The following is a 72,089-nucleotide window of genomic DNA, read 5'->3' as shown; positions in this document are numbered from 1 at the left end:
CCTCGGTTGATTTAAAAATAATATAATAGTTATTTTTATGCCTTAGAAATGACGGAAGTATTAAATATTAAAACTTCGCTAAGCCATCCACATGACTCTTGTTTTAAATTCAGCTGTTCTTTCTTTCTCCTTGCGTGTGTGTACACACGCACGCATACACACACCAGTCATTCTAAGGCACACGATTTTTTTTTTTGTTCCTTTTTACAGCTTAAACTTATGACCTGGGCACGTCTTCTAATCACTGACTTGTTCTGATGTCGTTAGAGTTGGGTCTGGGAGATGGTCAGTGGGTAAGAGCAGTTGCTGTGCAAGCTTGTGGACCTGAGTTCGAATCTCTCCCATCTATATAAAAGCTTGGCATCGCCTCAAGTTCTTGTGATGTTAGTGTTGGGGGACAGAGACAAGCAGATCCAGGGAGCCGGTGAGCCAGCCTGGCCAAAACGGTGAGCTTCCCGTTCAGTGAGAGATCCTGCCTCCAAGGAATAGAGAAGAAGAAATAATTTACAAACAGGGCACATACACACAAGTGCACGCGCACACACATGCACCATACACCCATTCCACACGTGCAGAATGAACAAGCATTTTAGTGGCATATGAAAGAGCAATGTAAAATGGATGACAAAGGAAAGGTGATGCACACATGCAAACAGGTATGTTCCACAACACTAAAGACACCATTGCTGGTTTGTGTCAGGAAGGAGACATAAGCACTTCACTGGGAACTGTGTCCTGTATGCGGGCATTACATGCATCCTGGAACTTGGACCCCATTAGGGACTCTGGCCTGGTGACAGTTTTGCTGATAGTGGTGCTACAGAAGAGCCCTAGTTCATCATTTGATACACTGTATTCTCTGCCTGTGCCTGCATCTCTTGTATATGCCTGCATCCTTTGTATATGCCAGCATCCTTCATATGTACCTGCATCCTTTGTATGTACCTGTATCATTTGTATGCACCTGCTTCCTCTGTCTGTACCTGTTTCCTCTGTATGTACTATATCATTTGTATGTACCTGATCCTTCGTTTGCATGTACCTGACTCATCTGGATATGCCTTAGATCCTTTCAGCCAAAGATGCAGCTATATCATCTGTCCTGGTTTCTGACCTGTGGGATGAATGTTCAACGCTCACTCCAGGGGTCTAGAAGCTTCGCTTTGATTTTTAGGAGATGCTGCAGCCACCAGAGGATCGGACGGCACCTCCCATCTGCATCAGCAAGGCTTGCTCTAACAGGCTTGTTAATTGATGGAGAAGGGAATTCTACACGGAGAGGCTGAGCACAGCTGTCCCTCAGTATTTATGGGGGTGTGGCTCCAGGACTAGCCAGAGTAGGCGAGTGTGACAGTCAATATCAATTATCACCTGATTAGATCCAGAATCACCAGGAAGATGGGCCTCTGGCTGTGCCTGTAGGGGGTTATCCTGACTAGATTAAATCCGGTGGAAAGACCTGCTCACTGTTGGTGGTGCCATTCCCCGGGCTGGGCTCTTCGAGTGCATGACAAGGAGACAGTGAGTGAGCCTGAGCTCATCACTCTCCTCTTCCTAATGATGGAAGTCATGTGACCAGCTGCTTCAAACCGCCCGCTGCCTTGGCTTCCCCCACCACGATGAAACAAAATAACCCTTTCCTTAGGCTGCTTTTGTCAAGGTAGTTACCACAGTAGCAGGAAAGTAAAACAAACACTGACATCCACAGGTGTGCAAGACTCTGCTGTGGGATGGTCTGTATGTCAAATTGCTCTGATTGGTCAATAAATAAAACACTGATTGCAGTGGCCAGGCAGGAAGTAGGTGGAAAGGAGAGAGGAGAATCTGGGGCAGAAGGCTGAGGGAGGACGCCAGCCGCAGCCATGACAGCAGTGAAGCGGTAAGCACAGCACGTGCAAGTATATTTATGATGATTATTAAGCTATGCAGTTAGCAGCTGCACGGCATATAGTGTAAGCAATATAGTCTCTGTTTATTGTTTTGAGGGTGTGGACTGGGGGTGACAGAGATTTGTCTGACTAGGAGAACTCAGCAAGACTCAACATACAGCATTGCTGCATTTGCATATTACCTTTGCAGTGTTATTTATTAGTTACTGATGTCAGATAAAACAGCTGTGTAGGCAGACTTGCCGACACTGAGCTAAAAATCCCCCTCTATTTTTTTTTTTTTTTGTCTTCTTTAATAAACGGTTTCACTATGTTGCTCATGCTGGCCTTGAACTTACGTTCCTTCTACTTCCACTTCAAGAGAGTCGGGGTTACAGTCATGAGTCACCACAACCAGCCCCTTAGACATTTAGCCACTTCTAAATTACTAATGTGGAATGGAATGGCAAGTCTATGGCAGATTCTGTGCAAATAGTTATTGTATTAGGGCATCATTTTTGTATGTACTTAATAGGGTCATTTTTGTGTGTAGATGTGTGTGTGTATGTGTGTGTGAGAGAGAGAGAGAGAGAGAGAGAGAGAGAGAGAGAGAGAGAAGATGGAGACAGAAAAAAGAGAGAGAGAGAGTGTATGTGATTGAGAAAGAGACAGAGACAGAGAGTGCAGGTGTGAATGTATGTACATGTATGTGCATGTATGTATGATGGGGGCCAAGGGTAACCCTGGGGTATTATTGCTGAGAAAACATCAACCTGTGTTTTGAGAGATTTCAGTATGAGCTTGCTGATTGCTAACTAGGCCAGGCTGGCAGCAGTGAGCTGCAGGAGTATGCCTCTGTCTACCTCCTCAGTGCTGGGATTACAAGTGTGTGCTACCATGCCCAACTTTTTATGTGAGTGCCGGGAATCAAACTCACCTTCTTACAATTACATGGCAAGCTCATTACCAACTGACTGAGCTCTATCTCCCCAATCCCCATTTAGGGAATAGTTTTGAAAAGTCATTATGTGTTTTGCACCAACACGATTTTTTTTTAAAGTATTTTCAGTCTGTAGCTGGTTAAATTTGCAGTTGGTTGAATCTGATGCAGAGGGCTGACCGGCCTTGGTGTGGTCTGAAGGTCCCTAATTGATGTTCCAGAGTATCTGACTGTAACCGCCTCCCCTCACAATAACTGTTTACATGCAGTCGAAGATGGTCGTCTGGGCTTTGAAAGCTTGCTTCTCAGCGCATCCAATTTGAAGGTCTTCTCTTCGCAGCATGGGCCTGTAAGCACAATCACTGGATCCACAAGAGAGGACAGTGACTGCGGGAGATTGCGGCTGGCCTTTTGAACTCATTTGGAGTGGGCATCAGGGTGAAGAGACTTGTGTCTTCTCCACTTGAACAAGATTTTCATCACTCGCTGGCTGGTTTAGAGGCTTCGAAATAATGTCCCCAGACACACTTTCTATCAGTGGCTCACTGGGAACCGGGACACACACAGGGGGACTTACTCGTGGCTTTACCAAATCAAGCCCAGCAGACATACAAAGCACAAACCCAGCCAGCCAGGGATGATCTGCTTAGGGTCATCGCAGAGGTCGTGCCAGAGATGGTGAGGAGTGTAGGGCAGCCTGGTTTTATGCTATGGAAGCAGAAGCAGCAACAGCAGAGTTTTCGGTTCAGCCAACACAAGAATGTCTAGAATGTTCTTTTCACACATTCAGTCACTGAACACTCATGGCTACTCTCCCCCACTGTACCTCCGTGCCTTTGCGGAACACGTATTGGACATCTACCGTGTCTGTAATTTCTAGACGTGGAGGCTACAGCAGTCAATAAAACAGCCCAAATCTCTGTCCATATAGCCCTTCCTAGATGGAGACAGGGAGCAGGCGAAGAGATCGCATCAAGCTCTGACCAACGGTAAGTGCTGGCAAAAAAAATCAGGCAGGTTTAGGCGAGGGAATGCCCAGCTGAGGATGGCAGGTCTCTGTTTTACACAGGTGGTTGGCTAAAGACAGTGGCGTGTGAGTTGTGAGGACGTCGCAGTGACCGCAGTCGAGAGAAGGGCAAGTCAAGATCCTTGATATGGGCACATGGATATGAGAGGCCTGGTGCGGAGGCCGGGGGCTGGCCCAGGTGGCTGGGAGGTAAGGAGTGGGCGTTCAGACCAGGGTGGGGGAGTGGGCGGGTCCTCCAGGCCATTGTGAGCCTCACATGCCTCTCTGGGATGAAAGGCTTTGGAGGAGTTTGAACAGAAGACTGGTCTCATTTTGTTGTTTTTATAGGCGTCCTCTGACTGCCGTGTGAAGAGGAGGCTACGGCAGGGGCCCGAAGTGGGGACACTGGGAATCTACGGCAGTGGTCCAGATGAGAGAAGGAGGCCGTGGGAGGGATCAGCAGTCAAGAATGTATTTGGAGGGCAGAACCAATATGATGAGCGGACAGACCGCCTGTCAGAAGAGGCCTGGGAAACAGGGGTGAAGGGCGACTCCATGACTTTGGATTGGCCCACCCAGAAGAATGGACTGTCACGTGTTGAGCCAGGGGTCCTAAAGATGGAGCGGGTTCTTTGGCCAGAGTCCCATTTGGGGTTTGTGAGGTCTGCGGACGCTGGAGGGGAGTGTTGAGTGTCCAGGGAAAGGTGTTGTCTAAGACGTAAGTTTGAGGATCATTTACCTCTAAGTGGATTTAAAGAGACGGAATGGTCTGTGGTGAGTGTGAAAATATACATAGAGAGAAAACAAAGGAGGAAGTCCTGAGACCGGAGGTCACGAAGACCTGATTGGGGCTTCACATCTCCTGGGGCATCTTCTTGGAGAGAACACGAGAACACGAGGTCCTCATCTGGCTGGCAGATGTTGGTGTGAGGTGTGAAGCTTACCCAAGGGCCCCATCCTTTCCGTCAGTGAGACAATCTAAACCCGTCTTGATGCCTTCCCCCTCCAGCTCCACCATCCAATCAGCTGCCGTTCCCCCAGCTCCGCCATCCAATCAGCTGCCGTCCCCCCCAGCTCCGCCATCCAATCAGCGGTTGCAGCAGGAATGCCGTCGCTCCTCTACAGAGCCACGACCAGGACACCAGTGTGCGTCACCTTTATATGGTCTTAACCTTGAGTAACTGAGGGAATGGTTGGACAAACGGCTGAACCTTGGTTTTGCTGTCTCCTAGCCATGTGGCTTTGGGCAAGTCTCCCAACATGTCCACGAATGTCACAGGCTTGTTTTAACGACTGACTAGGATATGCATGGAGAGGCTGCCGCTGAGCCCAGAAAGTGAAATGCAATTATAGTTTACACTATGCGCCAGATGCACTCTTTATATATCCACATACTTATCCCAACAACCAGCAAGCAGGTATTGCTCCTTTCTACGTTATAGCTAAGGTTAGGTAAATTTGGCTGTTAGCTCCAGCAGCCTGGCGGGAGGAATTAATCCTTTAACCACTGGGCCAGACCATCGCTCCAGAATGCTTAAAATGCCGCCCCCCCCATTTGCTTGGGATTCACAGATTTTCACTTTCCCTTGTCACTGAGTTGCATTCATCATCTGACCCCAGAACAACTTTTGTTCTCTTTCTATTCAGACGGGCAGTTCTATGCAGTGGCAAGTAAAGAAAAATTCGAATGTACTGGAAGACAAGCAATGAAGGCCTCCTGGCAGCCTCCTGGCAGCCTCCGAGGCTGGTCGCCTGGTCATGGAGCTCAGGAGACAGGCCATCCGGCAGCTACAAGTTTCTCCTGCACTAGCTGAGAACTGACCAGGAGGGAACATGAAAGCCATGAAAATCGGAACAGAATGAAGGATCGTCGTGTTTTGGGATGCTAAAAGTCCTCTGCATGCATGTGTTTGTAAGCGCGTGTGTGTGCATGTGTGTGTGTGTGTAATTGAAGGTGGGGTGTGGATGCGCACGTGCAGGATATTTAGCACAAAGAGACCGGCTGGGTAAATTTTCTGGTTTCTGCATCTTCAAATCATCAAGCTGATGGCACAGAGCAGGAAAAGAATCTCCAAAGAGAAAATAAAGCCACACTCCTCACGAAACAGGACTGCCATATTTAGCCAATAAAAACACAGGACACCTAGTTAAATCTGAATTTCAGATAAGTAGCAAATACTTTTTTAGTAAGCACGCATTCTGTGCATCATTCTGGACACCCCTACCCCCACGACCCCCCCCACACCATTGTTACCTACAATTCCGATCTTACAGACCATGCCGTGTTTGACCCACAAACTCACCGTGAAAAGAATGGGTTTACCTGCTGTCCTTAAAGCAATCTAAAACCTACACACCACGTTTGGATTTAAAAAGATCTTATTTTCTTGTTGGACTTGTTCTTTTTTTTTTTTTTCCTTTCAGGAAGCCCCCTGTCACTAGATAATGTCATCTGTGAAATGGGGAAGTGGTCACAGGAGCCCTCTGCTGTCTCCTGCAGACTTTGTGTCTGTGAAGAACCATGGCACGGGCCCCTTCAGAACACTGTGCTCTCCAGGAGAAAAACCAATTAAGAATGTTTTCCAAGGACTGCTCAGAGCAGGCTTTAGTAGCCAGCATGTCTCCCAGTCTGTCCAGTTTCTTCTTCCTGTCTACTTTGCAGTGATAGAATCCTTCCTAACACACAGGTAGCTGAGAAGTCTCTGGAAGGGACGATAGGCCGATGGGAAAGCACAGGAGAAAATGTCCCACAGGCCCCGGTGGGAGGTGACCCACAGACTGCCAGAGGAAGTGCCATCCTTGTCCTTGTCTCCAGAACAAAGGAGGACGGACCGGAGTGATGCTCGGGCTCTCTCAAGTGTTCGCAGTGTGTCACTCTGGACCAGCTGGCCTTATCAGTCCGCGACAAGGCCGAAATACCGGGGCCTGCGTCACGGAGCCATTGTTAGGACTAAATAGCGTCATCAGTAAGACCTTGATCAATGTTAGTCATTATTGTCGCCTGGGGCTCCTTCTCCTAACAAGTCCAGCTGTAATTTTTATAAATAACCTCTCCCGATGGTGGCCGGAGTGCGTATTCACGGAACAGCATGTAAACCAGAAAACCAGAGTGAAAAGAATGCAACAGAAGCCCTCCATCGTTCCTTACCTCTTATTTTGTGTCAGTAAAGACCACCCGCCTGCCAGGCTTTTAGAATCACAGATTGCTGGCCCCCAGTCACATCTAATAAATCAGAACCTCCAGGCGTAGAGCTAACATACTCGCATTTTTTTTTTAAACAAAAGCATTTGTCTTAGTTCCGGTTTTATTGCGGTGAAGAGACACCATGACCACGCCACTCTTAAAAAGGAAAAACATTTAATGGGCTGGCAGCTCACAGTGTCAGAGGTTCATTCAGTCCATTAGCATCACGGCAGGGAGCATGGCGGCCTGCAGACAGACGTGGTGCTTGGAGAAGGAGCTGAGAGTTTTGCATCCTGGTCTGGAGGGAGCAGGAAGAGAGAGACCCTGGGCCTGGCAAGAGCTTGAAACCACAAAGCCCACCCCCCGGTGACACACTTCCCCCAACATGGCCACACCTCCTATTCGTTATAATCTTGTCAAATAGCTCCACTCCCTGGTGACTACATGAGCCTATGGGGTCCATTCTTTTTTTTTTAATTATTATTATTTATTTTAGTTTAGTTTACAATACCATTCAGTTCTACATATCAGCCATGGGTTCCCCTATTCTCCCCCTCCCACCCCCTCCCCTTACCCCCACCCTACCCCCATTCCCACCTCTCCAGGGCAAATCCTCCCCCGAGGACTGCGATCAACCTGGTAGACTCAGTCCAGGCAGGTCCAGTCCCTTCCTCCCAGACTGAGCCAAGTGTCCCTGCATAAGCTCCAGGTTTCAAACAGCCAACTCATGCAATGAGCACAGGACTTGGTCCCACTGCCTAGTTGCCTCCCAAACTGATCAAGCCAATCAACTGTCTCACCTATTCAGAGGGCCTGATCCAGCTGGGGGCCCCTCAGCCGTTGGTTCATAGTTCATGTGTTTCCATTCATTTGGCTATTTTTTTTTCAATAATTGAGTAAAACTGAAATTTATTATAAGCCACAGTCATCCTAGGGACCTCCATGCTATATATATAGCCTCTATGGTTCTATGGGCTGTGGTCTGATTGTTCTTTATTTTATATCTGTGGTCCATTCTTATTCAAACCACCACCACTTTCCAGAACATTCTCTGGATAACTGTGTTTAAGGAACCCTGACACTCCCTTGTGTACTCTGTTGCTCATATACTTTAAAAAGTTGGATAGGATTGTACATTCACTTTGATACTTGCTTTGGCCAAGCTGAGAGATCTTAGATCATCTGTCCTCCTCCTCCTCCTCCTCTTCCTCCTCCTCCTCCTTCTTTTTGAGACAGGGTTTCTCTGAGTAGCCTTGGCTAGCCTAGAACTCACTCTGTAGACCAGGCTAGCCTTGGACTCAGAGATCCACCTGCCTTTGTCTCCCAATGCTGAATTAAAGGCGTGCGCCACCACCGCCAGACTGGATCATCCTTCTACAATTTAGGTTTTCTTAAAGGCTTCACTCAGCTATGGTTTCTTCTCATCCAGCAGCCCTCTCACAAAGTGAATCCACCTTACAGATGTCAGCACTTTTGCCCTCTTGGGCCTCTCCAGTCCACCACACTGGCAAAGAGAGACCCCGGTCACCATTGCGTGATTCCTTCTCTCCTCTCTGACTTCGGGGCCCCCTTTGAGGGCCATGTGAGACTCTGAGCTCCTGGCTGTCATCCTGTGATTTTATTGCGAGTGTTAGAAAATTCCCCCGCGCCCCACACTGCAGTGGACATGCCAGTGGGGGGCGGGGGTTGTACATTTTCTTTCCTGAAATATTAATTTGACATATAACACTATTTTTCATTTAGTGCTCAGTTGACCGTGATAGTTATTTCAGCTCAAAACAATCTTCAAGGACTCTAGGGGGAAATGTCCTTGGCTGGCCAACTGACATTTTAGGAAAATAAAACGACAGTGAAATGCTATTAAAAAAAACTCCACAGAGGTGGCTGTCTCCAGTTACTGAGTAATGAGAATGGATATGGAGTGAGCAAGGATCTTAAACCAATTAGGAAACCAATATGTGTGTGTGTGTGTGTGTGTGTGTGTGTGTGTGTGTGTGTGTGTGTGTGCTGGAACAGGGGTGGGGTGGGTGGGTGGATAGCTCAGTTGCACGAAACCCTGTTCTCAATCCCCATCAACCAAGTAGAGTGCCTATAATTTTGCCACTTAGGAGGTAGAGGCAGGAGAATCACAAGTTCAAGGTGAGTTCAAGACACCCTGGGCTACATACGTGAAACCCGGTGTAAAAAAAAAAATCTACTGTCTATGAACTGCTGAGATAAATACAGTAAGGGAGGGTTTCATGTAGCCCCCCCCACCGCCCGGTGTTCCCCTGGGTTGACACTCTATCCAACTGCAGAACGGAAGCTCAAGGGACCGTTATTGGAAAACTTCAAACCCTTGTGGACCAGGCATTTCTCAAATGACTCCTTAGGGAAAATGTCCCTTTGGGACTAGCAAGCAGCAGCCGGAATGTCAGATGGCCGCTCCTCTTCGAGGAAGCCAGAGGGGCAGGTCTACACCCCTGAAGTATTTGTGGAGGTGTCCCAGCCGGGCTGACCAAAGGGACTGTACCGAGGGCTGCTGACTGCTTGGCGTTCGCTGGACCCTGAGGGCAGAGCAGACCTGCCAAAGCAGCCCAGCTGTTCCATGAATGAACAGATGATTCACTGAGCAGCAGATTTTAATGAAGGTAGCTTCTAATTACCGAGGGCTGGCGTGCCAGGCACTCCAAGGTTGGGTGAGGAAGCACAGGAGGACATGGCGCTGGCAGAATAGCCTTCTGGTGAGGGACGGGGATGATTAGCTAGACAAAGCCCGTGGAATTAGGACGCGCTGGTCTGAATTCCACTCACCACAAGTCTTAGGAAGAGGAGTCTGAAACATGTGGACACTTTATTGTAATAGGGATATGCGTGGAACACTGGCTCTGGATGCCCCATGAATGATCAAATCCTTTTGTAAATAGTATATTTACATAAAATATGTGCACATCCTCCCCATCCTTTATTATTATTATTATTATTATTATCACTATTATTGCATGTGTGTCTCCTGTGTGTGTACATATGCATGTTTGTGTGTGTGTGTGTGTGTGTATGCTTAAATTCAAGTGCACGTGAGTGTGGAGGGCAGCTTTGGATGTCATGCCTCAGTTGCCCTGCCTGTTTAATGTATTTGATAGGGTCTTCCACTGGCCTGGAACTTAGCAAGGAGGCTAGGCTGGCTAGCCGCAGGGATTTGCCTGCCTCTCTACCTCTTGGGATCACAAGCGTTCACCGGCCACTCTGGCTTTCTCTCTTTCTTCGGTGGTTTTGGGGGCTAAGCTCAGGTCCTTGTTCTTGTACAGGAAGCACGTAACCAGCTGAGCAGTCTCTGGCTCCTAATATATATATGTTATTATTACCATTTGAAACAGAGTTACTTTATGTAGCCTTGATTGGCTTGTAACTCTCTGAATGGACCAGGCTGGCCTGAAACTACAGCAGTCCCCTGTTTCAGCCTCTATGGTGTGACTCACCACCTCAGCCCTCCCTATACTCCAGATTAATGATAGCACCCATACAGTGCTGTAATCGGTGTAAAAGCCATGTGAGTGGTAGGTTTATTGCTTGTTTAGGAACTAATAGCAAGACAAAGGGCTTTCCATATTCAGTACACACACAGCTTCCTTTTCCCAACTGTTTTCAATCCAAAATTGGTTGACTCTTGACCATGGATACTAAGGACATCAGAACCAGCTGTGCTCACACGGATGTTCAAGTTGCCCACTTAACTCATTGTTTGCCATCTAGAAACCCTAGTTTACTTCTTGTATAATGGGGCGAGGTGTCCACTTCACGGGTGGGAGGGGGGCCACTAAATCAGATAATCATATGCACAGTCTGTAAGTACAGTACTGGCATGGCCAGGAGGGAGTAACTCACGCAACTAGACTGATGCTTCTGGAACCATTGGCCAGAATAAATCTTCCTCCTCCTCCCTCCTCCCTCCTCCTCCACTCCTTCTCTCCCCCCTCCTCCTCCCCCTCCCCCTCCTCCTTCTTTTTGTGCATTTTAATTACTACATTATTCACAATAGCTAAGGAATGGATCCATGTGAGATTTTTAAAGACTATTTTATTAGCATATATCTATAATATTGTGTTTCATGATGGCACTTTCAGACATGTATATAATGTATCTTCATCATATTTATCCCTCATCACCCCACTTTTGTCTGCCCCCCACACCTGTCAGTCCTCTTCCTAACCACCCCCTCACTTTCACTTTCATACTTTTTTTTCCTGGTGACCTCTGAGTTTCGTTAAGATTGCTTGTGAGAACATGGGTGAGCGTTATTTACAAGAGCTTGGGCACCTTAAGTGGCCACACCACTGAAGACCATGTCTCTTCCTCACCCAGCAACTATTAGCATCCTATAGATCCTCAGGAAGAGGCGGGGCCTCTTGAGTCTCTCCCTTCTCCATGTCAGGCCCATCTCGGGCAGCTCTTGTGCAGATAACCACCGCTGTCGTGTATTTAAGAATGTCACTGCCATGTCAGTCTGGAGACAGCTGGAGAGCCACAGCACTCCACCCCGTCCTCTGCTTCTGTGACATTCACCCAAGCTTGGAAGAGGTAATGTAGATGTCCTGTTTAGGGTTAAGCAGTCGGGAGTCACTTATTTCCAGCTCTTGGATGGTCAGAAGTCTGCAGTCACCACTCGCTATGGAAGACAAAAGCTTCTCGGACCAAAGCTGCCAGCGCTAGCCTATAAAAACAGAAAGGTTTTAAAAAAATATAGAAGCACATCATTTTCTCTTTCCCTCTCCTTCATCCAGATCCTCCCATGAACCCACCCTTGCTCTTTTTCAAACTCATGGCCTCTTTTTAATTAATTGTTGTTGTTGTTGTTGTTGTGTGTGTGTGTGTGTGTGTGTCCTTAAACACATAAATACAACCTGGATAGTCTGTGTAATGTCATTTGTATGATGTTTTCTGGGATAACCATTTGATATTGGATAACCAACTGGTATAGTCTTTCCTGTGCATTTCCCCAGGTTTCACCAATCCTTAGTTGCCTGTAGTTCTTTGTCTAGGATTGAGGCATCATGAGCTCCCCCAAACTCCCATCCACATGAGCATGTCTACCGGTGTCAACTTGTTCAGGTCATGTCAGGCAGCCATGTTGGTAAAGACTTCACGGGTACAGCTCCTAACATTTCCTCATCCCTAATCGAGAAAACTTCTCTTTGCCACAGACGGAGACCATTATGGAAATCCACAACAGATCAACATGCAGAGTGCTTTTGATGCAGAGGATTTTGTGGTTGCGTTCTCCTTATTTCAGATAGGTTCCCTCTCTTTGGGGTAAGCCATTAGTGATATTCGTCTTGGTCTGTTCATTCCTTCTATTTTTCATGAGGTATATTTTTGTGGATAATAACTAAAAATTCTCTGGCTATTTTTAATATCTTTTTATTTTGTTCTTTATGATATTTTCAAAATAATGCCTATAATGTGAATGTATTTCTTTATATCCTGCTCAGGATTCACTATGACACCTGTATATGAGGATTCATATATTTCAGCCTTCTAGGACATTCTTAGCTAGGTGGTTTATCACCTGAGAGTTTCTTCCATCCCAGGCTTGGTTAACAACCCTCCTTACAGTGTCCTGTCCCTCCTGGTTCCTATAATTTGGTCGTTTGATCTCAAGGTTTGATCAGACTCAGTTTGACTTTTTCGGCAAGGGTACTTTCCAAGAGGTACTGTGGGCTCCAGTCAGGAAACACATAGCATTTCTCTTTGGGATGGTGACAGCTTCTGGAGCTCATTGCTGAGATTTCCATTCTGCTGGGGTTTGCCCAGGGGTGATGCTTAGTGTTTTGTATTCTTTCTGTTTTGCAGCTGGAAACCCTCACAGTGGGTTTACTGGGTCAAAGGGTAATACATATAGATATAAAATTTTCTGAATAACCACTCAGAGGCTTAATATTACTTATAAATGCTAGGCTGGTAGCTCAGGCTTATTACTAACTAGCTCTTACACTTAAATTAACCCCAAATTCTTATCTGTGTTTAGCCATGTGGTTTGATACCTTTTCTCAACATGCTCATCTTGCTTCCTCTGTGTCTGGTTGGTGACTCCTGACTCTGACCTTCTCCTTCCCATCATTCTCAGTTTAGTTTTCCTCCCTAAGTTCCTGCCCAGCTATCAGCCAATCAGCATTTTATTAAACCAGTTCAAGTGACAAATCTTTATATAATATAAGAGGATCATTCCATGGCACATTCCTGGTTCCCTAGCTGAGGCATGGAGCCGTCGTGTGGCATTCCTCTGTGTGTCTTGTTGTACCTGAGTTTCTTGTGTGTCTCCCTCATGACTTTCTTTCCCGTCCCTCAGAAGCTGGCAGCATACTCTTGAGAAGCAGTCAAGGACAGAGCATAAGGCTAAAGAAATGTCCAAGGATACGGATGCGGGTGTGTGTGTGTGTGTGTGTGTGTGTGTGTGTGTGTGTGACATCTTAAGAGCCAAAGACCTTACCACCACAGTTGGGAACAAAAGGCAAATCTCCAACTACCACAACAGCCAGGCTTATTCATACCCAGTTGTCATTTATGCTCAGCGTTTCGTCCGTCCCCCGTCTGCTCCCTCGCCCTTTAAATGTCGCGTTAAATAAACTAGCATATTGTGCCGTGCTGTGCGAGGCTCCCAGAAAGGTACAGAATGGCTCCTCCCCAGGCTGGAGCAGTTGCCTTGGGCTCTGGTCACACGGGACCTTGGACCAAGTTTACTTAAAACCAAGAGCAGACCCTGCCAACCGTGCTCAAGGCACGAGGCAGCGACACTATGTAGCAGGAGTACACTTGCTTGGCCTCCATTTGGAATGGAGATGTGGAAGGAGAAGCTTCTTCGTGGTGACGCTCGGCACGAAAGTCCTCTTCGGAATGGTCACGGTTCTGTAGCCGTGTTCTCTGAGGTTAGTGAGCTGGCAGGACCGAAAGCCTCTACCGACTGGGTTCTGAAACGGGAAACCTGTGGGTGGAGACGCCCAGGGTTAATTCCATTCAGATTTGTTCCTAAATCCCAAACCGAATACCGCCGTGGTCTGTGTTAGTTGAGAGCAGGATGGAGCGTGAAGTTAAGGCACCCTATGAATAAACATTTATTGAGAACTTCCTGTACGGAGGCTGTGTGGGTGTCTGTATATCCCATGATGACCTTGTTAGTTAGTAATATAAAGATAATGAGAGCCGGGCGGTGGTGGCGCACGCCTTTAATCCCAGCACTCGGGAGGCAGAGCCAGGCGGATCTCTGTGAGTTCGGGGCCAGCCTGGGCTACCAAGTGAGTTCCAGGAAAAGTGCAAAGCTACACAGAGAAACCTGTCTCGAAAAACCAAAAAAAAAAAAAAAAAAAAAAAAAAAAAAAAAAAAAAAAAAGAAAGGAAGATAATGAGAGGGGATAGAACAGGGAGGAGGAGGAGAGAAGAGGGACGTTGTCCTGGGATCAAATACAGCCCCCTCCCCAGCTTGATTACTTAGCATCTCCATCCTTATGGACTCAATCTAACTTTAATCCTCCTTAAAGTCCTGCCTCAGCATGTGCGGGAGGGGTTATGCATCAACAGACGAATCTGGGGCCTGGGAACACAATTCGATAGCCTTCTGAGGTCTGAACACTGGCGGATACAGTTCGGGAGGGGTTATGCATCAACAGACGAATCTGGGGCCTGGGAACACAATTCGATAGCCTTCTGAGGTCTGAACACTGGCGGATACAGTTCCTTTGTGTTGGACAAAAATGTCAGTGTTCTAGAAAATGTGTCCTGGTTGAACACGATCGCCAGAGTTAGGTGACCCTCCAGGCAAGTGGGCTTCAGAAATCCAGAACTTGTCTCTAGATCCCAGGTTCCGGGCAACAGAGGTCGTCTGGCTTTTTGAGTATAGAACCCCAATCAGCACCAACAAGGCCAATACCGTGTCCCTTCATGTGGTCTGTGGGGAACTCTCAGTGAGGGGAAGGGTCCTCCTCTCTTAGTCTAGAACTTCAGGAGGAGGTGAGCTCCCTGCTGCTCGTCCTTTTCTGGTACGGCTTCTGAGGTCGCAGCTGCTAATGAGCAGCTCGGGGGCTCATTTCCTCAGAGGAATAAAGTTGTCCGTTTGTAGGCCCCTGCAACCCCCATCAGCCCCGCCCCTTGCATGTGCCTACCAATCAAAATGGAAAAAATTTTTTGTGTTTTGTTTCTCTTTGTTTTGAAATGGAGTCTTGCTATGCAGCCCAGAATTTCCTTGTCTTGAATTTCCAATACTCCTGCCTCAGCCTCCTCGGTTAGTTCTGGGGTTACAGATCTGTGCCACCAACATGCCTGACTTGACTCTTTTTTATATATAATAAATTATAGTGATTGTATACAGGCACCCAAGATCAACGAACTGTTGTGTTTTCAAACTCCCTATCTTATAGTAATTTGTACAGCGTTGATCTGGATGTTTCTGTTTCATCTTGTTTCTGGGTATTTTTAAATTTCAGATCCAGTTCCAGTTGGCTGCTGTGTTCAAACCTCTGCCCATTTTTTCCTTGAGTTTTTAAGAAAAGGGACAGATGTGACTTCTTCAGAAGGCTTGCTGGAGAGGTGTGGCCTGGTTCCCCACATCTCTAGTTAATCTTCTTAGCCTCTCAAGATTGTGGGATGTGAAATTGTATGTGGAAAGTGCGTGTACACAGTGGCTGCCCAGGGAGCATGCCCCAGAACAGTAACTGTTAGCACGGTCTGTCCCTTTGCAGATGACTCCGGGTCCCAAATGCTGAGCTCTAAACTCAAAGGCCATCAAGAGCCAGGAATTGAAGGTCTGCGGCCACTTGGTGTGGAATAGTCAATGAGAAATAGAAGAGGAAACGATGATGAGCTAAAAAGGATGTCAAAATATAATATTATATATTATAATAAAAAGAAAAGGAGGGAGGGAGGGAGAAGCAGGAAGGAATGAGTGAACAGAAGACAGGAAGGAGGAAGGAGAGAAGGATGGGGTGGGGAAGAGAAAGAGAACAAGTAGGTAACATTGTGTGTATCAACTGGATGCCATCAGATCGCAGCCCTTTCTCTGAGTTAAACGTCAATGTGTTTTAAGCACTGACCGGGTCCCGCTGGGAAGCAATCTCAGGTCACAACCTGGAGTTTTCAATTTTAGCACCGTGGGAAACTTTCAAATTTCTATTCAAAGAGCCAGGTCCCTCTAAGCACTCAAGAGAGAACACTGATCTATCCATCGCCTTGTGAATGAGAGGGCCAATTTAAAATAATTAACAACCAAACTCTAAGAACAGCTGTGCCTTTATGTTTTGTGGTCTCTTTGCCAATGATACTGGATTTTGAGATAGGCAGCTTTCTGGTAATTAAACTCCATGGTATAGGTTTTAAACATGAGGATATGAGTTTCTTTGTTGGAGATCCTCCAGGCTCCGGCCTGGAAGGACTGTACCATGGGGGGCATGGATGAGACTCACTAATATTATTTGTAATGTCCAAACATTTATGTGTGCCCTTCAGATGGTTAGTGTTCAGGCATTTCTTCAGCAAAGGGCCAGTAAGGAGAAAGCAAGTGGTATGATTTGAGGACGATGATAAAGAACTCACGTCTTTGTCCCCAACTCTCTCTCCCATGGCACCTGAAATTATCATATTACTTAGAGCCTTGTGGGAAGGACATTGAACACTTTTCTGAAAGAGAACTTCCCAGAAGACCCCGGAAGACACATCACATTGACCTGTAATCTCAGTGGTACCTTTCCAACTGCTTCACCAAATCCCAGGAATCTTTGCTTCAAAAGAAGGAGCAGGAGGAAATTCTCTCTCTGTCTCTATCTGTCCCTGCCTGCCTCTCTCTCTCTCTCTCTCTCTCTCTCTCTCTCTGTGTGTGTGTGTGTGTGTGTGTATGCACATGTGCATATGCACACAAGCAGGTACATGTGGAGGTCAGAGGTCAGCATCCATTATCTCCTCCATTGCTCTCCAAATTTGGCTGGCCAGGCTGGCCAGAAAGGTCCAGGATCCTCTTGTGTCACCTCCCCAGGGCTGAGGTTTCAGGTGTGGCAGCGTGCACCTGGCTTCTTACGTGGGTGCTGGGGATCTGAACTCAGGTCCTCGCGCTTACAAAGCAAGCATTTTTTACCTGCAGAGTCATCTCCTCGGGCACCCCCGGAAGTAAGCTTGGGAGGATAGAAGCCAAGGTAGACACGTAGATGAAGCCACGTGTTCATTTCTCCATTCTGCCCTCATTTATTGAGCACCTACTGGATGCCACCACTGGCAGCCAGCATGTCGCCCAGGGGAGGAGAGTACACGAGAGCATGGAAAACACGGTAGGGCATCTGTGAAGCATGAGGGTCACATTCAGCGTCAGGCCTCCACAGACAGGGTGGACTGGGGAGGGAGGGAAGTTGGAAGGACCACTTCCTGGAAGAAGTGGTGGGGCTAAGTCCTGAACATGGCTGGTTAACAAGAACTGTTGCACTCTCCAAGGCTCCTCCATCCGTAGACCTTCCCTATTGTATCAATGACCCTGATGCATACGTCGAAGGGACACTTGTCATCAGCAGAGGGTACAAAGTTAAGAGAGACAGGGATGACTTTGGACAGTGAGCCAGAACGACGGCTTGCTCAGGAAGATCTTCAGAAAGTCCCGGGGAAATGGCTCAGTGGTAAGAATGTTTGTCCCACACGCACGAGGGCCTCAGTGTGGATCCTCAGTGCCCACATTAAAGCTGGGGATAGCTGTGTATGTCCCCGACCCCAGTAAAGCAGGCGGAGATAAATAGAGCCTGGGAGCTTGCTGGCCAGCTGGCCTAGCCAGAATGGGGACCTTTAGATTTGGCAAGAAGCCCTGTCTCAAGAGAATAAGGCAGAGGGAGCATGATAGAGGGAAGTGCCTGATATCTTCCATGGCTTCTGCACGCACACACACACCTGCGCGCACACACACACACACACACACACACACACACACACACACACACACGGGTAGAGAAATGTGCAAAGCCCAATACAATAAAGCTGAATATAGACACACGAAAGACCTTGTGCTTATGTTCTAAAAACAAACAAACAAATACACCAAAACACGAAGCATCTCTGTAAGTTGGACAGAAAGTGAGAGATGAAAAACAGTTTTTCAATATGCTTTGGCTCAGAAGTCAGCAAGCTATGGCTCACGAATTCAGCCAGTTGCCTGCTCCTTATGAACAAAGTCTTCCATCTCGTCTAAGGCTACCTTCACGCTTCATCAACAGAGCCAAGCAGTTGCAACAGAGACCATCTGCACCACGAAGCCTACAGGCCTTTTGTGGCAGTTCATGCTCCTCCTTCCAGTCCATGCGATTCCAGAGTGAGTCAAGAGTTGTGACACGTGCATTCAAAGAACTACCTTAACACAAGCACAAATGCTGCTGATCCTTTGTGAATGAATTAGTGCATGAATGGAGAACCAGGAAAAGGAAAGGATGCCTCATCCCGGCCTCCGTGGACCAGCGCCCACCAGAGTCGTAAGCTCAGTTCTTGGGATCTACTTAGGCAGGAATCCTGGCCCTTGGGCTGTGTGAAGGAGGGGTGTAAGGGGTCCTGGAACACGGGAAGAAATAAAGATGTTTAGTCCAAGGAAGTAGACTCCCAGGGAGATCAGCAAGTTTATCAGAGTCATAACACTGACCGCTGAGTCATATGTAGCAGGCTCCCTTTCACATCGTCAGTCCCTGAGGATAGACAGTATTAGGGTGCCTGGTTTGCAAATGAGGAACCTGAGGCATAGGAGGATTCAATTGCCCACAATCACACAACCAGTGAATGGCAAAGCTGGGACTCAGTCCATGCAGCCTCTCTCAAGAGCCCACATGGTTGGTTGTATATCATTTATTGTCGGCCATCATTTGAAGGGATGTGAGTCACTCTGTTATCTCTGACTCCAACAGATGGAGCAGCAAGCAGAGGAAACAGACACACACTCTGGTTTCATGCCAAAAAAAAAAAAGTCCTTTCTAATGTCCAGAGATAGCGGGGGTGGTTTGCGGTGGGGGTTAGAAACCATGACTAGTATGTGTTCAAGTAGGAGCCAAGACACTTGGCTAAGGTTTCAGTAGATAGATAGATAGATAGATAGATAGATAGATAGATAGATAGATAGGTATGTAGATAGATAAGAGATAGATAGATGAGAGATAGATGATAGATGATAAATGATAGATAGATAGTAGATAAATTGGTGGATAGATCAGAGATAGATAGATAGATACATGGATAGATAGTAGATAGGCAGGTAGATAGATAGAAGATAGGTAGATAGATAGGTAGGTAGATAGGTAGGTAGATAGATGATAGATAAATAGATAGATGAGAGATAGATGAGAGATGATAAATGATAGATAGTAGATAAATAGGTGGATAGATGAGAGATAGATAGATACATAGATAGTAGATAGGCAGGTAGATAGATAGAAGATAGGTAGGTAGGTAGATAGATAGATAGATAGATAGATAGATGGATAGATAGATGAGAGATAGATAAGAGGGAGGGAGGGAGAGATAGAATTCCAGAATGGACAAGAACAACAGTTGGCTCCAAGATTCTGTCATAGTTTGAGACTTGGGTGGTTCCTAGGACGGCCTCACGGCAGTTCGAGAGCAGGAGGGGGAGGGGGAGGGGAGAGGAGAGAATATACAGCCCCCGTGGGCGAGATTGCAGTGATGCATTCATTTCCGAGGCCCCACCCCGGAAAGTTTCCATTACTTTACAATGATATAGACGAATTATGAACCCCTCTGTGGATTAACCCATTGGTGAAGGCAGAGCCCACAGTGTCCAATCACCTCCCAGTGACTAGAGGAGCCAGCCAGGGACCAAACCTTCGAGACATAAGTCTTCTTGGGAACACTTATAGCCAGACCGTAACCGAGGGCTGTATAATTTGAAAAGTCTCCTTTTTATTTCCCCTTGTCTTTCCACCATGATGTTTGATGTATCCCCTCGCTGTGTTGGAAATCACTTTATTACTAAAAGTTAATGGCAGTGGTTGTCGATATAATATTCTCGTTTTGTCGGATGACAATTTATGGGGCCTGATTCTCCTGCTTCAGAGAAGCGGGTTCTGAGGTAAGGGGTTCCCAGATGCCCCATAAACTCCCACAGACTAATCAAGTTCCTATGCCTGTGTTCTTTCGCTCAGTCCCACCTGAAGGGATAAACAATAATGTCCCACTCAAAATATATGGCTGCTTCCTGGCTAGGCATTAAACAGCGAGCGTCTCCTCACTTCAGAACTTTCTACGGAAGCAAAGTGGAGCTGTAGACCAATGGTTTCTGTTTGTTTGTAGTGCTGAGGGCAGAATCGAGGTCCTGGGCATGCCAGGCAGGTGCTCTGCCCCTCACCGGATCCCCAGCTATCTTGTTTACATCTTGGGGTGCTGAAGATCCCAGCCAGAGCCCCGGGCATGGTAGGCAGGCTCGACCAACTGAGCTACATTCCCAGGCCCACCAACCATTTCTGCATATGAATTTCCCTGGGAGATAAGGTGGGGATTGATAATAGTAAGGACGACAGCCAGCGGACAGTAGGTTCTTAATGCATATTTGCTCAATGTATACAATCAATTAAGATTTATTGACTTCATGGGAATGGGGGTGTCAAGATTTTTTCTCTCTCTTTTTTGTTCTTCTACTAGTAACTTGACTAGTTGATATTTTTCTTGTCAAGAAGTTTGTGCTGTCAGTAACCAGACAAACAAAACTCTCGAGGATCTCTTTGAGTGCATTGCTTTTCTGAGGGGGGGCGGGGATCTTCTTCATAAGAAAAACTTATTATCTAGCCAAACGTTATGTTCCCAGACTGCTTCAGTCCTATAGCTATCCTTCTCCATGGTCACACAAAGAGCTGCCAATCCAAAGAGAGCATTAATTGTTAAGTGGCTGATTCACTCCCTAGACGAGGGTGCCGGCTTTTGTGTCTAAGGAGACCGCCTGATTCACTGCGCACAGGGACAGAGCGTTCCCTATCTGGCTTGTTTATTGTGCGCTTTAATGAACTGCCAGGCCTCTCATGGAGGTCGCTGCTCCAAAGCGGGGAGATGGATGCTGGAGTTTGTCTCAGTGGTGGCTTAAGAGCTACTTCTTCTAATTCTACACTCTCCCTCACCCATTCCTGCTCAAGGATCACTCGAGTTTCTAATGAAAACAAAAATGATAATGTGAAACTTTCAGAGGGTAAATGGTCCCAGGGACAGGGCAGGTGATGTCGAGCAAAGGACTTTGCCTTATAGGTTGTGGGCTTCTGGCGCTAAATGATGCCTCACACAAAGGAGAGATGAGGATGTGGAGTGGGTCCATTCACTCCTAAGGCATAGACCCTTGTCACCATGCCCCTGTACCCACATATTGTCAAACCCTGTGTGTGTGTGTTTGTGGTCTATCCTGAGATAATATTCAAAATATTGATCTAAAACTATAGTGGGGGCACTAACCATTCAGCAGGTCAGCTGTTGAGTGGAGCAGGATGCATTTGAAGAATGCCTATGTGGTGGATGTTAACTCTTTAATTCCTTTCTCACTTGGTGTGCAGGGGGTAGGGAAGGACGTTTTGGGGAGAGGCAGGGGGCTTTGAACAGGGACGGTTTACTAGCTGGAACAGAAGTGTTTATATACCTAAACAACAGTACAGCTGTGCTGGTACCACCGGCTGATGGTGTCAGTTTAATGATCAAAGCCACCAGACACCGTGGAGCCGAACGCAGCCAGATTTGCTCAGCCCCACCAAGTAGAAATATTATTTGCTCTTTTCCTCTCCCAGGTAAATGCAATCACTGTGAAAATGTAAAACACAGTAAGTTGGGAAGGTGGGTCCTGCAGGATAGTGTTAAAAAATGTCTCTGAACCCCCAAATAAAAATGATAGCGCTGACCCAAAACCCAAGAGCACATTCCACAGAGCAGGGGACAAGGTCTCCCAATCCCTGAAGACCTATGGCTTGTCGGTGACCGTGGGAGAATGCACAGGGAGGCAGCTAGGCTTCTGACTGCCCCGAGAATGCAGGGGTCCTCAGGAGTCCGCAGGTTCTCACCAGGGACCCCGGGGCCAGCCTGGGTGCAGGAGCTGTGGGTGGAAGCGTTGCTATCTCTAAAAGCAGATGAGTGGAAGGAGTTTGCAGAGGGGAAAAAAGAAAAGAAAACTCAAGAAACGGAGACAGTCAAGTCCTGTTATCACCAGCTGGCTGCCTGGGGGTCTTTTGTTCTGCTTGCGTAGAATTTTGATAGGTGAGAAGTGGGTCTTCCGCATCGGCAGTGCCGGGCTCAAGCGCCAAGGGCTTATGGACTGGGTTCAGAGACTCAGAGGCTTATGGTTCCAAACCCCGACATCTAGAGGCTTATGGTTAAGGCTTCAGAAGCTAGAGATTTATAGCTGCGGGAGCTTAGGTTAGAGGCTTATTTCTCTGGCTGTGACTACCAGCCGGCACTTGGCAGCTTGTGCACCCCTTGGCCCTTAGCACGAATCAGCAATAGCAACAGTCAGTGCCATATAATGTTGTAGTTCTCAAGCTCTGGATGTCAGGACCATCGGCCCCTAACAGCAGCTAGAATGACAGACAGGCCTTGGGGCTTAGGAGTCACGACTCCTTGGCCCTTAAGGCTTGGCAGCTCCCTGGAGCTCTCTTCCAGTGACTAGGACCCAGGCTCTCGAGTTTGGCTCAGCACAGGTTTCTGCCTTCTCCAGCTCTGGCTCTCCATTTTCTGTTGCCTTTACCTGTCATTCCACCCCAGGTGCCTCTGCTTCCTGCTGCTGCTGCAGCAGCTACGGATGCAACCATCTCCTCCGTGTTTTCAGCTCAGCCGACTCCGCCCGTGATAAAGATCACAAGTAGATCATTTAGGAGAAGCTTTCTTACAAAATTGGACCTAATATTTCAATACCAGCAGGCAGCGCCCCGGGAAGGATCTCCCGATTGACTTGAAAAGTATGAGTGAAAACAGGGTTGTAGAGCCAGAAGGGGTGTGGTATGCAAATATATGTGGGGGGAGCTGTAATTTCCACCAATCACAGTAAAGCTGTTTCACAAAACCCAATCACAAGCCTCCGATAAGAACCAATTATAAACCTGGCTTAGGCGCAGCGCCCTATCCGTCCATTGCAATCTCCTCACCGAGCCACTAGGGGGCACCCTTCCTCGTTTGGTCCTTGTAGAAATTAAATGTAGGGTCAGGAGAGCTGTCCTGAGGAAGCAGAGGCAGGCAGGTCGCCAAGACTTGTCACGGCTCTGGTTTCCGGTGCGCGAGCAGACTGGAGCAGTCACTACTGGAACGTGACCTCCAGACGTTGAAGCTGTGGCTTCAGCAGCCCAACCTTGGTGGCCGAGGTCACTGCTTCTGGAGTTGAGCTTCCTCAAAGCATCCAAGGAGTTTTCAAGGGAGTTGGGTTTCCATGACCGTCTACCCAGTTGTCAAACTACCCAGTGTAGTTGTGGGCAGGCAGGCAGGAAGGACGGGAAGGCCACACGAGAGCAGTAGAGAGCAAGAAGGCCAGATTTCAGAAAGCAAGCTGCCCTGTTCTAAAGGCTCTCCACGCGACTATCAGAAAAAAAAAAAAAAAGTTTCCATGAAGTTAGGGAAGCTGCTGTGGATAAAATGCTTCCTTCTGAGGTTCCAGAGAGACGAATGTTACACAAAATAATAGTAAGTATCAAGATCAAGATCTCCAGTTATTTTAAGGGAAAAATGTAACAGAATAGCATCTGTTGAGACCATGAAATCACACCAAAATATGCCTACAGAACAGATCGACAGCACAACCTTTTTTTTTTACTTTACATGTATGTACTCTAGCTATATTTATCTCCCATTTTTGTCTCTTAGTACCCCCATGTCTCTCATCTCACAGATGGCCCCTGTGCTTTCGTGTGTGATTCCATGAGAGAAGGCACACAATATTTATCTTCATTTCCTCATTCTGTTTTTTTTTTTAAGAACATATTTTTATTTTATATGTGTGTGCATGTGTGTGTGTATGTGCACCACATGAGTGCAGGTGACCACGGAGACCAGATGAGGGCATCAGATCCCCAGAACTGGAGTTACAGGCAGTTGTGAACTGCCTGATGTGGGTGCTGGGAACTGAATCTGGGTTCTCTGCAGGAGCAGCATGTGCTCTTAACCACGGGGCCATCTCTCCAGCCCTCTATTACATTCTTTAAAGTCTTCAAAAGTTTTCTCTGTCTCTCTGTCTGTCTGTCTCTCTTTCTCTCTGTCTGTCTCTGTCTCTCTCTGTGTATGTGTATGTGTGTGTGTATGTGTGTGTATGTGTGTGTATGTGTGTGTGTGTGTGTGTGTGTGTGTGTGTGTGTGTACATACCACAGGGCATGCCTGAGTGGAAGTCACAGGCTAACTTGACTTGTCCCCAGCTTCTTTGGGGACACTCTCAGTGACAAAGAGGCCACTCCTCCACAGTAACTGTCCCACTCACTGCTGAGACTATCCCATATTTTCTTCATCTGTTCTCTGTCAGTGTGTCCTGAGGATGACTCCATAACCTGACAATTGTGAGTCAACCTACGATAAAAAGTGATTAGTCAAGGATCTTAATTGTATGCTGACTTATTCCTTTGAGTATATACCCAGAGTTAATCTATTTAAAAGCAGATGAAACATAAGGTAGATGAAAAATGGAGGGTTAATTTTGGCCAAATTGGGGAACAATTAAATGAGGTACTAGAATTTAGGGTAGAAATAGGAATAAAAGAGACAAAAACTAAATTTTACCAATGAGTGCTAAAAAATTAGTGCAGCAGGTAAGCCAATCAGGAAAGCAAAATGTTGAAGAGGAGGATTTTTCTAAGTCCAAAACATATTAAGAAAGAAATACAAAATTCAAGAAAAAAAATGGTAAAAGACAGGAAAAGATCTGACATGCTAGCAATAGAGATCTCTGAGGGCAAAAACCAAATGAATGGAACAGGGCACACAATTCGAGAAAATTTTCCTGAAACAAGAAATAAAGGTTTGAAATTAAGTACGAAAAGACCCTAACATAGTATGCAGTTTAGAATGTTCTTTAAAACTGCCAACAAGCCGGGCGGTGGTGGCGCATGCCTTTAACCCCAGCACTCGGGAGGCAGAGGCAGGTGGATCTCTGTGAGTTCAAGGCCAGCCTTGGCTACAGAGTCAGATCCAGGAAAGGCTTTAAAGCTACATAGAGAAACCCTGTCTCGAAAAACCCAAAACAACAACAACAAACAAACAAAAAAACCCCAAAAGTCTGCTAACACATCTCCATAAACTTACATTTTTTAAAAGAAAAACAATACCTTTTGAGTACCTAAAGAAAATTAGCAAAAAATTATTAAATTATATGAACTTCATATTTTTGAAAACAATGATTTGCCCCAGAAGAAAACAGAATAACATTTAGCATAGTTAAGATTCTCAAGGAAGGAAAATTAAAGCCAAGAATTTTATATCGCATAAAACAGACTTCCGAGTATTTTAAGTATTTTATCTGGTAACAGCTGTCAACAGACAAACTGTTATTAATATGTAAGAATTAGGGTTGTGCTGGCTAGATTCATGTCAACTTGACACAAACTGTCGTCATCTGAGAGGAGGGATCCTTGATCGAGACTAAATTAGTGTTCAAAAGAAGAGTAGTGTATGGGATGTCTAAATAATCCTTCCAGGAATGCTACCATATTAAGAACCGTCGATGGCTCACTCTGTTTGTTAGCCAGATCCTCGTGGTCAATCAGCTGGCGAACAAGCCCCCAGGACATCACTGTTTAACGTGTGGGCTACCACAGGCCCTAAACAATGAGATCAAGAACCATGGACCAGAAGCTTTGCAATCATTAGCCAAAGTAAACATTTCTATTTTATACATTGACTCTCCCAGTCAATGTATAAATGTGTGAACCAAAATGAACGCTTCTTCCCTTAATTTGCTTCTCTGTCTGGTATTCTGCCATGATGAGAAGAGTGACTGACTATACAGCCTGTTTCTCTTGGAGTGTAGATCAATCTCTTTACATTGAGTTCTTTCGTTTTAAGAAGACGTATCATGTGCCTGAATACATATTTTATTACATTTATTGGATCCTCTATACCAATTAAGGATACCAATTATCTGTACGTTTGATTATCTCTTGCTCCTCTCGTTACATCTTATTATATCCCCCCCTAATTGCTCCTCTCCTCCTCCGTCTTCCCTTTGTGCATGTCGTAATTACCTCAAAGCCTTTTATCCATGCCATTAATTCAATTTCAGTCATGTCTTCCCTGTCATTTGGCGTTCTTAATTCAAGGATTAGATCTATTAGTGCTGTTTCAGTTTTCGATTCATATCCTTAGCTGACAGTTCTCCCTTTGAATCTCCCATCTGATCACTGCAGTGTTTGGTGTCTTTACCCAGCAAAGTTTCTCCGCGAGGACTCCCTGTTTCTCAGGGCCCTGCTTCCTTGAAGACCAGTCTCTTCCTCCCTGTCCATCCTTTTTACCATCCTGTATCCACATGGCCGCCCTGCAGGTCCTTGTCACGGGTCAGCCCCAGATGGAGTGTTTTCACAGTTAATGCTGCTTGGTGATGTCTCCTTACCCTCTTCCCACCTCGTGTTCCCACCAAACTTAGGATGAGTTGATCGTCCTCTCAGCCATGGTTTTGGTTCAATTCATTGTAAATTAGAAAAAGGAGTTTCACTCTGCCGTATTTACCCTGAAACTTTAGGATGATTTTCTTCTAAGATGCACATTTTATCCTGCTCTTTGATGTTTTTCAAGCCATCTTTAGAAAACAGGTCTAAAATTCCTTTTTAAAAGTCTGACCTTCTGCCTGCGATACTTTGTTATCTGACCCCCTTCCTTCCTAGGCTTCAGGTCTCTCATCATTCTCTACCTTATTTACTCGGTGATCACAGGAGTTTTTTGCTGAGCCTGGATCTGACCTCAGAACCCTCCCCTCCAGAGGCCTGTAGACGGCCTTGGGGCTGTAGTTAAATCCACCCTTAGTTCCAGCATTTTCCTCTCTGGAAAGCTTGGCTGGAGCACTCCAATCCCACCCCCGTCCTTCCCTCGTGTTCTTCAGCTTTCCTTCTCTTGTGCTTTTCTGTGAGCACTTAGCACACTGAGCTGTAACCGCCTTTTACGGTGTGGGGTAATGGATACTGGAGCCCGTCTACCTCAGTCCAGGACCTCTCTCTCCATTGCTGTCTGTGTGACTTTGGATGGCACCATGCAACCCTCTGTCCCCTGATGGGAATTCATAGTGAGTGTATGCAAAGCTCGGCTGAGCACATGCTCAGGAAATGCTACTCATTGTTCATTAAAAGGCTCTATGAATGATGGCCATAATGGCCCCATAGACTACTGTTCCAGATTGACAACTTGGGAGCTATCCATGGTGCTAAACCCTGCTTCCCACCACTGGACAGTGCTCGCACATCTGGTCACATGCTTTAGTTCCACGTAGAGCAAATCCGTGATTATAACTTTCCAGATGTGGTTACGAACACGAAACAGCTTCCCCCTTCTCACAAGCACCATCCTGATTTTGTCGTGGCTTCCTCATGGACTCTATGCTGTGTGACTAAATTCAGGCTCCCAACTTGTCTGCCTATCACTGGACCGTTTAATCTCCCACAATCACTTTACTGTGCCCCAGGTCTTTATATCAGGTCATATCTCTACTTATAGTGCATGAGAGAATTTCAGAAAGGGTAGGAAGAACTCAAATGGCCACGTGAGGGGTTGGTTCAGGAATTGTCCATGTGGTATGTATAGCAAGCAGCCAATAAAGGTAGTCTAGACATCCACGGCTTGAGAGAATATAGTAAGGTTTGAACATCTCTCATTCATTTATTGAACATGTATGGAGGGCACCTCTTTTGTAATAGTTGCCGGAGATGTGAGAATTATTAGCATAATTCTCCCTTTGAAGATGCTCAGAGCCAGCAGGAGAGAGAGCCATGAAACAGACAGCCAAAGACACGCATTTCAAAGACTAGAAAGAAGTGTGTATTGGTTACTCTTAATTTTACTGCAATAAAATACCCTAGCAGAAGCACCTGAAGAGAGAAAGGGTTCATCTCAGCTCACAGCTTGAGGGTGCAGTCCGTCATGGCGGGGACGTTGTGACGGCATGCCCGTGAGGTGGTTGGTTACAGGGCACCCACCCTCAGGAAGCAGAGTGGTGAGTGCCAGCATGCAGCTTGCTTTCTCCTTCTTATTTAACCCAGGCCCCCAGCCCACGGGATGGTGCCACCCACATTTAAGGTGGGGCTTTCGAGCTCAGTTAACTGAATGTAGATACTCCCTCACAAGCATGGCTAAGCTTGTATCCTAGGTAATTCTAGATCTTACGATGTTAAGAACCAGTCTTAGCGATCACAGAGTATGAAAATCAGCATAGATAGCATTTGGGAGGCGTATACATGAATCTTGTCTTTTAAAATATCAGTTAAGTGATGAACACTGGCACAGACCTTAGCGGGGAATCAAACTTCTCTGATGCATATTCCACCTGATCCAAGTTCTGCTGTGGGATGGTCTGTATGTCAAATTACTCTGATTGGTCAATAAATAAAACACTGATTGGCCAGTGGCCAGGCAGGAAGTATAGGCGGGACTAACAGAGAGGAAATAAAAAAAAGAACAGGAAGGTGGAAAGAGTCACTGCCAGCTGCTGCCATGACAAGCAGCATGTGAAGATGCCAGTAAGCCACGAACCACGTGGCAAGGTATAGATTTATGGAACTGGATTAATTAAGCTGTAAGAACAGTTAGCAAGAAGCCTGCCACGCCCATACAGTTTGTAAGCAATATAAGTCTCGGTGTCTACTTGGTTGGGTCTGAGAGGCTGTGGGACTGGCGGGTGACAGAGATTTGTCCTGACTGTGGGGCAAGGCAGGAAAACTCTGGCTACAAAGTTCCCTCTTCACCACACCACCATTACTCCTTCAACGCCCTCTTCCCAGAAAGCCCAGCCCCAGACTGTGGCTCAGAAAAACTGAATAAACACTTTGAAAGGGCAAGAGGAAGAGAAATAGCATAGTGACATGCAGGTCTTCAGGAACAAAAGAAATGGTCCAGAGGATCTGTGAGTGGCTGTAATACTATAGGAAAGAACGCAGAGGGGCCATAAGCAATGGCCCCGTGATGAGTATTCCTAGGCACCCACGAGCCAGATTGCCTCTCCTATCACCTATCTCAGCTTCTAAGATATCTGGTCTCTATGTCACCCCCAACCCCGGTGATTCCTCATCCCTTAGGCAGACTATTCTTCACACATCCAATTCTAATCTCATATTCTTTTCCAGCTAAGCACCGTTCTTTCTCAAGAAGACTTTTTTAGATAACCCCATATACTATGTTAGTATAATTACTCAACAATCAGTTTGACTGACTCATATTTCACCACTTTGAAGAAACTACACAGAGAAACCTAAGCTTGTGACACATTAATGTCCATCTCTCATTGGCTAATCCTTTGGGATATAGAGTCAGATTTGGGTTTAGATGTGTTCAAGATACATGTGCCTGCATGTGATTGACAATGGCTATGAATGTTTCCCAATCAAAAAACAATCATAAGCTTACCTAAAAGACTAAGCTTTTTGCAACTTACTCTAAACTTTGTGGATGACAATGTTGCATCACAGTGTCAAAAGTTGGATACAGCTTGTAGAGCTGTGTCAGTTACTAGTCATAAGACATTGTTACTTATTAGCCATGCAAGCTCTTTAAAGTTGATAGATCTTATTTGCCTAATATATTATATGTTCCATAAGGAACAGATATTGCCAACTATCTTGTAGGGTTTGGAGAAAATGATGTCATAGACACTTATGTTCACTAGTGTCTAGACTATACAAAATGCTTTGTGCTAAATATTTACCAGACATTTTTATCCATCTCAAGGAAATATGGATTGATTCAACCAATGCATCCAGTTCCTCAATAGTATTAAATAGATACCTTCTGGATGATAAGGGTTGTGGTAGTTTGCATGTATTTGGCCCCCATATTCTCACAGGGAGTGGCATTATTAGGAGGTGTAGATTTGTTTGAGTGGGTATGGCCTTGTTGGAGGAAGTGTGTCACTGTGGGGGTGGGCTTTGAGGTTTCCTATGCTTGGAATATGGCCCAGTGAGTCAGTTGACTTCCTGTTGCCCACAAGACATAGCACTCTCAGCTCCAGCACTGCATCTGCCTGCAGGCCACCATGCTCCCCTCCATGATGATAATGGACTGAACCTCTGACACTGTAAGTGAGCCCCCTCAATTAAATGTTTTCCTTATTAGAGTTGCCATGGTCATGGTGCCTCTTCACAGCAATAGAAACCCTAAGACATTGGACAATTTCTATTTCTAAGATTTTGATAATTCATTATGTGTGTGCATGTGTGCCTGTATGTGGATATGTGCATGTGAATGCAGGTGCCTGTGGAGGCCAGAAGAGGGTGCAGGATTCCCCTGCAGCTGGAGTTTTAGGAGGTTTTAACTTTCCTAATATGGGTGCTGAAAATGAACTCAGGTTCTCTGCAAGGGCAGCAAATGCTCTTAGCCTCTGAGTCATCTCTCCAGCCCTATATATTGGCTCATTATCTCCAAACAGAGAACAATTTGTTTATCTTTTACTCTTTATGTGAGATTGCTGGTGTGGTCTGCTCACTTTTATATCAGATCCCTGTCCACATTACTAACTATTTAAAATAGTTAGGCTTCCCTCCCAAAGCTAGTACACATCTTATACTGTTGAGGACAGAGGTTTATGGCTTCAGCCTGCAAAGGTAGAAAAATGACTTACCGTTTGTGTCCAGTGGTGATGTTATACAATTAAGAGAGATGAGCAAAAGGTAAAACATTGTTTTTTAGTATTAGATGGTTTTCAAGAAAACAAATACTAAGTCTGAGTTCAGAAGGGTACCAGGGACATGACAGTTTGAAACAGAGGCGAATCTACCATCAAAACACCCAAGACTCTGTAAACACAGGACCAACCCACAGGCTTCCACTCCACACTGCCTCTGCAAAGGGAAATGCTGACTCAATGTAGTTTCATTATTTTAATGATTATTTTTCTAGTTGGTTGTACAGAATAATTGACTCTATTATAACATTTCTTACACACACACACACACACACACACACACACACACACACACATCGTTGCACTTTGCTGATGTTTATTCTTCCACCCATTGGTCTATTTTCTTCTCCAAACAGAGTCCTCTATTCTGCCCTAAAGCTTCCCATTCATTATTAATTAACACACACTCATGTGTATATAATGGAATATGTATATTCTATTATAGAATATTCTATATTCCAGATCTACCTATGAGAGCACAATCATTCAATATTTTGAAATTGGTTCTTCAAATTAGTTAATGGTAACAATGGAAACCTGAAAATTTCTATAGATGTGTTCTATTAGCAGCTGTTGTTATTTGGTAGAGCTAAATAATTGTTATGGTTTCCGAAGAAAGTATAAAAATTATTCAGGCTAAGAAACATAGTAAAAACTTTAAGACAATGAAAATAATGGGAAAGGTACTAGTAGATGAAAAGCCCGCCCACAGTCATGGGTTGGCAGAAAATTGTGAAAACGGTTGTTATAAAAAATAATCAGCTGGGCAGTGGTGGTGCATGCCCTTAATCCCAGCACTCAGAAGACAGAGGTAGGTGGATCTCTGTGAGTTTGAGGCCAGCCTGGTCTACAAAGCAAGTTCCAGGACAGCCAGGGCTGTTAGACAGAGAAACCCTGTCTTGAAAAAACAAAACAAATAATCATAGACTCAACATGATCCATATTAGAATTCTAATTATATTCTTCACAGAACTAGGAAAAAAGAAATTCACATAGAAGTACAAAAGATTCTGAATAGCTGAAAGAATCCTGAGCAAAAAACAATGTTGGATATAACACTAGCTGACCTCAAACTGTACTACAGAGCCATGGTAGCAAAAGCCATGGCTCTGTTGCAAAAAGATATGTACACCAATGGGATAGAGGACCTAGAAATAAACACACAGAGGTCCAGTCACCGAATTTTCTACAAATGTGTCAAAATACACATTGGACAGAAAGTGACCTCTTTAGCAGCAGTGCCAGGAAAACTGGATACCTATCCTGCAAAACAATCATTTCCGATGGATCAGAGACCTTATAGATGCTTGAAAGAGTTGTCCCATTTGATCATCAGTTCCCAGTTGGTGATTTAAGGGGTATGGCCTTGTTGGAGGAAGTATGTCACTGTAGGCAGAATTTAAAGGTTCTGGCCACTTCCAGTTTGCCCTCTCTGCTCTGTGCTCGTGGCTCAAGATGTGAGCTCCGGCTTCTCCGGTCACCATGCCTACCTCCTGCTGCACCATCGTGGCCTCTAACTCTCTGGAACCATACACCCAAATAAACTCCTACATAAATTGCCTTGGCTCTAGCGTTTTGCCACAGCGGTAGAAAAGTAACTAATGTAGATTTTAATATGAGACTTGGGACCTGGAAACTGCTAGAGGAGAACATAAGGGAAACATTTCAAGATACAGAAACAGGCAAGGATATTCTAAAGAGAACGCCAAAAGCTCCGGAAACCATTCCAAGAATTCACAAATAGGATTACAGGAAACTGACAATTTTCTGCCGAACAAAGAAAACTATCACCAGAGTAAAGTGAAGCTGGGGGCGGGGCCGGGGCGGGGCCGGGCGGGGCGGGGGCGGGGGCGGGGCGGGGCGGGGAATAATCTCTGTTAGCTATATATAGCAGACATGAGATTAATACCTAGAATATATAAAGCACTTAAAAAGATTAAACATCAAAAATCATTCAACCAATGAACAGGTTAAAGAACTCGGTAGACACTTCTCCAAAGAAGAAACGCAACTGTACAAGAAACATTTGAAGAAGCATTCAAAATCCTTAGCCATTGGGGAAATACTCATTTAAATTGCCTTGAGAGTGTAAACATCTCACCCCGGTCAGAGTGACCAACGTTGTACAACAAATGGCGAGTGTTGGTGAAGACACCAGGAAGAAGAACTCTTCTTCACTGATGGTTGGAAGTCCGTGTGGAGGTGTCTCAGAATCTAAGTAGAACTAAGATATGACCTAGCTGCCCCACTCTAGGGTATGTGTAAGGACTCCCTGTCAACACACCACAGAGACACTTGCACACTCATGGTTACTGCTGCACACTCCACAGTAGATAAGAAACAGAACAAGCCTAGATGCCCATCAACACATGAGTGGACACAGAAAATGAAGTACACACACACACACACACACACACACACACACACACACCGTGGAATTTTATTTAGCCATAAAGAAAAAACGAACCGGGTGTGGTGGTACACACCTTCCATCCCAGCACTGGGAGGCAGAGACAGAGGCAATCCTTGAACTGTGAGTGCAAGGCTAGCCTGGTCTACATAATGAGTCCCAGGCCAGCCAATGCTACAGTGGGATCCCGTCTCAAAAAAAAAAAAAAAAAAAAAAATCAGATGTAGGAAAAGAGATGTAAGTAGAAATGATATCACACTGAAATATTTAGAAAGATACATACCACATTTTTCTCTCACATGTAGACTCTGGATATGAGTGGTGTATGTGTGTGTGTGTGTGTGTGTGTGTGTGTGTGTGTACATCACAAAAGTAGAAAAGACACTGTGAGAGGGAGAACAAGGCTGAAGGGAAGGAGGAGGGAAAGGGGGAATGGAATACACGTGATTTGAAAGCTGAAGGGGGGTCTGTTTGACCTGGAGGAGGAGAACCAACAAAATGGGAGAAGAGGGGATAGGAGAGGGTATTCAGGGAGAAAGACAAATTAAAGACAAAGTACGTTGACATTTATGTTTGAGAATGCCATAATGAATCCCATTGCCTGGTATGCAAGCTTCAAACACTTAAAAAATTATTCAGATAATGAATGCTTGAAGATTGCCAAAACAATTATTATCTAGCTAAAAATGATTACCTCCTGCACACTAGGGGTCTTAGTTATTGAACAAGAAACACTACGAATCGGATTAGAGATCTAATTGATAAGGCAGCGAGCATTATTTAGGAAGAGAAGGGAGCTAGCGCCTTAGGAAGCAGTGAAAGTGTGTTGGCTTGCCGTTTGGGTGATGTTTGTTGCTGTTACAGAGGACCAAGTTCAGTTTCCAGCGGCCACATGGGGGGTACTCATGTCCCTGTACTGTACCACAAGGACTGCTGCAACGGACAAATGTAAAAAAAAATTTTTTTTTTTTTTTTTTTTTTTGGTTTTTCGAGACAGGGTTTCCCTGTGTAGCTTTGCTCCTTTCCTGGAACTCACTTGGTAGCCCAGGCTGGCCTCGAACTCACGGAGATCCGCTGGGCTCTGCCTCCTGAGTGCTGAGCTGGAGAGATGGCTCAGCCGTTAAACGCTAGGCTCACAACCAAAAATATTTTTTTTAAGAGGCTGTAGGATGCTTTACGAACCAATGGCATTACTATTTCATCTCCAGGTTACGACTGAGCCATGCCAATCTTGAAATTATCACACAGCAGGTTGTGAGCCTCCTTTCTGGACATCTGTTTGGTCCATGTTTTTATGTAATAGACGAAGAAACGAAGTCGTGGAGATGAGAGTGGTTAGCCTGGCCATTACAAGAGCTCAAATTTTCCTTCCACTTACCCCTTCCCACCGTGGCACCCTTTGCACGATGCGAGCCCGGAAGCGGGTACCGCCTGGGAGTGAGTGGGCAGGCTCAGTTAAAATCTTGGCTTTACCATCGGCGGGCTGCGTGACTTGGGGTAAATTACCTACCTTCTCAGAGTATAAAGCCATAAAATCATAGTTAATGGGGCTGTTGGATTGCAAACAATAACAGATAAAGCACATGGCTCATAAGTAAGTACACTTACTGAAATTGTTATTATTTCCCCAAAGGCAAACATCAAAGAACAATATGATGAAATTCAGATCAAAAGGAAAAAAAAAAAAAAACACACACCCACCGTAGGCCGATCATAAAATGAAATAAAAAAGGAAGTAGCAGGCTTCATTAATTTCATTTCTTTATTCTCTCGCCAGACATCAGTCACTCCTCCCTTATCTTTGCTGATAAATACCAGCGAGAGATCCAGACAAAATGGTTTTATTCATCAGATCATTAGGGTACTTAGTCTGTGTGATATGGTCTCTATGTGCTGCTGACAGTCTATCAATGCTGGAGAATTATAACGGCACTTCTTAGACAGCAGTGATAAGCCGTGATCTGTCAGAATACGCCGCATCCAGGCAATGCAAAAGCTGCAGCATCCATCAGAGAATGTTTACCCACCACGAATGAGCCTTTGCGTTCTCGCCGCCACTGCCCCCCTGTTTACCTGCAGCAACAGGCTCTGGGAACACATGCCTCTTTGCAAAGCTTTTCAAAGGGTCCTTCGACAAACAAGGCGTGTTTGTTCGCTATGGAGTTCGAGCGGCCTTGAATTCTGCACTATTCGCTTGGCTTTGCTCACCGTCGTCAAAGCAGAAGGCCAGGGTCCATTCATCCTACCCCTTGGTCTGGGAGACTTGGACCCTGTGTTTTCCTAGGTGTGCAGTCTTTTCAGGGTCGGAGAACTCTATGCCCTTCACCCCTCTACCCCAAATTAGCAGCTGAGGATGACCTTGGAGTGGTTAGGAGAGTTTGGGGTGGGGATGGGAGGCTGTGCGTTAAGAGACAGTTTTGCACCCGTGGAGTTTGCAGGCCTGGTGGTAGGGACCGCCCTCTGCTGTCCCGAATGGGACCAGAAGACCTAAGCTGCGCTCAGTGGTCGTTCCCCCAGTCCTGACTTGACCCTGCGTTTCCTACTCAACTTTTAGCCCTCCCCATTCCTTCCCCCACTGCTAAAGGCGAATGAATTCAGGCCCAGGACTCCCCAAACACGGAACCTCTAGAGTAGGAACTACCAGGAGCGTGGCTTTGGCGTGGGATGGGAAAACAGAGGTACTCTGGAGGTGGTGCATCATCGCCGCCCCCGCTCCCCGCGCGTCAGCTCTCGCACCCGCCCCGCGCGCAGCTGGAACTTTCTCCCGCCGGGCACCCGGGGGACTCGCGGCACTGGGGACCCGCTCCTGCCCGGGTCGGAGGAGAACTCCAGGCGGAGGCGAACGAGGGCCGGAGCAAGAACCGGGTGCGCGCGGGAAACGCGGTCCCAACCACCACCAGCACCACCAGCACCACAACCACCACCACCACCACCACTGTGACCGCAAAGCCAGCCTGGCGGGCCCCGCCCGTCCAGGTCCCGGCCCCGACGCACGCGTGTGCGGACCAGAGCGTGGAGTCCCCGCGAGCCCCGCCCGGCCCGCGCGGCCAGCAGCGTGCGGAGGGTGAGTGTGCTCGCCGGTGCGTTCGCGGGAAGGGTGGGAAGGGTGGGAATGACCGCGGACAGGTGCCAGGGTGGCCCGCGACCCCTCTGATCGCGTCCCCACCCTTGGGGCCTGGGCCCGCGGGGGCCCCCGGGAGCCAAGGAAACTTTGCGGGCGTCGGTTGGGCTTCCTCGGCGTCCGCCCAAAGGAGGCGCATGGGAACTGTAAGCCCGAGTCTGGGCCGGTGGTCCCCTCCCATTGCCCCCCCTCCTCCTCCGGAGATGCGGGGCAGGGGCTGAGCCCAGCTCCCTGCGAATTTCCTAAGGCGACCCCGAGCCGCAGCCTCCTAGGCAGCAGGTGTAAGGGGCTCTGAGCTCACCCTGCCCATCTCCCGCCGCCGGAGAGATGAAAATGAAAACCGGAAGACTCAGCTGCAGGGGGCATCCCCGGGGCAGCCCCTGAGAGCCGGAGGGTCCCAGGACAACCACAGCTAACTTATCTGGGGGTGCTAATCTACACAAGGGCTTCGGTGACCAGCCCCAGTGCGCTTTTGATCCCTTCGTTGGGGTGGAGGCTGCTTCAATCCAATGCAGGAACCTCAGAATTTCTAGGGGGAAAAAAAACCTCAGGAAATCTTGCTAGGCACCATCCAACACTCTCCTGGAAGACCTAACCTCGGTGACCAGTCAGGGTACTAAGGGAGGAATGGGTGAGCGTTTTCTGAAGATGCCAGGCTGAGAAATTACAAACAAAAAGCAAAAACAGAGTGGGCCCCTTTCCTTTGGGTTGGAATTTGGGGTTGGTTTATTGTAAGGTATGTATGTATTCACCTATTGGTTTGGTCATCTGGGTGGTTGTTTCCATGATTTCTGCCTCTTACCTGATGGGATATTTCAAATAGAACTCTGGTCCTGTTTTTTAAATTTTTATTTTATTTTTACCGTTTAGTATTTTGTTGTTGTTGTTGTTTTTGGAATGGTGCTAGAATTAGGTCGTGTGTGTGTGTGTGTGTGTGTGTGTGTGTGTGTGTGTGTGTGTGTGTGTCTGTCTGTCTGTCTGTCTGTGTTGGGGAGTAGAATATTTGGAGGGGATAGAGAGCAAATACAACCAGTTCCAGTGGCCTCTGGAAATCTGTGGGTGAGCTGAGATGGAAATTTACCTGCCTTCACCTTTGGAGCAGGTCCAAACCTGCTCAGGTGTTTCTGGGGCAAACAGGATTCCAGCCAGGGTGGCATGCCCAGCTTTGGTGTGGAGCAGCTGGCCTCAGTGGCATTACTTGCTTGAACTCCAAATTCATAGGTCAGTAACATTTTACTGTCAGTCCCCAGAGCAACTAAGGCGCCCCACAGCTGGGATGGGGTGCAGGCTTGAAGCAGGGTGTTTTAGAGGAGACAGCGACATCTGGAGATGGAGGGTGTTGGCCAGAGTCTATTAAAATGTGAATTACATACTCCATGTCTTGGGATGAAAGAGATAGGTGTCATCTGGAAATACAAATCCTTTGCCTCTAGTTCCCTTTAAATCAACCTTTGGGGCTAGAACTCAATCGTCTGCATTTTAACCCCCCCTCCCCCCATCATAAGAGACGCATGTGAAGCACCTGCTATGGCCAGGCATAGTTCTAAGCTCTAAGAGCCCAGTGGAGAACAAGATAGCCAAGAGCTTTGTTTCTCTGGAGAGAGAGAAGATATCCTATCAGGATGAAAAAAGTACTGCTTTCATTTTGTGTTCCTGCAGAAGGTGAAGGTGCCTGGGAATGTACCATGGAGAAGTTCTGCAGATGCCCAGTAACTGGGTTTCTCTAAGTAGAAGTACAAGGGCTGAATGGCTGTGTCTGTCCACTTGAAACATGGGCCGACTTTCTAATCCTCAGGACATTGGCAGGAAGAGGAAAGACCTCTGAGAAGGGGTTGATCGCGAAGACAGAGCCCTTACAAATGGTGTTAGTACTCCAAAGGCCCCAGACAATAGCCCCCCCCCCCACCCCCCAGTGAGAACATAGCGGATGAAGGGAGATGCAGCCTGGGAACCAGAGCAAAGGCCTTCAGCAGACACTGATCATGCTGGGGAGTCTGGTCTTGGAATTCGCCTGCTTTCAGAACTGCGAGAAATACATTTCTGTTGTTTGTAAGCTAGCCCGACTGTGGTATTTTGTTGTAGCAACCTGAGTGGACCAGGGCACAAGGCTGGCGTGTGCCCAGCCTGTTGCCAGTCACAAACACCAGGAAAACTGTATGGACAAGTAGTCACTTACCTCTCCCCATGAGCTGCTGTTTGGTTATTTACTTTTGAATCTAAAATCATTTATTTATTTATTTATTTATTCATATGTTTCTGTGCAAAGCCAGGAGTTTGAAAGCGAAGGCTGGTTTAAATTTCTATTTGTTAGGAGGAGCTGGAAATCAGATGTAGAAAAGGAATTACAATGATAGCTACTATTGAGTGAATGCTTTTCTTGGTTCCAGACCTCTACTGTCTCCATTTTCATAACAACCTTTTAAGTTAAAATTGAATAGCCGATACGTTTGCAAGGCATACATGCAACTACTATAAAAAGGTTTACAGTGAAAATCCTCCCTTCTATCAGAGTGCCCAACCAGTGGGTGCCCTCCCAGTGTAAGTGATGCAAAGCCTGATACTTGTGTCCTTTCCAAAATAATCTGTGTATAGACAGTTACATATTCTTCTTCTTCTTTTTTTTTAAATATACAAATGGAAGAATGCAAGCATACTCTTTTGCATCTTGCTTTTTCCTACTGTCTACAAGTTCAGTATTTATAGCTTTTTAAAAAAATAGTTACATTGGCCGGGTGGTGGTGGTGGTGGTGGTGGCGGCGGCAGCGGCGGCGGCGGCGGCAGCGGTGGCAGCGCATGCCTTTAATCCCAACACTCGGGAGATAGAGTCAGGCAGATCTCTCTGAGTTCAAGGCCAGCCTGGTCTACAGAGCGAGATCCAGGACAGGCTCCAAAGCTGCGCAGAGAAACCCTGTCTCGAAAAACAAACAAACAAACAAACAAACAAAAAATAGTTGCACACAGGGTGTCTTCGCATGGCTACACAGCATTAGAATTGTTTCTGATATTGTTTTAATGCTGCAGTGACTAGTCTTATATACATTCATTTTTGCATGTGTGTAAGACCTTTTATGTATGATTAATTCCTGGTCAAATAACATAAACACTTGTATTTTTACAGGTTAAAAAAATAGGATAGACATCAAAAGCACTGGTTACCTGGGGTTTGAATCTTTGCACTTCTTACAAGTTATGCAAAGAAACCCTCTCTTCGCCTCGGCTGTCTCCTTTGCAAAATATGGAGAATAACAGTAGCTACCTAGGAGGATTATATGAGTAAGTTTAGTTGTATTGCATAACAAGTCACCTCCAAACCTTAGTAGCTTCAAGTCATAACCGTTTTGCTCAGCTCACATCTGTGGGTTGGCTCAGCTCAATGGCTCTACTCATCTGGGCTCACCCAGGGATCTCTGTTGGAGTTTCCCATGCCTCTGTGGTGGGTCCATTGGTCAGTTGAAGGGTGGATAGTCTAGGGTGACTTTCCATGTCTGATGATTGACAGGTGAGTTGGAATTGGGGGACTTCACTTGGGTGGCAGGTGACCTCTCAGGCTCCAGGAGGTGAGTTCAGACTTCTTCAAGAGGTGGCCTCAAGGTGTTATAGCTTGACTAATGGGGGTGTGGCACTTTCCAAACCTCTGCTTGTGTCCACTGGCTGTAGAACAAAGCAAGACACAAGGCCACACTCAGAATCGGCGTCACAAGGACACAGTGACGGGGTCTCATCACCACCATTTTTTAATAAGATATATTTTGGTCACATTCTTTCCCCTCCCCCAACTCCTCTCCGATCCCCCCACCTCCATACCCACCCGGCTTCATGCTCTCTCCCCAACCTTTCTAAAACAACACAAAAACAAAATAAAAATCAAAACAAACAAGACAAAAAAAATACCAAAAACCAAACAATTGAAACAAAATCCCACCAAACAAACAAACACCCCAGTGAGTCCATGTTGTGTTGGTGAACTACTGGTCACCACCATTTTTACAAACAGCCTTCCACAGAATGGCTCAGCAGATATTTGCACGGTACCTCGGACAACACTTGGTGTATTTTTAGTGCTATGTAAACTATGTAAAGTTCTTTTAATTAAATAAATGATAGCACAATTCTTACCGGATTGCTTCTGTAGAGATTGAACCAATTTACCATTCCATCAATGCGAGTGGGTCTGTCTCCTGTTTCTCCTTAGGAGCTGCATCTAGCTCTTTTATCCGTGGAGAGACAGACGTTCTTTTTTTTTTTTTTTTTTTTAAAGATTTATTTATTTATTATGTATACAGTATTCTGTTTGCGTGTATCCCTGCAGGCCAGAAGAGGGAGCCAGATCTCATCACAGATGGTTGTGAGCCACCATGTGGTTGCTGGGAATTGAACTCCAGTCCTCTGGAAGAACAGCCAGGGCTCTTAACCTCTGAGCCATCTCTCCAGCCTGAGACAGACATTCTTATTCCCGTCTTATAGATAACAGTTGGTGCTCTGACAGGCCACAGCCGAGCAAGGCCTTGAATGGCAGACAGTCTGGTTCCAGAGTGCAGGACGAGGTTTGCTGCACCAGACCGCCTCCTCCTTCATGTCCATTGTTTCTGCTTCCTGTTTGGATCTGAGTGGCTCGTCAGACTTTTGAAGTCCTTGGTAGTGGTTTTGATTTCTACCTGGCCTGCTGGAATCAAAGCGAAGTGTCCCCAAAGACAGTGGGTTCTTTCACGGCTGAGGGGGTAGTGCTAAAGGGCCTCTTGCTACTTGCCATCTTTTAAGTTGAGAAGCTTGAAGCTGGACCTCGTTTTGTTCATACTTTCTTCCTTTGTATTTGCCATATCCTTGTGTTTCAGTTTCTCCGTCACAACCGAGGGATTCCATGCCCCTAAAGAGAAAGATGTGAAGGTGGGATATTTCTCAGTGACTCAGGACTTGATCCGGGGACACTAACTGCCTGGGTTCAGATCCAGTGTGCTAGCCATGAAGTGTCAGTCTGTGGCTAAGGGTTTTCCGGCCTGAGTGGTAAGCTGTGGTAAATACTTAAGTGTTGAATATTATGTTGCAAATCCCCTTCACTTCTGTCAGCTCTGTTCTGTGTCACACCTGCTTTGCCCCAAACCTGTTTCCACATTCCTAGATATGCCAAGTAATAAGAAAAGCTAATGTTGCAGGGCGTGGTGATGGCATACACCTTTAATCCCAGCACTCGGGAGGCAGAGGCAGGCGGACCTCTGTGAGTTCGAGGCCAGCCTGGTCTACAGAGCGAGATCTAGGACAGGAACCAAAACTACACAGAGAAACCCTGTCTAGAAACACCCCCCCCCCAAAAAAAAAGCTAATGTTTGCAGGACTGTTATACCAATCACTCAACGTGTAACTAATCACTTAATTCTCACAACAAAACTGTGAACTAGGTGCTATTCTGTCCTCGTTTCCAGACGAGGAAGCCAGCTATTGGACGGCTAAGTAGTTTGCCTAGCACACTCGGGCTAGTAAATGTTGCAACCGGGATGTAAAGGAAGTGTTTTGGCACCGGAAGTCTGTGCTCTTAATGTTTACGCTACAAGAAAACCCTGTGCTGGATGCTCGGTGACAGGAGTTGAGTCCCGTGCTCCAGGGAAGCTGCGGGGGAACTCACAGGCAGCCCCCACCCTTGGCAACAGTTGGATGCAGCCAGCTGTGATGTAGACGGAAAGTCACGGCACGCAGAAAATATAAAATTCCAGTCTCTTTGCCAAAAGCCTTTCCAGTTCAATCACTGCAATTCTAGCAAGATCTCAGCTGTTGTGCGTCCCGTGCCACTGAGGCGAGACACTATTGAAAAAAACGGATGGGGCGTTTTTTAATTTCTTTTTTTTTAAATGTGAAAAAAACAATCTGGCTAGCATCGAGTCTTGCCACCTCTTGTTTCTGTCAACGAGCCACCCTGGTGGCCTGTCACTCTATTGACCAGAGCAGCAGGTGTATAAAATACAAATGCGGATACAATCTGACTTTCTGAATTTAAAACTGTGTGCGCGCGCGCGAACTGAAGGAAGAAGGTGAGGAGGCCATTTCATAGGCGTTGTTTCACGCAGGCCAGATTTCAGGCGATAACGTGCATCACACACCCAGAGCTGAGACTTGTTCCCTCGTTACTTTCCTGGAGTTTGTCCTGAGTGAACAGCTCTGCGTGGTCCCCTATCTCATGGAGCTAGCCGTTTCTCCTAGAGCCAAACAGTATTCTCTCTTGCGTATACTGCTGTGAAGAGAGTATGCGGTGCTGGGGCACTTAGTGGGAACTGTTTGCTTAGTCAGGGTAGTTCCTGAAGTCCCTTCAGAATGAGGCTGACAACCAGCTGAGACTTGCAGGAAAATCCTATGCGGGTAGCGTGCACAGCCCGTGCAAAAAGGGGAGAGAGACCGCACGTTTTAAAGAGTGAGCAGCATCAGAGTGGGCAGATAGATCGGCAGAATGAATACAAGGAGGTAAGGGCAAGAATTGAGATTGGGAAAGTGGGAGGGACCTGGTGGGAGGGGATGTGATGCAAGACATGCTGAGAAGTGACCTCAGGGCAAGGAAAAGCCATTGAGAGGTTCTCGGCAGATTTTTGTGAATTACGTATTTGCTTCAAAAAGTTTCTTGGAGTCGGATGGTGGTGGCACACGCCTTTAATCCCGGGACTCGGGAGGCAGAGGCAGGCGGATCTCTGTGAGTTCGAGGCCAGCCTGGGGTACAGAGCGAGTTCCAGGAAAGGCACCAAAGCTACACAGAGAAACCCCGTCTCGAAAAACCAAAAAATAAAAAATAAAATAAAATAAAAAATAAAAAAAAATTTTCTTTGGTTGCTAGATAAAGAGTGGACTTGGGGTTGGAGCTGAGATGAGTGCTTAGGAGTTGTTATGGACATCTGTGTCACCTGCACACGGGAGGTGGTGAAGAGGTCCATCCTGGTCAAGATGCTGGCCGTGGAATGAGGAGCTTTGGTGACTTATAGGACATAGAAAACCAGGGGAGGGATGCAGAGCGACGGTCTCCCTGGCTTCTTACTTGGCTGAAGTGGGTGCATGGCGGTGTTGTGAGCAGAGAAAACAAAGGGGTTAGACGTGGGCGGATGGCTTGGAGTTTGAGAAACCTTCAAAGCCATTTCTTGTAGCCAGGTGGGTATGGAGGTGTGCAGCTTGGGAGAGTTTTACTAAAGATGATTGTAACTTCAGTTTTCCTGCCTTGCCCACAGTCAGGACAAATCTTTGTCACCTGCCAGTCCCACAGCCGCTCAGACCCAACCAAGTAAACACAGAGACTTATATTGCTTACAAACTGTATGGCTGTGGCAGGCTTCTTGTTAACTGTTCTTATAGCTTAAATTAATCCATTTCCACAAATCTATACCTTGCCATGTGGCTGGTGGCTTACCGGCATCTTCACATGCTGCTTGTCATGGCAGCAGCTGGCAGTGTCCCTCTGCCTCAGCCTTCTGCTTCCCAGAATTCTCCTCTCTCCTTGTCCCACCTACTTTCTGCCTGGCCACTGGCCAATCAGTGTTTTATTTATTGACCAATCAGAGCAACAGATTTGACATACAGACCATCCCACAGCACTTTCCCTTTTCTTTTTTTAAAAAGGAAGGTTTTAACTTTTATACATCTCCAAAGCCAGCTTGGCATATTTGGGAATTTGGGCGTAGCTTCTCTTAACTACTTCCTGCTGGAGGGGGGCACTGTATCTGTGGGGACACAAAGAAAATTTAAGGATCATGGAGTAGTCCGTGAGGCTGTATCATCTGAGCCAGTTGCCTTGAAACGATTCTGGATGTTGGATCATCTGGGCCATGGTGTCATCGGAGACCTTTCAGGGGGTCTTGGCTGGTCAAACCTGATGTATCTTAATCTGGAACAAATCCATAGCCTCTGGCTTTCTGTAGAAACAAAAGCAGAGCCTCTTTTCCAAAGCAACATATCCTTATATCCAAATTTCGAAGTCAAGGTACCTTTAAAATACACATTTTGGCATAATTCAACAGCTTTTGCAATCAAATGTTTTTCTTCAGTTACAAATATCAAAGAGAACATAATCCAGATTCTCTGTGTGGTAGCCATCTTTACATGGCTTTTTTTTTTTTTTTTTTTTTCCCGAGACAGGGTTTCTCTGTGTAGCTTTGCGCCTTTCCTGGAACTCACTTGGTAGCCCAGGCTGGCCTCGAACTCACAGAGATCCGCCTGGCTCTGCCTCTCAAGTGCTGGGATTAAAGGCGTGCGCCGCCGCCGCCACCGCCGCCGCCGCCGCCGCCGCCGCCGCCGCCGCCGCCGCCACCACCACCACCCGGCATATGGCTTATTTTTTATATTACCTTGAGCCTATTGCTTTAAACTGCAGCCTTCTAAGACTGAAAAGGTGCTGTGGCTGCTGGCTCCGCCCACTTCAGCTTCCCAACATGGCAGTGGTACGTTTTCTGCCAGCTCTGGGAGCCATCAACTCTCAGAAATAGTAGGTCTATGCTTCTTATCAAAGCAGCGTGTAGCCCAGAAACCTCTTTTTTTGTTTTGTACTAGCAAAGGCTAAATCTACCATGCAGCTTAATGTGCCACTTGCAGAGGCCTCATTCCCGCCATACTGCAGGTCAAGCACACACGCCAGGAACCCGCCAGTAGCTCAAACCGGCAGGCTGCTGCTCATTTGAGAGAGACAATTAGGAAGCTGTTTTTAGCTCCGTTTTAGAATCTTTCCTCAGGTTTTAGGTAGAAACTTTTGCCAACTCGTTGGGCGCCATTTGTTGCTAGAGTTTTCCTGCCTTGCCCACAGTCAGGACAAATCTTTGTCATCTGCCAGTCCCACAGCCACTCAGACCCAACCAAGTAAACACAGAGACTTATATTGCTTACAAACTGTATGGCTGTGGCAGGCTTCTTGCTAACTGTACTTATATCTTAAATTAATCCATTTCCATAAATCTATACCTTGCCACATGGCTGGTGGCTTACCGGTGTCTTCACATGCTGCTAGTCATGGTGGCAGCTGGCAGTGTCTCTGCCTCAGCCTTCTGCTTCCCAGAATTCTCCTCTCTCCTTGTCCCACCTACTTTCTGCCTGGCCACTGGCCAATCAGTGTTTTATTTATTGACCAATCAGAGCAATTTGACATACATCCCACAGCAGATGATGGTTGAAGCCATTGGGGTATAGAACCCTGTACAGAGGATGTACTTCTAAACAGTGGCTCACAGAATCTGTTGCCCATTAAAAACCCTTTGTGGAGAAATGCAGATTTTTAGGCAACGCCTCCTGAATTGCTGATTCAGCAGAACCATAGCCAGATTCCGGGAGCGACAGTACCCAGCAGAGGTAACACTGTGTCCAATCTACAACCCAGCCAGTTTGCACTTAGGTTTAGAACCGAAAACATCTCTGGCAGGCCTAGCCTATACTTAAAACAAGATTATTGGCGAAAATTATAAAGGCCACTCCACGTAGTTAAAAGGAAGATTTATTTAGTGGATGACTTACAAATGAAGGAATGGATAGGTCGCGGGGGTCTGGGGAAAGTGTATCGCAATCCAGCGGTGTTCTCTGGAGCTCTGCACAATCAATCTCCACTATCCAGGGTCCAGGCACAGAGAGCGAGCCCAGAACGAGCGCTTGCCCATCCAGCTCTCAGGTTTCCAGCACCTCCCCTCGCCCCACCTCGTAGGCGTGACAGTTGCCAGAGTCTCAATGGGGGTTGGAGCTTCCAGATCCAAGCTGGAATGGCTACCCACTACATCTCCCCCTTTTTGTCTAAATAAGAAGGTTCTAAACTAATACAAGACTATATACAAAGGAATGGTTATCAAATATTGTCCAGAAATAATGAGGGATAATGACCTAGATAAGATGTAACTACAACCAATGCAAACAATATCAAGCAAGAAACACATTCTAAAATCCAGAGAAGTATAGAGCATAGGTAAACGGCATGTTATAAAGATCATTCAAAGGTGTCCTATCCTAAAGAACCTGAATCTAATACTTAATATGTTCTATCTAAGATATTATATATACTAAGTTGTAACTATAACTGCTAGTCTTCAATCCCATCAAAGACCTGAGAAGGAACATAATGGTACCTGAGAAATGGTAGACGGATGCAAGCAACTTCGGGAATCTTGCAAGAGTAGACCAAGACAGCTGGCAGCCTGGACAGTCACCTAATGTTTCTCAGCATTGTTGGTGCATTCAAATTGGCTACAGGCCTAGAGTATCTGACAGACCATTTTCAGAAGCAGGATTTCTGAAAGACCATCTTACCCTGTCTTGGCAGAGTACAGTGGTCGCTTTCCTTGTGTCCCGCTTGTCCAGAAAGGACAGCATTGCATTTGTACTGTCAGCCATCAAGGCAAGGGCAGTTCTTTGCCCCGTAGGCCATTTTGTGCCAAAAAGACAAACTTCCAAATGGAAATGTCTTAGAAGCCCAACATTCTCTCGGGATCAATTGGTGCAGCCAGGAGCAATTGTGCCTCACGTCAACAGAATTCTAAGTTATTTAAATGCCATATTCTCTAGGTCTATGAAGTGTTTGAAGATTACCTGTCCATCTGACCTATGTATCTGTAAATCTGGATAACCTAACTAACGTAACTATAGAGATGACAGGCATAGGCGACTATAAATCTATAAATCTTATCTACCGAAATAACCTAAGGACTAAGGCTTCACGTAAATAAGGTAAACAGTCTATAAGCAAATGTATGGTGAAGAACGATGACTTCAAAATTGTGACCAATACACAAGATATTTATAACAGAGGTAGGAATATATAGTGCGATATGCAATATGACAATAATCTTAAATATATATCAATATACCAAATATCCTAACAGAAGTAGAAACATATATAAAGTATGACAGATATAAATTTACATTTGTATCAATATAAAAATGTTTCAAATAAGAGGAGAAATATATGTACATTATAACAAATATAGTTCTGTATTTGTATCAATATACAAATTATCTTAAACAGGAGTATAAAAATAGTTTACATTTGTATCAACATATAAGAATCTATAACAGTACAAATTACAGTGCAAATTGTCTAAGGTTGCTATTTTACCAAGTTTGTTTACTAGTATATACAATGATTTACCATCATATCTTATACCTATCCGTTCCATTTCTTCCGCCCCCCCCCTTTTTTTTTTTTTTTACAATACTGAGTTAATATTTTCTTCCACCCCAACCCTACAACCGTCATCCATAACCCTGAGAATTATGAAACCTAAGGGAGAAGGGCGTCGTTTTCTTAGAATTGCTTCCTGCCGTTTAGGGGGTGATGTTATCTCTGTTGGGTACTGTGAGAAAGCTCAGATAGTTAAATCTTAGTTAGACTAACTGTAGGTTCTGCAGCAAGTTTTAGAGTAATGGGTAAGATTGTCTGAAATTCTGGCAAGAAGTGTAGTATGATGATGATTACCATGGCATCATTCTGGATTGGGTAGAGTTGTTGTTGTTGGGGCCCCATCTTCCTTCTGGAGACTTCTGAGATTGCTATTGGAAAAACTTATTTGTTATCAAAAATGGGAGGTTTGGATTTAAAGAGGACATAGCATGTAAGAAAGGATTCTGAGAAATCAAGAGTAAGCATGGAGAGATTTAGAATTTCGAAGACAATGGTCCCTTTTTATTGGTTTCCTTCTGTCTCACACCAGAGGGCTCTTCTGATACGGGACTGAAGAATCTCTCAAACTTTTCTTTTAGCAATATGCTTGGGTTTAGAGAAGGAGTGAGCCAATTCCATCTCCAAAGCCAGCTTGGCTATAATTGAATTGGAACCACAACTTTTTTAGATTGATAGAGAGAAAGATGTTAGACAGTGAGATTTTACCATGTGTAGATTGGTACCAATAGATTCTTCCTTTCTGTTGTAAATATCCGGATATCCAAGGCCTTATGAGTTTTGGAAGATGGGTATTTCCATTATCCTGGAAAGACAAAAACAGAACCCTACCCCACCCTTTGATTGTTAAATTTTCTTACAACTTGTAGAGATGTCACATTGGTGAATGATCTTTTACTTCTCTTCATCAAGGGGTTTTTCCTGTTCGAATCGAATTTTTATTAATTTTGTTGGTATCCATAGCTTTTCTTCTCCTGCAGAAACAAAGGCAAAACCCCTTCCCCAACGTAGAACATATCCAGGTTTCCATTCTGAGGTCAGCACATCCTTGAAATAAACTGGTTGGTTTAGCTCAGGAGTTTTGTCTGTCATCCAATGTCTCTCCGCAGCTGTTGTTCCTTTCTCATTAGCATTGAGAAAATTCAAGGTTAATAAAGCACTATGCAGTCTATTTCTAGGAGTCATTGTTACCTGTTGCTGTTTATTTAGCATATCCTTTAAAGTTCGATTGGATCTCTCTATGACTGCTTGGCCTGTGGGATTATGTGGTATACCTGTAACATGCTTTATATTGTAATAAGCAAAGAACTGTCTCATTTTATTGGAGACATATGCTGGGGCATTGTCTGTCTTAATTTGTACAGGTATTCCCATGATGGCCATAACTTCTAATAGGTGTGTAATCACAGAATCAGCCTTTTCAGAACTCATAGGAGTTGCCCATTGAAATCCTGAATAGGTGTCAATGGTATGATGTACATACTTTAATCTTCCAAATTCTGCAAAATGAAACACATCCATCTGCCAAATTTCATTTCTTTGTATACCTTTTGGATTACTCCCTGCAGGTAATGGAGTTTGGTTATAGATGGAACAAGTAGGACATTTTTTTAGATGGCAGCAAAACGGAGTTTTAATGTGTGAAAAAGGCATAAGAAAACTATATTGGCATCGGAATGCTTGCTCTGACTTAAAAATAAACATACCAAGAGCAGACCCAGGCTTGTCCAGATGGCACCCAATGCAGTGGCCGCTGCAGCAGACTCCTGAGACTCTGGTGATAGGTGCAAACCAGGCTAAAATATCTCTTCCCAGAAATCTAGAAATGTTACACTGATTGGGATTTATAAATGAGGTCCCCGGTACCTGCCACCGGGACCGCCATCCGTGCCTCAGTGGGATCTGTGGGACTGTGAGAATTAAGCGTGACTTCAAACAGTGTGGCACATCACATGTCTGTCTGCCGCTAGGCTTTCAGGATCACAGCAACTACAGCCAGGCCCGTGGTGCCCAGCCCGAGCGTCCGGGGCTGGTCTACACTAAGGTCACAGAAGGAAACCAAGTAATTCTGGAAGAAAAGCCCACACAGAATGAGAGCGGGAACACACAAGGAAATAACAAGACTGGTTAAAGATTAATGTGGATACGGCCAGGAGTGGGACCAGGGAGACAGTGTAGGGGCTCAGTGAGCAAAGATGGAAAACAGCATCCAGGCCAGTACTTCATGCTCTCTCTCTGCCCGGCTCGGCTTCTCTCAGCAGCTAGTCCTCACCTATACAGCACCTCAGGTCAAGGCAGCAGGCGAGCGCCGTTCTCTGCTCTTCTTACCTTTTTATTGTTTTGAACTCCCCTTCCTCTCCCCTCCTTCCTCCTCTTCCTACTTCCCTCCTCCCCCCTCCCCCCTCCCCCTCCCCTCCTCCCCTCTTCCCTCCCCCTCCTCTTTTTCTTTTCCAATACTCTTTCCTCTTACCGATACATCTCCTGAAGTTCAGAGGCCGACGTGGTTTATGACCTTGGGGCGCATGTCTCTATCATCTCTTCTTAGTCTACTGTTAACCGAAACTTGAACACACCCCCAAGATTTCTTTGCCTCAATCACTGCCAATTGTGTCTCCCGACTCCATTTCCCGTCTAGGAACCCGCTACAAATTTCTAGCCTCGCCACGAGTGCTCGCTTCCTTTCTTTTCCTTCCCATTCCTACCCACACTAATGAACATATTGGAATAAACCGTTCTAGGAGGTCCTTTTTCTCTCTACAATAACTGATACTCACCCAGTGTCTGCCTTGCCGTCATCAGCGACTGTGTTACCAGAGGGGGTTAAACTGCTGAATTAAGACTGTTGCTGCGGACCCTACACAGTCCACAGCAGTGGACTGGAGGTGGAACCCGGTGCCCGGGACGCCAATCCGATAGAAGAACACACCACAACCGTACTACAGCCTAGTCATTCCTGAACTCTGTACACTCCTCCACTGAAAGAAGAGCAGCAACTTCCAAAGAACAGCTCCACTGCCTACAAGAAAAAGGTCTTAATAAACAGTATGACTCCAGATGGGCAAGACCCTAGCCCAAAAACAGAAGTCACATGACCACCCAAAGCAATATGTCTCCTCCAAAAAGTACCAATTCCGTCATCATGTCACCCCAATGAAAATGACTTAGAGGAAGTTAGAGGTGCAGAATTCAAAAGAATGAATGTAGATGTAGTCAAACAACTCAATCAGGAGATGCATTTTTCTAGAAGAACAAAACCACTGTAGGGAATAAAGAAGCCAATTCATAATATGAAGTTAGGATTCAATAAAGATGTAGAAATACTGAAGAAAACTCAAACCAAGATGATGAAAATGTAAAACACAGTAGGGCAAATAAAAAATTCAGCGGAAGCCGGGTAGTGGTGGCACACGCCTTTAATCCCAGCACTCGGGAGGCAGAGGCAGGCGGATCTCTGTGAGATCGAAGCCAGCCTGATCTACAGAGTGAGATCCAGAACAGGCTCCAAAACTACACAGAGAAACCCTGTCTCGAAAAACAAAAACAAACAAAATCAGTGGAAAGCCTCACCAATAATGGTCTGCATGGAAGACAGAACATCAGGATGTGAAGATGAAATAGAGAAATTGGATCATTCAGTCAATGACAATGAAACATGCAAGAACTTTAGGATACCATAAAAAGCTAAAAATTACTAATGGAATGCATAGAAAACATTTTTAGTAAAATCATAGAAAAATTTTCATCCTAGGAAAGAGAAATGTATCAGACATAAGAAACACAGAGAACCTCAGACAGACAGAGCCAGGAAAGAAACTCCCCACACCATATTCCAGTTAAAACATGTTAACAGTGAGGCAGAGCAGAGGAAGTGTGTTGTAAGCTGCAAGAGAGATGGGTCAGGTCACACGTAAAGGCGGGCCCATCAGAGTAACTGCTGCCTTTTTCTAAGTCTTAGAAGCAAGAATAGTTTAGAACGATGCATTTCAAATTCTGAACAATCACAACTGCCAACCCAGTCTCCTATAACTGCCAAAATCGTCTGTCATAAGTGAAGGCGAAAGAAAAACTTTCCATGAGAAGAGCAGGCTAAAGGCTATGACCACGGAGTCATCATCCCTGCCGGGGATATTGGAGGGAACACCCTGGACCAAAGAGAAAGATCCATACACCAAGGGACTAGAGGAGGCACATAAGCTAAAACATCCATTAAGCAAAAGAAGAATAAGAAATCAACAGAATTATAGGAATCAACGCACACCTTTTAGTAATAACTGATATTAGTGGTCTCACTTCACTCAAAAGACATAGACCAGCAGTGGGCTTGACTGGGAAGCAGAATCATTTTCGCTACCTCTGAGAAACACATCTCACCATCCAAGATGAACACTATCTTAATGTGGAAAACGTATCCCAAGCAAATGGAACCATAAAACAAGCAGGTGTTGCTGTTCTAATATCTGTACTGCCCACACTGTTTCCTCTGCATCTCCTGGTGTCTCTGCCCTTCTTCTTCCCAGAGTCCTCTGTGCCTGGAAATCCTGCCTAGCTCTTGGCCATTTCGTTTTTTATTAAACCAATCAGAAGGACACATCTTCACAGTGTACAAAAAGATTATTCCACAACATATAGCTAACGAAATAGACCTCAAACCAAACCTAGTCAGAAGAGATCAAGAGGGTCACTTCATGTTGATCAAGGAGACAGTCCATCAAGAGGAAATTACAATTCTAAATGCACATGCAGCAAACCCAGGCTCATCTAATTTCATTTAAAATAGTACTAGATTTAGCCGGACATAGTGGCATGCACCTTTAATCCCAGGCAGGTGGATCTCCATGAGTTTGAGGCCAGCTTAGTCTACCTAATGAATTCTAGGACAGCCAGGGCTACATAATGAGACCTTGTCTCATGAAAGACAAAACTAAGACAAAACAAAACAAAAATAAAATAGTACTGGATTTAAAGTCTCAGGTTAACTTCAACATAGTCGTAGTGATTTCAGAACTCAATATTAATATTAGATCAACTGGACAAAAATTTAGCAAAGAAGTATTAGAATTAGGTGCTGGAAAGATGTCTCAGCAGTTAAGACTACTTGTTGCCCTTGTAGAGGACTGAGATTTGATTCCTAGTACCCACATTGTGGCTCATAATCATTCATAACTGTATTCCAAGGAGCTGACGTCCTCTTCTGTGGGCACCAGGCATATATGTGATGCATACACATACATTCAGGAAAAGCATTCGTACATGTAAAATAAAATCAATCTAATTTTTTTTTGAAAAAGTATTAGAATTAAATGACATGATAGATCAAATGGATCTAGCAAACATCTATAAAAACATGGAACACCAGAAGAATACCCCTTCTTCTCAGCAGCCCAGGAAACCTTCTCCAAAACAGATCACAGATTCGGGCACAAAGCAAATCTCAACAGACGTAGAAACAAATCCGGGAAATGACCCCATTCACATTAGCTTAAAGTGAAATACCTTGGAATAAGCCTAAACAAGGAAGTGAAAGACGTATACAGTGGAAACTTTAAGATACTAAAGGGAGAAAATGTAAAGGATGCCAGAAGATGGCAAGACTCCCGTGCTCATGGATGGTTAGGGTTAATGTTGTGAACACAGTCATCTCATCAAAAGCGATCCTTATAAAAATTCTAACACCATTTTTCTCACATAAATTCAACAAACAATTTTAAAATTCACGTGGGAGTACGCAAGGCCGTGGAGAGTAAGAAACAATTCCAAACAATAAATTCACTGCTAGAGATAGCACCAAACCTGATTTCAATTATACTACAGAGCCATAGTAATAGTACGCAGCATGGCACAAAATCAGGCACATGGGTGAGAGGAATAAAATTCGGTCACTTGAGTTTCGACAAAGATGACAGAAATATACATTGGTGAGAGGATAGCGTCTTCCACATGTAGTGCTGGGAAAAGTGGGTATTGAATGAGACTTGGTCCTTTTCTCTCACCCTGTATACAAATGAATTCTAAAGGAATCAAAGCCCTCAGTGTTAGATCGGAAACCTCGAGAGGAAAGAGTAGGGCGTGTACTTTAGGACATAGTCTCGGGAGGGTCTTTCTGAATAGACCCCAAGCATGTAGGGGAAAAGATCAGCAGCCAACCATGGGACATCTTGAAATTAAAAAGCTTCTGCGGGACAAAGGACACTGTTAGCTGACTGAGAAGAAAGTCTGTAGAGGGGGAGGTGTGTAACTGACCAAGACTTCGTGTCTAGAACACACAAAAATCTTTTTGAAAAATCTAAACATTAAGAAAGCGAACAACCCAAACTGGCTATGAAAGCAGACCGAGAATTTTCAAAAGAAGTACAAGTGGCTAAGAAATTATTTTTAGAAGTGTCCACATCCTTAGTCATCAGGGAAATGCAGATTAAAACTGCTTTGAGATTTCCTTCTCCCCAGTCAGAATGGTTAAGATCAGGAGAACAAATGACCACCAGTGTAAGGATGTGGGGAAAAGGGAACACTTACCTGCTGTTTGTGGGAGTGCAAGCTAGTGCAGCCACTATGGAATACAGCGCTGTAAGTTGAAAATAGAATCGCCATATCACCCAGTCTTTATACCTCTGGGCGAATACTCACAGAGTACTCGAGCTCATACTGTAGTGATAGCTGGGCCTCCATGCTCTTTGCTGCCTTATTTACAATAGTTAGGAAACAGAAGCCTAGACGTCCATTAAGCGATGAATGGGTAATGGAAATGTGATACCCACACGCAATGGAATATCATTCAACTGTAAAGAAAAACTGAAATGTGCAGGGAAATGGATGGAGTTGGGAAAAATTATGCCGAGGAAATTTACCCAGACTCAGAATGACAGATGGCACATGTTCCTCTACTTGTGGCTCCTACTTTGAATCTTCAGATCTGTGTGTGTACTGAGAATACCTGTAGAAGTCCGGAAACTAGAAAAGAGGAGATATTTCGGGGTGGGGGGATAGTAGAACCGGTGGTATGAGGGGGAAAGGAGAAACAATGGGGGAGGGGCTTAAATGGGGAGGGAAGTGAGAGGGTGTGGCAGAGGAGGAGGTGGGGAGAGGAATAATTAACACTAAAGATGATTTGAAAAAAACATATGGAAGCCTACTATTGTATAGGAGTACTAAAAGATATAATAACGAAGAGTTTAAATGGGGGTAGCCTACTTAGAAGCTTCCTCCCAGAAGCCCTAGTTTATTAAATTAAAAAAAAAATCCTAGTACTGGATGTGGAATATGTCCCTTCTAATTTTTTCCTCTGAGTGGGGATCTCAGACCCTCCTACCCCCAAACAGTACAGTCCATTGCTATTGTTCCTGGTTGCCCACCAAAACTTTATGGTAAGACCCAGTTGCCAAAGATACCACAACTTTGACCACGGGATGTCGAGAGGTCAAGCTGGTGAGCTTTCATAGTACTAGAAAGTGCTGTGCAGGCTGCTGGGGGCGAAGTCATCAATAGCCGTACCCAACTGTGACCCCTGCAAGCCACAGTCATGAATCGCCCACCAAGATATACCCGTTAGTGCAACAGTGCCATGGTGGCTGTGGGGGTAAACAACGACTTTCTGGTTAGATTTAGGGCTCATGCCACAGGAGCGACTCATGCCTGATTCTCAAAACCTGACCCAAACTGTGACTTCAAAGATCATAGGCCGAGGAGAGAACGTACTACTACTGCCGATTTGCTAAATCTTTGTGTTTATACCCATCGATCATTGCAGCTCTGAGCCCTCATCAGACAAGCTGCTGTTTGTCATGGGCTGTGGTTAATGCAGAGACCCACAACTAGTCAAAGTACACTGAATCAGAGAGCTGAGTTTTAAATGGAGCATCTATCACACACACACACACACACACACACACACACAACACACACACACACACACACACACACACCCTGCACACACACTAGGGCTCAGGAAATATCACAAGAGGGGACAGAAAGACTGTAGGGGCCAGAAGTCAGGGAAGACCACTGTGACACTGTCTTGCGGATGAAATAGGGTCATGGTGCTCATGAACTTACAGCAGCTGTGATCAGCCTCCGAAGACCCCCACGGGATGAGGCTCCATCCTTAGCTAAGGAGCTTTTGGCGGTGATGGTTGCTGGACGAAGGAGAGTCATTTTTCCTTCAAGGATGTGATCCCCAGTAGGTTGTCGGTGCTCGAGTGGATGACCCTGTGCCGGAGCACACAGGGGCAGCACTAATTGGATTCAGTGGGGGGAGAAGAGAAGAAGGAGAAGAAGGGGAAGGAAGAACAGGAGGAGGAAGAGGAAGAGGAGGAGGAGGAAGAGGAGGAGGAAGAGGAGGAGGAGACATGAAATTGGGAGAGGTGTGTATTGGGAGTAGATTTCCAGAGTTGGAGTGGGGAGTAGATACGATCAAAATACCCCAAATGTATCAATGGGATTCTCAAAGAATAAATATAGTATGAAAATACTGAGACAAGCAGAGGTATTTTTATAAAATATGATACACTCCACCATAAAAAGGAGAGAGAAGGTGTACCTGAATACAAATAGATCTCCAACAAGGCACAAAAGATTACAAACTATAATCATGTTTCTGTCAAATTCTAAGATAGGAAACACTAATGTATATCTATTGAAATAAAACTGACGGGTACAGGGGGTTGACTGGGAAGAGGAATGAGAGAGCCTTATAGAACGGTGGAAATGGATTCCTTCTTGGTAAGTGTGGCCTCTGTGGGTGTATATGCTGATTGACACACATTGACATTGAACCATATAGTTGAGATCTATGCGTGTCACTGTGTAAATTATATTTCAATAGAAGATCCTAAAACAGGTAACTAGTATCCATGGAGATCTCTGAGTACCTTCTATCAGAGACAGCTACTACCCAGAATTTAGCATATCTATGTACTCAAGTCTTTATGATGTGTGTGTGTGTGTGTGTGTGTGTGTGTGTGTGTGTGTGTGTGTATTCTTGAATCTCTTAGCTTCCTGAATAGCTGGGATCATAACTAAGTACCACCTTGCCTGCCTAGCCACATTTTTAAAAATGAAAACACTTAAACACACTTATTAAAGAATGAAGTATATATTGTGACATTGACTCATTTTAAGTATATAGTTCACTGAATGCAAACCAGATTTGTGTACTATTATTTTGCATATCTGTCTTTAAACTTTATATGTACTACAACATGTACATTACATACATAAAATCTTGTAAATGTGCACATACATATCCTTTTATAATTAGAATATTTTGTTCAACATCAGGTATGGAAGAGTCTTCCAGCTGACGCCAGGAGCTGGCCATGCATCTCTAGAACTGAGTCTGTTCATATAATGGAATACTGTGTGATGCCGCGTACTTAGGGAATTTCAAACACTGGTGTTATGCATTTATGTACCTACTTGTATGTCAATGATGAGACATTTGGGGCGGAGGTGTTAGGATGAGCACGTTGTTAGTGCCACAAGATGCTCTGCACTTTGCCCCAAAGAGTCTCGCCAGAAGAGCGTAGATGGGCTACCTTTTCACTAACACTCAATACTGTCAGACCTTAAAGCTTTTGCAAGTATGAAGGACACGGAATGTTATCTCATTACGGTGAATTTGTGACTCTGATTACTAGTGCGATTGGTCATATTTGAATATATTTGTCGGCCATTTGAGTTTTTTCCCTTGCTGGTTTTTCTTTGTGGGTTGTCTTTCTTTTTCTTACTAAGCTGCAATGCACTGAGTCTCAACTGGTGACTCCCTTGAGGGTCGCATATGGGATATCCTGCCTATGTGATATTTACATTTCCATTCATAACAGTAGCAAACTTACAGTTACAAAGTAGCAACAAAAGTAATTTCAGGCCGGGCGGTGGTGGCGCATGCCTTTAATCCCAGCACTTGGGAGGCAGAGGCAGGCGGATCTCTGTGAGTTCGAGCCCAGCCTGGTCTCCAAAGTGAGTTCCAGGAAAGGCGCAAAGCTACACAGAGAAACCCTGTCTCGAAAAAAGAAAAAACAAACAAACAAAAAAACCAAAAAAAAAAAAAAAAAAAAAAAAAAAACAAAAAAAAAAAAAGTCATTTCATAGTTGGGGGTCATCACACCTGAGGAACCATATTAAAGGGTCGAGGCATATTAGGAAGGTTGAGAACCACTGCACTGTGGTATTTGAGGCTTCCAGGACATTAGTTTGGCATATGTTTTCTCTTACAAGGAACCTCCCCATGCCCTCAGACTGAAGAGACTCACCCATATGTATCCCAATAAAAGTTTAGTTTTCAAAATTATTTATTACTGTTAGTATCATTGTAAGTATGCGTGTGTGATGGATGTGTTTGAGTGTGGGCATGCACATGCCAGGGTGTGCATGCCGACATCAGAGGAAGACTCGGGCGAGTCCCTTCTCTTTTTTTTTTTTTTTTTTTTTTTTTGAGACAGGGTTTCTCTGTGTAGCTTTGCGCCTTTTCCTGGAACTCACTTGGCAGCCCAGGTTGGCCTCGAACTCACAGAGATCCGCCTGGCTCTGCCTCCCAAGTGCTGGGATTACAGGCGTGTGCCACCACGGCCTGGCGAGTCCCTTCTCTTTCCCGTGTGGGTTCTGGAGATCAAACTCAGGCTGGCAGGACTGTGTGACAGGTGCCTTCATGTGCTAAGCTTAAATTTTGACTTTAATCTTTAGGTCATTAATCCTCCTGGAATTAAAGCTGATATATTAAATGAGGCCGTTATAGCCAGTTACTCAACAGTACTTGAAATAATGTGCAATGCCACCCTTCTTATATAGCGGACTTCTGTACATGGATAGATGTGTGGGCTCTTCATTCAGGGTTTGATGGTAACTTTACAGTCAGTCTTGCTATTGGATTGGCAGCTCTGCCTTTCTCCTGAGAGAGTTAAATGTTCGTGGATGTGTCTCGTTCCTAGAGCAATGGTCGGCAGCCCCTTGATAGGAGCTCAGTAATATCCCGTGGAGGGATCGCAGTTGAGGCCAGCTGCAGAGATCGGTCAGCAGCTCCTTGGCAGGTGGGCTGGAACTTTGCTAGGTGAGAAGAGCATTTGGAAGCATTCTCTCTTTCATGAGTCTGTCTTTTCTTGTCCCTCCTTGGCCAGAACAGAATCTCGAAGGAATCCTTAGTAAGCTCCACAGCTGCTCTGCAGTGTGGACACAAGCTGGCAAGCATAGGTAAGAGAGAGATGGGGGGGGGGCTGCCCCTGTGAACTGCAGTTATTCAGAAGCCAGTCACAGGCTATGGACAGTTCTGTGCAGTCTTTTAAGAATGTGGCCAGTATCAGGGCCCTTAAGCCTTGGTGATAGGCGGAGACTGGTCTAAATTTAGCTTTACTTACTTTCCCTGCATTTGAACATCTTTATTTTGTAAATAGTGTTGCATTAAAATAGATTTCTTTCTGTAGCTCATTTCTTGTGTGTTTTGTTACTACTGAAAAAGGAACCTCTGTTGACTTCAGGCTTGAAATGTACAGTTCATAGTGCTAATACATACGCATATATTTTGCATTTACCTATAAATACTTAATTGACTTTTCAAAACCAGCTTTCTCCCTCATTTCAGAAGAAGAAAATCTTTTCAATTAATTAATCTTGAAAGGCTGGGTTGAGTTAGGGCTAGGTCGGCCAAAATGCATGATCCCTAAGCTGTGAAAATCCAGAGTTCAGCGAGGAACAGACTTCTAAACGTAGTTACCAATGTGGTATTACTGCCCTGGCAGAATTTGGCCTAGAGACAATCAGTGATGAGAGCCAGGGAGAAGATTTAGAAAGCTGATTATTTTTTCCAATGATGGGAACCGAACCCAGGGCTTCTCCACATGTGCTAGGCAAGTGCTTTACCACCATGCTATGTCTCTAGCCTTAGGGAGATGATTTCAAGGAGGAAGCAACCCCTGAGCATACCCTTTTGGATCCTGTTTCTTCTCTCAAGCTTAGCCTTGACCTTCCTCTGTCCTTATCAAATAGCATACCTTCCTGCTTCTTATGATTGACACTCATGAATTACTACTCATTGTATACATTCTTGAGTTCTTTGCTTATTAATGGCTTCTCGTCCACAGCTTCTTCCCGTCACTGCATTTGGGTGTGGTACTGGAGACTTAAATCCCAGGCCTTATCCATGCTAGGCAGGCATTCTCCCACTGAACAATATCTACCGCCCTCCTTATTTTATTTTTTATTTTGAAACTGAGTTCTCTGGGCTAGTCTTGAATTCACTGCCTTGAACATTTTTATAAAGATTTATTTTTATTTATATGTATATGTGTATTATTATGTCTGTATGTGTGTGGTGAGTATAAATTACATGTTTGCATGTGCCCTTGGAAGCCAGAAGAAGATGCTGGATCCCCCAGAACTGGAGTTATAGGTAGTTGTGAGTGGGTGCTGGGAACTGAGCTCAGGTCCTCTGGAAGAGCAGCAAGTATTGTTAACCACTCTGCTGTCTCTCCAGCCCCACTTTGAACTTTTGAATTCTTTGCCTTAGCCTCCCGACTGCAGGCATGTACCAGCATTCCTGGCTAAAACAATTTTTTAATTAAAAAAAATGTAGACAGTTTTATTGAGAAATGATTTTGTATTACTGCCTCATTTTTAAGTATCTAGTTCACTGAGTCCAAATTAAATTCGAAGGAGTGGCATTCATCCCATTTTCTCAGGGAGAGTCCAAGCTCAGAAAGATGAAGTCGATTCACACACTACCACTCACTGGCCCCTAGCAGAGCTGGAATGCAGACTGTGTGGTGTAATGGCTGGGTGAAGTGTATTCAGATTTCAGTGGGGGAAATAAACCCACAGTGTTCTTCAGTGTGAGGGTGCTTTGTTTATTCCCCTGAGACCTAAAGACTAGTTATGCAACTAGAAAGTGCCATTCAAGAAGGGTTAGGTACTTCAATAGAAAGAGGTGTGAGCTGTGTGCAGTTGGAAATCTGAGTAGACTCTGTTGAACCAATAGTCAGTGCGTGTGATCCAGCCGCACATGAGCAGGGGTCTCGGCAGCTGGTAAATAATAAGCCACGCTGGCTATTTTCCTTATACTTATGCTGCTTGTTCGGATTTCCAGGGAATTTACAAACACGAATTTCCTGCAGGAGACGATATCATTTCTATCCCCAAGCAAGCTGTGACGTAGAGTCATCGGTCGGGCAGTTTGGGAGAGGGAGGCGCCCCCTCTGCATCCAAATTACAGGGCTGGCAATGTCCTGACAATTGAATTAGCCGACTGGTGCAACAACAGAAAATTCTTTATAATTTGTGTTGCCTTCAGAGATGGCAGAAATTAGTCTTCTGGTAATGGCCCGGAACTGCCTGCACACGGACGGGCCGCCCTCTGCCCCGTCCGCTGTGAATTATGGTTCATTCACTGCTTTTGTGATTTTTGATTATTGATGCTGGGGAAACGGCAACAGAGCTGGTGATATTTGTTGACAGTGTACAACTATCCATTTCTTAATGAAAGGGAAGCTTAGCCAGGGCTGTGCCGAGGGCCCTGCTGGATTAGTATGCTTGGCTGCTTCTCTTTATGCAACCAGCATTCTAATAATGAAACTGGACATGCAGAAGAAGCCCTTTCCTACCCCCCCCCCCAGAACAGAAATGTTTACTAGAATCCCAAAGAATAAGAATAGCTTCCTTTGTAATCAGGAAGGGTGTGATGAGCATCAGACAGGGTGTGTGTGTGTGTGTGTGTGTCCGTTCATGCACATATGTGAGGCAGGCAGGAGATTGGAATATCTCGGGCTCACAAACACACTGTAACAGAGAGAAGATGAAGACAGATCTGCAAAGTTTGGGGGTGTGGAGATGCATATACCCTGAGAAGCATCTCTCCCTATTTCCGGGTTCTTCCTGACTCTCTCTCCCAAAGGCCCTTCTTGTTGATGAAGACCAATGGCATGAAATTTACAGGAGAGTCCTTCTCCTGTAAGAAAGCCCCAGAACAGTCTCAGTTCGTGGGGACATCCCGGCGGAGACTACCGCTGTAGAGATCACTACCAAAGACAGTGCGTCTGAGATGGTTCTACTTATTTATTTATTTGGTATTCAGCAGATGAGGGCTAGAGCAGGGTTGGTTTCTAGGAAGTCATTTAAGGGCCCCACCCCCACTCTTTTGCCTTAACCTAGGAGTCGGCAAACCTTTAAAGGGATTTTAAGACTGATTTATTTTTGTTTCATGTGTGAGTGTCTTGCCTGCATTTGTGAATGTGTGCTACATCTGTGCAGCGCTTCCCAGGGGCAGAAGAGAGCATGGGATCCCCTGGAAATGGGGTCACTGATGGTTATGAGCTGCCCTGTGGGTGCCGGGAACTGAGTCCAGGTCTTTTGGTAGAGCAGCAACCACTCTTAATTGATGAAGTGTCTCTCCAGCCCCTAAGCTTTTTTGTTTATAGGAACACACAGTGAAAAATTGCATCTTAAAGGTTGTATGGCCTCTTTTTGGAACTACATAACTGTGCTTAGATAATATGAAAGCTGCCGTGGGTAACATAAGCAATGAGTGAACCTATGACTTGTATCTATAAAACTTAACCTATGCACACCAAAGTGGATGTTCATATGATATTCTTATTGTAAGTATCATTCTGATGTTTCATTTAGAAACATAAATAATATCCATAGATTTCAGGCCGGACTGAAATGGGTCATGGGGTGTATTTGATCTGTGGACCGTAATTCACTGTCCCTGCGTTAAAGCATTAGAAAGTCTCCTGCCTCAGGCAGGTCTGGGATGTGGTAGGTGAGTCAACCTTTCCCTGCCACGGCACATCCTCCTAGTCAGTGAATTATGTACAGCTCCGTGAGCTGAACCCAGGAACCCACCCAAACTAAACGATATTCCAATCTTCTAATTTTCTGCCTGCCTCACATGTGTGCGTGGACACACACACACACACACACACACACACACACACATACACACACACATACACACACACACACACTCCCTGTCTGGTGCTCATCACACCCTTCCTGATTACAAAGGAAGCTATTCTTATTCTTTGGGATTCTAGTAAACATTTATGTTAAGCCGAAATCTAGACCTGCACACTGAAAGGAATTCAAGCCAGCAGAGCATCAGAGAGGTTAGTAGCCAGGTCAAGAAGGTTGCCTTCTTTCTGTGAGTTTGCTGGCTACGTTTGTTTCTTCATCTTCGGATAATTCCTTATTACATGCTATAAAATGAGATTCATGTACGCACTACAAATTTATTAAAGTTACATTTGAATGTTTTTTTTTTTTCCCTTAGCGATGTTTCCCCCCCCCCTTAGCGCTCATATAGTGAATAGGCCTGTGGGCATATATATATAGAATCTTATGCAACTATTATTCAGGCACCCCATGGCTATCAGCTGGTTTACAAATGTTCTGTGAGATGTGTACCAGTACCAGGTTAGAGTTTACCAATGTTTGGAGGTGTGGGGCTCCGATAATGGTGATGCGGGCAAAGGAAGCACCCTGCTGTGACATCTGATTTGACACAGCTTGGGCCTCGTTCTTTCTGTGAATGGGATGACTGACAACAGTTGACTTGTTTGTCAGGATCAAGAGAAGTAGCTTGTGTGACGGCTGTCTCTCTCAAGTGCCCTGAAAGCCCCCGCTGTGGTTTGCCATGGCTGAACTCAGTCTTTTGTTCACGGTTCACAAACTTGGCTGGGTGTTAGAATCAGATGTGGGAATACAGAGCTTTGGGCAAACATTGACTCTCAAGTCTGCCCCTGGCCCTCAGAATCAGGATTTCTCAGAAGGACTCTCCTGTAAATTTCATGCCATTGGTCTTCATCAACAAGAAGGACCTTTGGAAGAGAGTCAGAAAGAACCCGGAAAAAGGGAGAGATGCTTCTCAGGGTATATGCATCTCCACATCCCTAAACTTTGCAGATCTGTCTTCATCTTCTCTCTATTACAGCGTGTTTGTGAGCCTGAAAGACTGTGCATCATGAGTGTGCCACAGATTGACAGCATCCTTTCCAGTTTGGCTACTCCAAACGCATCCCTGAAAATGTCTTTTCAAGTTATTTCTGGTGCTAACACAATCACAGTGTTGGCACATGCAGATCACAAACACAGAAAGAATCTCAGCACTGCTGAAAAGAGAAATTGGTTTTCCCCACATTATTTTTGCATCGATTCTCATTTACATGAGGGTAATGGTAGATTTCAAATGAGTGTATCCGCCTCCACACAGGCAGCCCAGACTGTTTTTTGACAGTAGAATTCAGTAGTATGTATATACGTACAAATGGGCTCATGTAGTGCTCAGTGCTTCCTCTTCCTGACGTGTGAGAACCACAACAAAACATTCCTCTGACCGTGGTGTGCACGCTAATCTCAGCACATAGCAGAGCAGCGATCTCTGTGAGTTCGAGGCAGCCTGGCTACAGAGCGAGATAGGAAAGGGCAAAGAAAAGAAAGTCGAAAAAAAAAAAAAAAAAAAAAAAAAAAAAAAAAAAAAAAAAAAAAAAAAAATTTCTCTGTGTGCAGGATCTCACTACAAATATCGTCTTCAGTGTTTCCCAGGGGCCTTGTTAGGGTTTTAAATAAACCATAATCCTACTGTCCTCATCTCAGAAGTTCACAGGCTAAAGGAGGACAATTAGGAAATAAATCATTGGAAATATTTATTGGAATGAATATCAATTTATTCTAATTAAATCGTATTTCCAAATTGTATTCATTATAAAAGCAAAGATGCCCCCTCCCCAGCCAGCCTCTGTGGATGAGCTGAGACCAGTGTGTCCGTGTGTCTGACCCTTTCCCATGTCACTACTTTGAACACTTTGGTGGAGTACTCCATTGAGGTAAGTTCTGTTCAGCGCCCACTGTGAGCATCCTCTCTCTGGAAGTTGACAACCCTCTAGAGGTAAATTTCAAGCGAAGCCCTACACGTCTTTGCTCCCCATTGTTCCTCAAAGGCCGAAAATGAGAAATAGAACGTGTTTTTATCCTCCCATCCAAGGACTGACCAGGTCTCACCCTGCTTAGCTTCCGAGATCAACCCAGTCAAGCATTTCACAGCTATAAACGACTTTCATTCCGATTCCTCATTTTGGTTTCTGTTGACCTTATCTCAGACATGGAGGCTTTGAAATCGCCTCTGCATCTTCCTCTCTCTCCAGTACTGCTTGGCATATCTCTATTATCTTTCCCTTCTTCAGCTTCCTATTTCTAGATTTTTGTGTTTCAAACCAGGATCTGTGGGCTCTTAAGAGGCTCTGTGTAAATTTGAGTGTTCATTGTAAATTTTCCAGTTTCAATTTTTTCATGTTCAGGATAATTTAATAAAATGCACAGATGTGTGTTTGGCCTCAAAGATTTGGAAACAACCGAATGCAGTAGCATGCGCCTGAAGCCCAGCTACTCTGGGGGCTGAGGCATGAGGATTGCAAGTTCAAGGCCAGCATGGGCAACATAGCAAGACTCTGTCTCAAAAATAAAAGAAAACAAATGAAATGCGGGTTTGGAACTAATGTCACAGATTTTAACACCCACGTATGTGTTGTGTGTCTTTGCTAGCTCTGAATTGGACGAATGTGCTTCACGAATCTTACGTTACTGGAAAGTCTGGGGAGTCCCGGAGTTATGTGTTACACATTGCAAGGAAAACTTGGGATTTTTTGTCTCATTAATCAAATAATTTAAAAGCAGACTCACTGGGAAGCCCAAGGACAATTTTACTAACAGTTTGAGAGAAAAACACTGGTGCGGGCAGGCTGAACATCTCGGCAGTTACTAGGAGGAGGAAGATGGAGAAGAGACAGGTAGACAGCGGTGGGTGACCTTAGTAACGGAGGTCTGAGAGCTGACACACGATGGACCAGCAGTTATGTGACAGAAGGGGAGGGATGTCAGGGGAGGGGTGAGAAAGTCTAGTGTCCAGGAGAGCATGCCAAGGCTTTGGGAAAGGGGGTAGAGAGATGAAAAAGGAGACGGTCCGCATTTCTGGGTAACTCCAGTAGAGGCTGAGCAGAGCCAGATTTCAGTGCCTCCGTAAGCACGGGGATGGAGGGAGCCGATTCTAGAAGGGTAAGAATGTTATATCATCCAGGGGGTAAGTATTCCTCCCCTCTGCTTAGAATGTGTTTAGGTGACTCAGATTTCCTGAGTGGGGAGAGTGGACTCCTGGAGCGAGGCGACAATAGTGTGGAATGTTCTAATCTTTGGAGTAAACAAGAATGTAATATCTCCAGCCAGGGCCAAAGGTAGATTCCCTTAGGGAGGGGTCCATTCTCAATTTCCTCTGGGACTATGCATCCCCAGCATCTTCTGTATGTGTTGTTGTACTGTTTTGAGTCCAGTTTTCTCAGTGGAGTATGAAATGTTGGGAAATGGGGACCATACCTGGCTTTGTTGTCTTGCAACCTAGCATTGATTTTATACACACACACACACACACACACACACACACACACACACACACACACATACACACACATACATACACACACACATACACACACATACATACATACACACATACACACACATACACACATATGCACACACACATACACACAGACACATACACACACATACACACACACAGACACACACACACACACACACACACACATATGTATTGCTGTATGCAGATACTTACACTTGTCATGTATAAAGGCTGAAAACCCTAAACTTAAAATGCTCCAGAGTCTGAAACTTTTTGGGCAAAAACCATGACACCAGAAGTAGAAACTTCCATTTCTATTCAAAGTTATTTTGGTGCATGCCTTTAATCCCAGCACTCGGGAGGCAGAGCCGGGCGGATCTCTGTGAGTTCGAGGCCAGCCTGGTCTACAGAGTGAGATCCAGGAAAGGTGCAAAGCTACACAGGGAAACCCTGCCTCGAAAAACCAAAAAATGAAAAAAGAAAAAAAAATTGTATAGACCTACTTTCAGACTGTGTGTATGAAACACAGGTAAATTTTGTATTTATGAAACTGGGACAAGCAGAAGGGAGGTGTCCTTGAGGGTGATGGAGCCTTTCTCACCTCGGATGAACTGAACGCAGGGTCCTGGGCAATCAGAACCACCCTAGCTTCATGGCTCTCTGTCTTGCTGACTTGAAGACTAATTTTCACGGACCACAGAAGGGTGAATTTCAGGAAGTAGTTGTATTGTTTGGTGAGGAGCCCAAGAGAACAGAAGACAGCAGAGACCCTGTGTTAGAGAAGTGGATCCCGAGAAAGGATTGCGTCTGAGGGGCCCACTGGGCTGAGGCCTCGAGGGGGAGCTGATCCATCTGTGAGTTGTCCTACCCACAAGATTTCTAGGTACGTCCCCACACTGGCGTCCAGACTGCAGTGTGGGGCACATCTTCCAAGGTGTGGCTTCCAGGTCACGGTGCTCCTTACGTTACTATCTAAAAGGAGGAGAAGGATGAGGCAGGAAACCAGTATAGGAACCAGCACACCTAAATGTTGCTGGGAGGGCTTTTCTCCAGGTTCCCCAAGCCCCACAGTCCCACAATCCACTTATAAAATAATCACTCAGACACTTATATCACTTATAAACTGTATGGCCATGGCAGGCTTCTTGCTAACTGTTCTTTTATCTTAAATTAATCCATTTTTATAAATCTATACCTTGCCATGTGGCTGGTGGCTTACCAGAGTCTTTACATGCTGCTTGTCCTGGCGGTGGCTGCAGTGTCTCTCTGCCTCAGCCTTCCGCTTCCCAGAATTCTCCTCTCTCCTTGTCCCACCTACTTCCTGCCTGGCCACTAGCCAATCAGTGTTTTATTTGACATACAGACCATCCCACAGCACCTAAACATTTTTACTATTTGTGGCCTCAGCCCAGAACAGAAAGTGTGGTAGAACCTGGGTGTGTCAGGCTTCGAGTCAAGACAGAACTGGTTGTCAAAGTAAAAAAGCAGACCTGATCTTTCAAAGTCTCCACCCGAAACTTGAGAACATTCTTTTTCTCCTGTTCTCATCATTCGAGCTTGGGCCTCATCTCTGATATATCTCATTATGTTGTACGTTATTTCCCAACCCCCAAATCCCCGAAATCTAAAACACTTCTGGCCCCAAGCATTTTGGATAAGGGGCGTTTCCTCCCATCATGCCTTTAACCCTCATGTCCATGAACGGCTCTAGGTATTTGGATGTTAATATCCTACTTAGTCATGTCCGTAGATGACATTTGACTCACTCATCCCTTATTTTTTTAGATGTTTTGGGTCATTTTCGTTTGTTGACTCTCTTGAGTAGTATAGTTTACAGTATCTTTGAACAGAATTACTTTCATCTAGGTTGTTCTCTCGAGAATGAAATCGCTGGGTTAAATAGTTCTCTTCTGACAATGGTAGGCTTTCGTTTTAGTGAATCAAGTAGTGGGACTATGTGGGACCTCTTTAGATGTGTTGCGCCTCCTAGGTGAAGCTCCCTTTGATTTGGTAGCAAGAACAAGTGACAGTTACTGTCCTGCATCCGCAGCATCAGTGCTTACCTGGACCATTCCTTTCTGTCTGCATCATCAGCATCCAGCCAATCAGCGATGCCCGGAGTACATATCATACCTGCTAAGGTGATGCTTTCAGCCTGTGGATCTAATCTTCCTGCTGCGCAGAGCACAGCAAAGGAGCTTTCTATCACCTGGCAGATAAAGTCCAGCAACACTGTCAGGCATACAGAGCCCTTCAGGGCATGGCCTTTGTTTCCCTTTCTAAGAAGACCTGCGCCTGCTGCCCAGATGCTCTCATTGCTCATCCTGAGGCGCTGTTTTCAGCTGGGAAGGTACACATTGTCCCCTCAGTCTGACATGGGCTCCTCCACCCTGCCTGCCATTTTCCACATCCTTTTCCCGTTTTCTAACCCCATTACCTACCTGCGCCACCCCCATTCTCCCAGCATCTCCCTTTATCACCGAAGCCTTTGCCATTGTTGAGGCTCTCTGTTATCTCTTCTAGCTCCTCATTTAGATCGCAAGCCCATTAAGAATGGAGGTTCTGTTAGTTATCTGAATGCATAGAATTGCTATTTTGGTTTACTCATCTATAAGCAGACAACTTATGGTCTGCTTATGTAAATAGAGACCACACCTATGATATTTATGATAGTTCTCAGTTGTCTAGCATATCAAATAATGCGTTACACTTTTCCCCCAATCGTTTCCTATTGGGCAGCAGTTGGAATTGTGTTTATTAACTGAACTATAAACCCTAGATTGTAACATGAATCTTAAAAGGTCTTATCAATAAAAACAAACCCGGAGCCAGGTATTGGGGTGAACGCTGAATGATCAGAGAGACAGAACAAGCCACAGCTACCTCACCTTGCCAGTTCCTCAGCTGATCCTGTTTCCTCAGACTGGAAATCTCTGAGTCCTCATCCAGAATGAATCTCAGCTGAACTGTGCTGCTCAAAAGCCTAAAAGCTTAACCAGGCTCTAGTTCCTAGTCCTCACGCTTTGTATACCTTTCTGCTTTCTGCCATCACTTCCTGGGATTAAAGGCTCTTGTTACCATACCTGGCTGTTTCCAGTGTGGCTTTGAACTCACAGAGATCCAGATGGATCTCAGCGTCTGGAATGCTAGGATTAAAGGCGTGTGTGCCACCATTTTCTGGCCTCTGTATCTAGTGGCTGTTCTGTCCTCTGGCCCCAGATAAGTTTATTAGTATGCACAATATATTGGGGGGGGGACACAATGTATTGCCACACTAGATTGTGAGCTGCGTAGTTCATTCATATTTTCAGTGCCTAACACTAATACCTGATACCCAATAAGCACCCACTACTTGTTGAGTGAACGAAACGTCGAGAAAAGGTGCCCAGCATGTGCCTAGTGCAGGTTGGCGTTGTGCTTTTCATGACTGAGGGTCAGTGTGAATCGTGCTATGTCCTGCTTGCTTCTGCAGTGGCAATGCCTTAGAAATGCCAACTGCAGACTAGGAAGCTAATCGTGCGCTCTAGCGGTGTGATAATCTTTCTGCCCTCCACAAGGAGGCCAGTGTCCTCAGGAAGCCAGAGTCTTCCCATTTGTCTCCAGCGTCGACCCTAACTCAGCATCTGGTTGTTGGGGGATGTGCATGTTGTTGTTACTTCCTGTGTTGCTGGGACCACACGCCTGGCAGAAGTAGCTGGAGGAATAAGGGGTGTGTTCCGGCTCCCTCTTCTAGATCACAGCCCGTCCTGGTGGGAAAGTGGTGGAGGCAGGAACTCAAGGCAGGCGGTCATGTTTTGCTAAGTGATCCACGAGTGCTCACGTGCAGAAGCCTCACTTGGCGGCCCAGGACCCCAGCTCATGGAGTGTGCTGCCCACAGTTAAGGGGGGCTTCCACGTTCCATGCCTCCCTCACTTAATCTCATAGGCATCCCCAGAGGCATGTCCTCCAGGTGATTCTGTCAAGATGATGATATCAACCCTCAGAAGGGATGAAGGACTGACCGCATTGCATCTCCTTGGCCAACTTGACTCAGAGAGACGAAATACCATGTAGATATTGCTGCCAAAGCCCTTTAGGGGAGTGCGATGTTGGTATAGAGACCAGCTCTCCCTTTGTCCACCATGAATTCCCTTGGAATACATGTTACATTTTCATTTTTCGGTATCCTGTGAAAACTTGTGTTATTTGAGTATAGCTTACTCTAAGGAACAAAAGTGGCCATGTATGGATGAGTTTTTTTTTTCTCTTGGATTACTAGCTTTCAAGTCTAGAAATGGATCAAAGAGCTGAATTAGTAATTAATGGAGTAATTAATAGGAGGGACACTGAGTTGAAAGGAGAGAAGCACGATCTTTAACTGAGTGTGGAATGATGGGAGACAGAGGTAGGCTTAAAAGCAACGGCCTGGCATGGTGACGAAACTCCTGCTATTTTGTTCATTAAAAAAGATGTTATAAATTCTCAGGCTTGGGACTGCTATTACAGCCCCGCTGTGCGGAGCTACAGTCTTAATTGAAAATAGAGTGATGGAGCCACTTCTGTATTTATTAAAGCTATTATCAATGTTCCAGGCTCCAGGGCATTCTATGAGATGGGGAGAGGGGACGGGGAAATGCAGAAAGCCTGGGGCCCAGGACATTTAGTCTTTACTGCAGGCCTGGTTGGAAACAGCAGTGTCCCCCAGACACAGACAAGGGCCTGGGCATCTGAGAGGAGAGGCTGAAGAGCTTGTGTCTGAATAAGTTACACCCATGGAGCATGTGGAAGACATTGTAGTTGGCTGCTCTCACCAGAAGACGGGTGCACCACAGGGCAGGGGAACTGTGTGGTATATAGAAAAGAGCTGTGAGAGGACAAAGACTTGAATCTGATAGAGGTGTCATGTCCTTTTAGCTCCCTAGTCAAGGCTGTTGAGAATGTCTTGGCTCTGAAGCTCAGGGGACACTGATTTGTTCTTTATGTGTGGCGTTTTTAGTGAGAAAAGTCCCCCATAGGTTCATGCATTTGAACACTTGGGGAGGTTATGAAACTTTTTAGGAGGCAGAACTTTGCTGGAGGAAGTTACGTCCCTGGAGGCAGGCTGTGCGGTTTCACAGACTAGCTCCGCTTCCTACTCTCTCTCTTCCTGCTTCCTGTGTGGGCATGAAAATGTGATCAGCCGGCTTCCCGTCCCTGCTAGCATGCTTTCTCTGCCTGTTGCCATGTCCTTCTCTGTTATGATGGACTCTATTTCTCTAGAGGCATAAGCCAAAATAAAACTCCCTTATCCTAAGTTGCTTTCGTCCAGGTATTTTTATCATAGCAACAGAAGAGTAACCAAGACAGTTCCCTGCTTCCCGTGAGTTCTGGGGACCAAACCCAGGTCCTTTTGCAGCCAGAGGCTTACATGCTAAAAGCTGTCCCCCGGGTGCTCTGTTTTGTCCCCAACACCCACGTGAAGAGGACACATGTTTTGGATGAGAAGCAAACGAATCAGATGAAAACCCAGGACCAGTGAGTAGTTAAGGGGCAGAATGGATGGGCCTGGGGCTCTCCATTTGGGGGATGCAGAGACGTGTAAGCACTCCTGGAAAGGCCCGAGGTTGGGGGCATTGGTCAATTTCTGGGTCTATCATGGTCCTCAGAACTGAATCTTGATCCTGTTATTTGGATATAAGGTCTGGGTTGTTTAGAAAATGTGAGGTTGGCTCCCACCGTGACTTTGATGTGGACTTTTTCTCAGTCTGAAGCAAAACTGGGAGGAGGAAATGATCATGTGGTTGGCTTGGAGTGTTGCTAAATGTATCCAATTTAATGGACTCTCCTGACTTCTAATATTGAATCCTCTCTGCTTTTTATATTACTTTCTTTTATTAAATGATAATGAGTGGATGGTGGCTGGATTGCTTTTATTTTTTAATGACTTTAGTTGGCAAAAAATAAAAAAGGTGGAAATATTATTGTAATTCTTTAAATTCTTTTTGAAATGTTAAAGGTAGATTTAAAAAAAAATCTGTCCATAACTCTCAGACCAAATAACCTTTAAAATTTTATCCAATTCTAACAGTTGGGGATTTTAGCCTTTTCTTTCTAGTTGTGACTGTGAGGTGAGAAATCCAAGTGTCAGTTTATATTTGTGTTCTGGAACAAGCTGTAATTTTACACAGAAAAATCATGGTACCTCTCCATAAGCATTATAGACACCTTGTTTCCTTCAGCTTGAACAAAAACTGAAGTGTTACTTTAAATCTTAAATTAGACCAAGACGAGAA

Source organism: Peromyscus leucopus, chromosome 18 (genome assembly GCF_004664715.2).
Source record: "Peromyscus leucopus breed LL Stock chromosome 18, UCI_PerLeu_2.1, whole genome shotgun sequence".
Classification (NCBI taxonomy): domain Eukaryota; kingdom Metazoa; phylum Chordata; class Mammalia; order Rodentia; family Cricetidae; genus Peromyscus; species Peromyscus leucopus.
Note: the sequence above shows the minus strand (reverse complement) of the source record.